The sequence below is a fragment of the Danio aesculapii genome, chromosome 1, assembly GCF_903798145.1.
Source record: "Danio aesculapii chromosome 1, fDanAes4.1, whole genome shotgun sequence".
Lineage (NCBI taxonomy): Eukaryota > Metazoa > Chordata > Actinopteri > Cypriniformes > Danionidae > Danio > Danio aesculapii.
In genome coordinates this window covers 20,173,100-20,245,188 of record NC_079435.1, presented here as the reverse complement: position 1 = coordinate 20,245,188, position 72,089 = coordinate 20,173,100, and the positions used below count along the sequence as shown (strand labels likewise).

Here is a 72,089-nt window from a genome sequence, read left to right as displayed (position 1 = left end):
ATGTTGGATAGCAAGGTGATGCAATGATGTTAATCAATCTATGTTGTTTAACATGTAAAACAGTATCATGAAAGGAACATTCAGAAAGCAACTCATGTGAACACCTTAATCATTTTATTGTAATTGTTTTATGTTCAATCCACTTAAATTTGTCAGAACTTCATTTATATTCAGTCTTAGAATGTAAATACAGAATAGTCTATCTTTAAATAGGAAACATTTTAAAATACATTTTTGGAGTGAGATGCTAATGGTCTAATCCGATTCAATGATTTATGCTAAGCTAAGCTAAATGCGCTTTTCGCAGACCATCGTCTGAATGAATTTAAAAATGGTAAAACGTCATTGCTACGTAAAACTCTAGCAATGAGGCTGTTTCCATAGAAGTCAAGTGTTTCTTTAAATAAATGTTGTATAAATGAGGGTTTCAATGAGGGTATACATTTAATGCAAACTCCTCACAATGAGAGATAGTTAAACAAATGTGTTTTTAAGAAATGTGCAGCTTTTTTTTCTGGGACATAATACTGAGGTGTCCAGGTGGTCCGTTTTAAAAACAAACTCATCTTGACTTCTAGACATTCTGTTATGTAATTTTTCTCTCATTGTATATGAAGAGAGAGAGAGAGAGGAATGAAAATACTGTACCTTGTATACCCTGTGTGCTGACATCTTAAGTGGGTTTGCCATCAGCACTTTCTTGCATAACATCCTCTCAGGGTCTGAACATGTGAACACAAAGAGGTTTCCTTCTTTACCACAGCACTTTAAAGAGGCTTTCCCTCATCTAAAATGACCATTATCAGAGCTAACAGCTAAACACATGTAGACATTATCATCGGGGTGTGGTGTTTAAGCAATGTTAGAGCCTCTAAACATGGGGTTTTAATGCGTTTTTGAAATGAATTACAAGAGTTGAATTGCAGCAGTGTTGGGTGTAATTAGTTACAAATTAAGCTGTTAGTGTAATTGACTTACTTAATCACCGAAAAAAGGAAAGTAATGGATTACTGTTCATTTTAGCTAGTTTAATTGCAGTTACATAAAATAAACTAACCTTAAAAACGGAAAATAAATTAAACAGTTCTGTATAAATAAGTAATTGTATTCCTTTTGTTATACAAATATATTTTGCAGAATAATTATGTTTTTCAAGGACGTCACAATTATCAAGATGAAGGATTAGGGCTGCACAATATTGGAAAAATTGGACCTATTTTGTTTTGCTGCGATACAATACGAATACAATTTTACCAGATAGCTTAAATAGCTCTTTTTAAAAATAATTATTTATTTTAGAAATAAAAATTGTAAAAATAATTATTTATTTGGGATTATTCTGGAAGATTATTGGGAAAATAGAAGTGAAATATTTTACATTACATTATTCAGGTACAAAATAATCAAATGTACAACCACTGTAACCACACTGACTCTATAACAAGATGTAGTTATTTATCCAATCAAACGCATATAGTGTGTTTAGTCTTCATTATATAAATAATTCAATAAATACATCTATATTAGTCACAAGCAGTACAATTTCTTGTGCCTGAATACTTTAAAGTTTCTGCTTACACAGTCACAAGCCTTAAAACATACAAATGATAAACTTTCACTCAAATATGGTCAAAGTCTTCAGTGACTCCACAAATCTTGTGTGTTTTGATCTGTGGCTCCTGCTCAACTGTAACCCCAACATATAAACTCAGCATTCCTGCGATGTGACTATTGGGGATGTCCACATTGCAATATCGATTTTGAAACGATATATCGAGCTGCCCACTTAATTAAAAAGTAGTTATTGACAATATATTATGGATGAAATTTAAAAGATTTAATGTTTTGATACTTTTTTGCAGAGTAATTATGTTTGTTAATGTAATGCTGTTTGTTAATAAAATGTGAGGTATTCAGTTTTTAAATAAAACTAGTACTGAGCAAAGACTAATCATGATTAATCGCATCCAAAAAAACATGTTGACAAAACATGTGTGTGTATATATTTATTATCTGTATGTGATACACATACATGCATAAAACTAAATATACAAATATATATTCTAAATATACAAAACTGTTTTGTTTTATAGATATTTAAATATATAGACAATGTGTGTCATATACTCATGTAGTTTATATCTAAATATAAATCAATATTTTCTCAGATATATGCATAGCTGTGTGATTTTTTTTTTTTTTATATATACATAATAAATATACACAGTACACACACTTATATTACATCAAAACAAACTTTTATTTTGGATGCAATTAATTTTTGCCCAGCACTAAAACTAAAAACTATAACTAAAGGCCATGTTTGACTCCGATTTAAAGAATTAAAAATGTTGTGTTGAAGAGATTTAAATAATATCGAGTCAGGTAATTAGAGTTATTGAAGTGTAGAGTCATTAGACTAATTGAATTACTTTTCAGACCTAGTAATTATAAATGTACTTTAGCTACATCTTTTATTATGTAATTACTAATTAATTATCTTTTTGAAGTAACTTAGCCAACACTAATTGCAACAGAGATATTTTCAGCTAATTTCCAGTATTACTACACAAAGTGATACAATATGATTATTCCATGTTATGGTAAAAAGCTAAGAGTTGATGAACACAGATTTTTTTGTAATGTTTTTTACGTTTACCGTTTTACACCTTTGCCTGCACTACATCATGATCATGATCATCAGAGTGTTCTGAGTACTGAGGACTCCCTGCTGAAAATCACCATAAATAAAACAAAACAGACAGAAGCTGGAAGTGTCTTATGTAATGCAGGTAGCTCAGACAAAGTCAAAGGAAAAATGAGGATACAGAGCATTCAATGCTTTTAGATAGAGACATCTAAAAATTTACAGCAACGGCAATGGTTTTGTTTGTGATTTGGAGTTATGTCAGACATTGGTTTTTGTCTTAGAATTCAGTACATTTATGGGTCATTTTAAAGCCAGAAAGAAATAGCTTAAGGCCACAGTAAACTTTATGCAAATATGATGAATGATGAATAAAACTGCTGTGATGTTGTCTCGAATAAAATCAAGCTAAAACAAAGTTTGTTTCAGGAGCTGGAAACATCATGCAATAAAGAGCTTTCCAGAAAGGTTTTGTTAGGCTAGTAGGGCCCTTCAGTTTACCATTCCTCTATATTGATGACACTTTGTGGGTGTGGTTCTGGAGCTTCACCTTCTATAACAAATAATAAATAGTCCAGGCTCCAAAACAATTAAACAATTATATTTGATTTCCCACACAAGTACCAATTTTGACACATCCATAACAGAGAGGTGTCACATCCATAACAAAGCGCTTTCCTCATAAATGCAACAATGTAAAATAAAATAAAATCAATCACTTTTGTTCTATATAGATAGCCAAATTCTATCTTTATTAGTATTATTCCTTTTGGTTGTGCAGTTTAATTCACAGAATTCCTACAAAGTATGTTGTATAGTATAATAGTATAATACTGTAAACTCGATAACTTTTTTTGGTGATTCCTGACGCATGTTTATTTTCCTTATTTAAAACATAAAATATGTTTAAGATTGATATTTTTAATATTTAATATTTTTTTGATATTTCACACTCTGTGGTTAGTTGTATTGAGAAATATGAGCAGATGTTTTTATACAATGTTAACATATACTTTCTATGTGAATTTCTGTTTTGAATTTTTACTACAAACGTCACATACATGACACTGGAACATAATAACTTCTAAACCTAAAGGCAGACCTGATATGACTTTGGAGGCTGATGATCAATTTTATTTATTCAAAAAACGTTTAATAGCACCATCCTGAAAACTATTATACCCACAATATTGTGCACATTTTTTAAAGAGTATAAAAAGAATTCAGCAATCAGAGAGTGCTATGAGGTAATGCATGTGTGGAAAAACCACAAATGACATAACGGAGTCATTTCCCACACTCCCGAAATATGTAAATACTTGTGTACTGTATATGAGTGATTTGCAGTAAACAGGAACGATATTGTTTCAGTACATGGACAAGTTTAAATGAATAGTTTTTAGATTTCCATCCATTTTATTCAGTGTCATATACAGAGCTTCAGCAATTTCTCTGAGGGAAGCTGTGAAGTACTTTTTGTCTGATTTACATATCTACTTAAGATTTTTATTCTCCTCACATTCATTATTCATGCTTGTTTAGCTTAAGAAAGACTTTTTGAGAATCCCTATATGAAAAAAGAGTGGAACCAGTTATTCTGAAATATTGGATAAACACTAATAGTAAAAACTGTTTGTTTAAATAGTTTAACAACGTAAGCTGCTTGCTTTTACTGTATAAATAGCCAGCCTGATCTCACAAGAAAACCTAAGTATTTTACGTTTTGACAGTTTAGTGGCTAATTCGTACGAATTCGTATGAGTTCAGTCGTTTGAAATTGCACGATTTTAAAAAGGAGGCGTGGCACCTAACCCCACCCCTAAACCCAACCGTCATTGGCGGATGAGCAAATCGTACTAAATTGTACGAATTAGATCGTACGAATTCGTACGAATTAGCCACTAAATCAAAAAGTTACGAATTGCCGTGAGATTGTGTTGAAATAGCTGATGACGGATGTGACAAATTGCAGAGCTGGTGCTAGCATCTCCATAATAATTGCATCGAGGTCGGGTACCTTTGGACTAGGCAGTTGGGGTGGTGGTTCCCATTTTTAAGAAGGGGGACTGGAGGGTGTGTTCTAACTATAGGGAGATCACACTCTTCAGCCTCCCTGGGAAAGTCTTTGCCAGGGTACTGGAGAGGAGGATTCGGCCGATGGTTGAACCTAGGATCTAAGAGGAACAATGCTGTTTTGTCTAGGCCATGGTACACTGGACCAACTCTATACCCTCACCAGGGTGCTCAAGGGTTCATTGCGACTTTGTTCCAATGAGTCTACATGTCTTTTGTGAACTTGGAGAAGGCATGGGGTGGTGTTCTGCCGATTGTGACATGGATGGGATGAGAATCAGCACCTCCAAGTCCGAGGCCATGGTGCTCCACCGGAAAAAGGTGGTTTGCCATCTCCAGATTGGAGGAAAGTCCTTACCTCAGATGGATGAGTTCAAATATCTTTTGGTTTTGTTCACGAGTGAGGGAAGGATGGAACCTATGGTTATGAGCTTTGGGTCATGACTGATAGGACAAGATCTTGGATACAAGCGAACGAAATGAGTTTCCGTCGCAGGGTGGCAGGGCGCATCCTTATAGAAAGGGTGAGGAGATGTGTAACCCAGGAGGAGCTCGGAGTAGAGCCGCTGCTCCTCCACATCGAGAGAAGTCAGCTGAGGTGGCTCGAGCGTTTGTTTCGGATGCCTCCTGGACGCCTACCTAGGGAGGTGTTTCAGGCATGTCCCACCGGGAGGAGGCCTCAGGGACATGCTGGAGAGACTAAGTCTTTTGGCTGGCCTGGGAAGGCCTCGGGATCCTCCCGGAGGAGCTGGAGCAAGTGTCTGGGGAGAGGGAAGTCTGGGGTTCTTTCCTGAGACTGCTGCCCTCGCGACCCGGCCCTGGAAAAGTGGATGAAAATGAATGAATTATTGAATGTTGCAAGCATATCAACATGATTCCACAGCAGTATTATTGAATGCTTTATTTACTGCTGTTTTCACAAGTTGTTTATTTTGTTATTGAGAGGAAAGTATGCTGCACATTTTACATATTACTCTAAACATCATGCATGGACAGCAACATTTGGATCTTTGTTAAAATGATACCACAGCTTAGGTACTTTGTGCATCTTTTTCCTGAAACTGAAGAATGTAAAAGAACATTGTTGCAAATATGTTTTTCTAGTCTAGTTGGAACGATCAGTGGCCTCGAAGTAACATCGTGACAGACAGGTTTCAGAAATCGTCCTCATTGTTCAAAGAAGAAAAAGAGTACTTGCTCAAGTTGCCATGGTGAAGCTGAAAAAACAGCCCCGCTGAGGACAGTTGTGTGTGTTTGCATGTATGTATGAAAGAAACACGTGTTTCTCGTTTGCTCTCCCACACTCTGCTACAAAATCTGTCACTGGGGTGGTGCACTTTTCTGCTTTTTATGAGCAAACATTTTATGTATTAATGGGTACTAATAAGGTACCAGTAAGTAAGCTGTAAATGTATATCTTATGAAAAAGGGACTTTGCCTTTAACTGGTGTTGTACTTTTATTTCTGAGAGGACAAGAAGGAAAGAAATCCTGGATGATTATTGTCTTGTCCATAATGTGTACTTGAATTAGACGAGTGCATATATGGTATATATAAATCTCCCAATCCTTAATCTAACATTTTCCCTACAGGCACAGGATGTCAACATGACGTCATATTGACGTTGTACCCCAACATCGTGGGGACGTTTGATTTTGTTTGGAACTGAAAATCAGGTTGACATCAGAACCCAATGTCAGGCTGATGTCAGTGTCCAACCTAAAATCAACCAAATATCAACGTCTAATCATGTTACACCTTGACATTGTGTGGACATTACCACTAGGACGTCTATCGGATGTTGGATTTTGGTCACTTTCCAACACAACCTAAAATCAACCAAATATCAACGTAATTTGTCATCGTTATTGGACGTCAAAATATCGTTCTCCTTAGATGCTGGCTAGACCTAAATCTAATGTAATATTAATGTTTTATGATGTTGTGTGCCTGCTGGGTTAATTCCCTTTCTCATTTGAACACACTAAAAATCCACACAATTTATTCATGTTGTCATAACACAAATAGATTAAGTTAACTTTGCAAATGTAACAAGTTTAAGGGGATTAAACCAACACAATCTCACGGCAATTCGTAACTTTTTGATTTAGTGGCTAATTTGTATGAATTCGTACGATCTAATTCGTACAATTTAGTACGATTTGTTCATCCCTCAATGACAGTTGGGTTTAGGGGTGGCGTTAGGTGCCACGCCTTCTTTTTAAAATCGTACGATTTCGTATGACTGAATTCGTACGAATTAGCCATTAAACTGACAAAACGTGATTGAACATAAAACTATTAAATTGTCCCAAAGAAATCTCAATAATTCTGTTGTTTCAGCTCGTTTTAAATAAGTAATTTGAATAAACAGTAAAAAATAATTATTTTAGTGTAAGTTACAGTCTGACAATTTATTTATGGAAAATAAGCTTCTGTGATTATTTATTTATTAATTAATTTAATTATTTATTGCACTCAAAAGACTGCGTCTTTGCGGGTTTTTTTTAGGTTTCAAATCTCCTCCATCGACTATTTCTTTAGCCGAACTGCATGCTTATCAAGGAAACGTCACATGTAATAAACTGGCTGCACGTGAGCCGGAGCGCTCAGACAAGAATAATTCCAGTGCGTACGAGCACGCGCTCCGAGCGCGCTCTCTCGATCCTTTCTGTAGAACGTGTTGTACTACAGTGGCTAATTTAAAATCATACAGGGAACAACATTTTAATTTTGGTTAGCGTAAACAACGAAACGATATGAGAGACCTCTTCAGTTAGAGATCTCTTCAGCACACTGGACAGCACTCATCGATAATGACGGACGGTTAACTCGTTTATTTCCTCCAAAGCAGAATGGAAAGCAGCAAAGATGAGCCAGCAAGGACCTCGGAACAAAACCCGCAGCAAATCAACCGTTATTGATTCTAGACCTAGACATGAACTTATTGGATATATTCCTGGAGTTGCTGATCGTTGTAATAGCAGCTGTGTCTCTCGTGGCAAACTCACTGGTGCTACTATGTTTCACCTGCAGCTCACGGGTTCGCGCGCAGGTGCCGGGGCTCTTCATCATCAACCTTTCCTTCTGCAACATCCTCATCACCGTCCTCAACATGCCATCTACTCTACTTGCCATCGTGAAATGCCAGAAGCCGTTTGGCGACCACTTTTGTTACACAGTGAGTTTTATGGATACTTTCTTGACTTCCAACACGATGCTGAGCATGGCGGCTCTCGGCATAGACCGCTGGATAGCCGTGGTGTTTCCTTTGACTTACTCCAGCAAGATGAGACTGAAGAATGCCGTGCTGATGGTCAGTTATGTGTGGCTTCACTCTCTCGCGTTCTCCCTCACAGCTCTTCTGCTGTCTTGGGTTGATTATAGCCCCGCGTACGCGTCGTGCACTTTGCACCTGCGAGAAGGTGATGATATGAGACGCGGACACTTCACGCTGTTCACCGCGCTGTTTCACGCCTGCACTTTCGCCCTCTCGCTTTTCATCATGTGCTTTGCCTACCTGAAAGTACTACAAGTGGCTCGCTTCCATTGTAAGAGGATAGACGTTATAACGGTGCAGACACTTTTGCTACTTGTCGACATTCATCCAAGGTACATCAAAACATTTTAGAGCAATAATTAGACAGTCAAAATGTAAATAATGTGTTTAAAACATACTGTTTTGAACTTTTTAGTGTGAAACAACGGTGCTTAGTCGAGCAGAAGAAAAGGAGACGGAGGGCCATCAAGAAAATCTGCATATTCATCGGGTCGTTCGTCCTGTGCTTCGCCCCCTATGTCATTACACGGTATTGCATTATTACAAAGCAAAACATAATATTAATTAATAAAAAAATTTATTTGGAACATGCTCTACTTCAAATGGTTCATAACAATGTAGGGGAGACGAGGCTTGCTATTTCTTAGAATATTTATTTACTAGGAATATGTACACAAATACAATATGATATCAATAATGCATGTTTATTGCCCTGTATAAAGGATATGGTTAGTTTCATATAGGCCATATGATGCAATATGATTTTCAAATATACCTGTTTAATTACAGTAACTGGGTTTTCAGAATGATAAAAGAAATTTTGGTTCCCAGTAGAACTAACCAGATACTGGTTCTTTAAAGAACCATTTTAAAAACATTTAATTATCCAAATCTCCTTGTGATGTTTCCATTGGTGTTATTAAAATGCACCTATTCTGTTTATCAAATTGTACATGTCACGCAGAGTAAAAAAGTAAGCTGTTTATTATTGTGGCATGTCTGCAAAAACTGAAATTGCTAAAAGAAACAACCAATTCAGAAATGTATTAAATATGAGTTGTCAGCAATCACATTTTTCTATTTGTAAGTAAGCTACATAGATCAATAACATAATGCATAATACCACCCAAAGATCTTTAATAGCTGCCTGTGAATATTATCTTTTTTGACCCACCCTCAAACACATTATTTGGCTTTTGTTGTCAATATTAAATTAAGAAGAACACTGAAAAAATGATTCAAAGAGTATTCCTTGGATTTACTTAAATCTTTAACGGTAAGTGGTTCTAAACAATTTATTTGGGCTGATTTTAAACAAATTAATTAAGCTGAACGTTACTAAATGTAATTTGTTTAAATTCAACACATTTAATAGTTTTGCAGAAATCTTTTTTCAGTGAACCATTTATTGATGAGAATGTTGTTTTAAATTATAATAGTGATATTGTTATTACTATCATACAGTTGTTTAATTGCAGAAGACTGAATGAGTCTTTAAACCTAAAACTCTTTGAAAGTGAGCTGAAGAGAAGGGTATAATATGAGAAAATTCATGTGTTTTTGCTGAATATAACAAAGCAGTGACACTAGATATCACCAATGCCAATTTTGGCTAGAAAACACTCCTTTTCTGTTTCAGAATTATAATATATTTAATTCTTTTCTCTTAGACTGACTGAACTGGCTCCTTCAGTGAAAATCGACTGTCATTGGGGGATCATGAGCAAGTGCTTGGTGTACACTAAAGCTGCCTCTGACCCTTTCGTCTACTCCCTCTTACGGCAACAGTACAAGAAGGCCCTTTTTGAAATGCGCAACAGGATTTTGGGACGGAACTCATACACACTGTCTGGTCACAGCAGCCCATCAGGCATGGAAAACGAATACTACACTCAAAGGGTTAACAAGCTGCTAAAAGATGACTGTCACTAGAGTAGGTGAAAAAAACTTGACAACTGATACCTTCAGAAATGTGTGCTCAGCAATGAGTGGTGGATAATTCATGGCTAAGTGCCAAACCAAACTGCCTATAGTTTCAAAATAATAGCTTAACACGGTATCATTTGTAAGTGTTAAAATCTTGTGAGGCCAAAACCTTTGCTGGTCACTGGATTTTCTTTTACTGAATTCAGACAAATTGCACACTTATGTTTTTAATGACTATTTATTCACAATACAATCCTATCACGTGTATTATGATGTACATTCTGAAATAAATGTTATTATTGTAGAAGAGCAAGAATTGTGTAGGAATTGTTACCTAGTTAGTAAAACATGATACTTCTGTATATTTATTTAACTTTTTTAGTATTTGACACGAGCATCCATCATCATGCACTGTACCTCCCAGTAATGTTAACCGATTTTTTTAACAAAGTTCATTGAAGGTGAGCATTTAAAACCAAGTGCAGGTTATTAAAGTGATCCTAAAACTAAATTACATGGCTAAACAAAAACAGACGTCACGCAAGACATGGCAAAACAAAATAAACTCATCAACAGCGGGTATGTGGGTAAATATAATAACACTAGGGATCACATGACATGATACAACCAATGAGAAACATGACATGACTAGGACAACCAATGAGAAACTTGACATGACTAGGACAACCAATGAGGAACAAGACATAACTAGGACAACCAATGAGGAACAAGGCATAACTAAATCAATAGAATTAAAATATGACACAAGAACAAAGTTGCACGTTGAAGGAAAAAACAAGACAACAGGACACAAAACACACCTTACATATCCCCCCACTAAAAAGTCCAAGTGGCATGGGGCAGCAGATAATTTAGGGGGTGGAATGGAAGGTCTGGGCCATGGAGCAAAGGCGAATACTGATATGCCATGCCGATTTAGGCGTGGGCAATGTGGGCGATTGCCCAGGGTGGCATCTTGCTAGGGGCGGAATGGAGACTTAACCCCCTAACCACCCCCCTCACTTTCGTCCATGAAAGGGCGGCATAAACACCGGTATCTTACAAGGAATGGCATGGACACTCAACCCCCATCCCCACCCCTCCCCTTTATTCACATTCGTCTGCAAAAGGGCGGCACGACTGTCGTTTGCCTAGAGCGCCAGTTAAGCCTGCGCGGCTACTGCAGACAAGGTATCATTTTCAAGAAATTGAACTTTTGAATTTGCATTTTGCTAGCTTTTTGAGGCAACCAAAACAGTTGTGAAAATAAACTGCCTAAATTCATAAGAATCTTTCGGATTTTATTTGAAAATGGTGTCTCATATATGCGCAAAATATAATCTTTTAAGACAACACTAGACTGTTGTCATGAAAATTGAGACATTGCCTTGAATTAAAAGTGAAGTTGGACCCAGTATTCTCTTAACTGACACAAATTCTGGATTCAACACTTCGACATATGACAGTACATCAGTAATTGAATATTATAAAAATCCACTTTCTTAAAGGGACAATATGTCATTTTTGCCACAAGAGGGTGCATATTCACAACAAACAAAGGCATGGTTTGATGATGCTGTGACTGAGTATGGAATGGGAGTTGTCATCTTCACTACATCCTACACTACAGGACTTAAGTTCATGGATGAGCTAAAGTATCAAAGTATCAAGTATCATCAAGTGACATAATATCACATCATGAAGCAGAGTAATGCACAAAGTGTTCAAATAGAAATATGAGTGCTAAAGAAATTAACCCAGGCTCATTCTGAAAACGTAGCTCTATATACATTTCTGGAGAACCCCAAATATGTCCCAGCAGGTACTGTTTTTTTTTTCTCGTATCCACCAGAGGCCCATGTGTACGCTTTTTGAGATCGCAAATTTCTATTGCAAGTGCCATTCACGCCTGCTGTTCTCGTGTAAATCCACCAGAGGCCACCATTGACTGACTGTTGACTGACTGACTGACAGACCAACCGATAACCCCACCTACCCACTTCCCTAAACCCAACCGATAGTGTTTTTAAAAGCACCAATTGACCCGATCACCCACTTCCCTAAATCCAACCGACAGTGTTTTCAAAAGCAATCCAGAAAAAGAAAAGCCCCCTGATTTTTACTACGTTTTCAGATTTTACCACATGCTCACCCTGTTATTTTCTTGTTTATTGAATTTTTTGGATTTTGTTTTCATCTTACCTGCTTTCTGGAACCTGCATTCTTTCAACTTCTCTCTTCGTCTCAAGTTCGGCGATGTACATGACGAGCCACTGGTAACAGTGGAAAAGCCGTCCATACGGAGGTAAGCAGTCAGCTGGTAAGTGCATACCACCCTATAGCATTCGTTTTAAAGATGAAATGCAGCCATACATACTTCTGGCTACATAATTCACAATCTTCAGAAATGTATACGTATATGTATAGGGCTACGTTTTCAGAATGAGCCTATGTTGAAAGAAATTGCTGATGAGGGAAAAGTGTGACGAAAAGCACAAAAGCAGCGGAGCTTTTATTATGCCACAGTCATGATTCCAGTCATGATTACATCCACTGTAAAAAAAAAAAAATTCTCCCTTAAATTTTTTTGTTGATCCAAATAAACTTTTCTAAACATCTCAACTTAAATCAGTCAAACTGACTAAAAATATTATGTTAAACTTTGTATAGCTACAAAACATTTAGTTGAAACCTGATTAACTTATTAAATTGTCATGACTGTCATAATTTTTTTACAGTGTAGAAATGTTTCATCATACACATTTTTAAGTTCTGTTTTGTAGCTGCTTTGTGCATGCTAATAAAAGCACAACATATTAAAGTGTTTCTGTGTTTTCTATACAAAATGAAATTTAAAGGTTTATTGCCATTATTAGCATGGCAATACAGGACGTGATCTGTGTTACTAACCTGCAGGCACAAGACATCAACATGACGTCATATTGACATTGTACCCCAACATCGTGGGGATGTTGGATTTTGTTTGGAAATGAAAATCGTTTTGACGTCAAGCCGACATCAATGTCCAACATTTAACCTAAAATCAACCAAATATCAACGTATAATCATCATATTACACCTTGACGTTGTGTGAATGTTATCACTATGACATCTATCAGACGTTGGATTTTGGTCACTTTCCAACACAACCTAAAATCAACCAAATATCAACGTAATTTGACGTCGTTATTGGACATCCTTAGACGCTGGCTAGACATTGAATTGTGGTGACCTGATGTCACGACCTAAATCTAACCTATAATATTAACATCTTATGATGAGTTGTGCCTGCTTTGTAGTTAAAATGGCTTATTCTCTGGATTTGAACATTCTTCAAACATTGGGGATAATGTAAGTACAGCAAATCAAGTCAGCAAAATAGCCTATGTAACACTAGTGGTTTTTGGATATTTTAGTCATTTTTAAATTCTTTAAATTACATATAAAAGTGTAATTTAAAAAAAAAATTGCTTTCCAACTGCCCAGAATTTATTTCTTTTATATTTGTTGAGTTATAGGCAGCCACTGTACTTTATTTTTTTCAGATTTTAGTCTAAAACATTGAAGAGTGTGACTTTATTTGGAAGAGGTGGACACGTGCCTTTCTGAATCTCTTCCAGGTAAGTGTTTTTATCGCACACAGAGTAGTTCTTCAAGAGAAAACAGCCTCACGTCCGAAGAAAGGAAAATACAGCCGTGATATTGAAATACGTCCACCGCAAAGGGGTAACTGTGAAGTCAGGCTTTCTGAAAGTACTGTAATTACAGTGGGTCCCAGACACAGCAGAGGAGCGGCCGCCTACCGCGGGACGGCAGAAACTTTTAGCTGTAATTTGATCATTTGGCAGAGGTGCTCGCGCAGGCTCTCCCTTAAGCGATGGGGGTAGCGGGACTTCACTGAAGATGATCAACTTTGCACGTCGTAGCGACTGCCACATCACTGGGTCTATGGACAACAAAATGCTGACTCTTTTAATACTTCTGAACGCACTGGCCACATGCCTGAGCTTCCCACAGCGATGTACACAGGAAGAAGCTGCAATAGGTAATGCTATACATTCATTCAGTGTTGCAGCAAGTTTAGCGTGGGCTACAGTTCACTCGTGCAGTTTTATAAGGTGGAACATTAGAGATAATTTGTTTCCAATTAGTTTTAAATTCTTGCTTAAATTTGCTATTTAAATCGTGATTTTAAAATGATTTTTTGTCACTTTTAATGATTATAATACTGTATTTGTATTACTGAATTTACGTTTATTGTAATTTTATTTTAGTATTTTAACATATTAATAATAAACCATTGCCTTTTCCTTGAATTTTAAAAGATTATTAAATTACCCAAAATATGTTTATAGCATAAAACACGTTTATTAATTACTTTTAGATACTGAAACGTCCCAAGATGCACGACTTAAAACTGTTTGGTTAATTGCACAGAACTGAAATCTATAGGCAACAGGTCGCTGCTTTAGTAGAATGAAAAAAAAAATCATTTAAAATTTCCATTCAAAATATTATAAAACATTTGTTTAAAAGCCATGAAAAATGTTTTGATTAGATAACAAATACCAATAATGAAAATATTAATAAAGGATCGGTTTGTGTGTACAAGCTTTTGATTAAATGCTATTTCTTGATTGTTTATGACCGCACATAATATTCGTCCAGATATATGGCTCTCTTTCTGTGTGCTCTACTGCCATCTAGCCTTCAAAGACCAGGCTTTTCAAGGATTTCATCTGTTGTAACATCTGTCAAAAATTGTTTTTTAGGAAGATGCAGAACACCTGCAGAAGAGGGTCGTAAGTATAAATTTTTTAAAATTGTGTTATGCAAAATGAATCTTAACTGCCTGTACCAATATGTAATACACAATTAATGGTAATACACAATTAATGTTGCTTAGTGTTTAATTTAAAGTGCAAAAACGTATTTCAAAGCTATATAATATATATACTATTTAATATAATATAATTATTTAACATAGTGAAAGTCATTGCAGCATATTATAATGCTAAAATATTCACATTTATGTAAATATGTTGTAATATTTGTGAGTGAAAAGTGTTTTAAAGAAAATCCTACAGCACATTTTAGCATACAAGTGAGAAAAGTCTGAATACCAAACTCCACTGCAAGATGGGACTCGTCTTCATCAGGAAAGACATGTTATATTCTTAAAAGCCTAAGGCTGATTTAAGCCTGTAGTGAAAGATTCGAGATTGCAAACACAAAGGTACACATTTGTTTAAATGTCGAAATATTGGACAACTATTTTGATGGTCCTCTTTAGATGTTCTGTTGTCTGAGTTTACACAGTATGACCTTGCAGCTACTTTGTACTATTGAAAAGCAGTACAGTTTGAGTGAGTGGGGCACAAACTAACACTAAATTAGTTGACACATAGTTCAAGCATTTCGACACATGCTAGAATCAGAAAACATACAATATTTAGGCTACTATTTGAAATATCAACACAATATACACACTGTAAAACCCAAAAAGTTAAGGTAACTCAAACCATTTGAGGTAACCGATTGCAACAAACCATTTAAGTTCAAAAACAAATCCTATTGAGTACTGTGAACTTATCCATTTAAGTAATTGAAGCAATTTGAGCACTGTAAAACCCAATAAGTTAAGGCAACTCAAACCGTTCAAGGAAACCGATTGCAACAAACCATTTGAGTTAAAAAACTAATCTATATGAGTATAGTGAACTTACTCTGTTTAAGTTGAAGTAATGAGGTATTTAATTAACTCATTACCTTCAAAGCAGAGTTCAAAACTCTTTTCAAATGAGTAGAATTAACTTTCAGTATATTTTGAGTTAACTGCACTCATTTCATTTGATAAAGTTGACTGTTGGGTTTTACAGTGTGCCGAAATTCAATTTAATTTGAAGGTATTGTTGAACTTTTACTTAAGGCTGAAGTAAAGTTTTCATGTCCATTTTTAATCTTTATTTAAACTGACACAAATGTGCTTTAATCGTAATATCCAGTCTGTTATTTAGCAGATTTGATAAATCTTTATTTATTCGCTAACTGGCTGAAAACACTAACAAGTTACTAGGAAAAACAATATTATCATTTGAACCCAATGTGGATTCATATAAACTGAAAAAGGCAAAAAAAAAAATGTCACTCCGCTATCCCCTGTTAGGACTTTATTTTGATGGTCCTCTGCACAGGTGTTCTATTCACTTTTCATAGAACATGGCAAATTACACTAACCTTAACCTTCCAACTTTCTAAAACATGTTTGACATTTTTGACAGAAGTACATTCTGAGCTTGTACCATGTTAATACTGTTCTGCTATATTTAGTCGTAAAGTGTTGCCACAGAACTGCATAATTTTGACTCCAACAGCTTTGAGTAGAACATCATGTGTTGTCATGTCTAAATTATGGTAATTTGGCCATGCCGTGAATGCAGCAAATCTCTAATAATTGCTCTAACGAAAGTTTGTTGACAAGTTTAAGGGATTAGTTACCCCAAAAAATGTAAATTCTGTCAACATTTGCTCACCCTTGACTTCCAAACCAGTTTGAACACAAAATATGTTATTTTGAAAAATGTTGAAATCTTGTAACCATTGACTTGCATATGGTTTGAACTGACTTTTAAATGCTCCTCTGTGTATTTGATTCATTAGCCCCTCTCTTCATTGCCTAACATTAAAAACATTCCACAGCAGATGACTTTCCACACGCTGTTCCGTTCCAAGAACTGGGAGCATAAACTCTGACTGCCGCAGTTTCCATATTAAAGGGACAGTTCATCCAAATATAACATTTCTGTCATCATTTACTCACCCTGCATTTGTTGAACACAAGAGAAGATATTTAAAAAAATGTTGGAAGCTGGTCATTATTGACTTCCACAGTATTTGTTTTTCCTACAGTAAATGGTTAAAGGTTTTTAAACATTCTTCAAACTATCATCTTTTTGTGTTCACCAGATTCTGAAAGTCATAAAAGTTTGCAACCACTTGACAGTGCGTAAATAGTGAGTCAGTTTTATGTTTGGGTTAAATATACTGTAAAAAAATCCTGGGTTCCACACAATTCCGCCATGTTGTCCCAACACAAATTTAAGTTAATGTAACCTTTTTTACTAATGTAAGTGGACTGAACATAAAACAATTAAGTTGTCCCAAAAAACGTAAGAATTGGGTTGTTTAAACTCATTTTAAATAAGTTGTTTGAACAAGCAAAGTAATATAATCTACACTTATTTTTTCAGTCATCACACCCTACCAGTCTCAAACAGATTCTAACTCTTTTCTCTCTCTCATCCCTAGCGCAGTGCATAGAGATGGTTCTTGGCTACTGTCAGGACGTCCCATACACCCACACCACATTCCCTAACATCGTGGGCCACCGCACGCGGCAGGATTTAGAGATGGGTGCAGAGTACCTACTCCTGAGCGTGATCAATGGCCTGCTAAAGGGAGAGTGTTCTCCAGACATCCGTATACTGGGATGCTCAGTTTTGGCTCCTCGCTGTGATAACGGGAGACTTATAAAGCCGTGCCGCAGCTCCTGTGAGATGCTGAAAAAGAGCTGCATTCATGCCTTCGAGGCCATTCAGATGGCGTGGCCTTACTTTCTGGACTGCGACCGCTTCTTTGTTGGCAGCGAGGAGGGTTGTTATGATCCGCTGTTGGAGCTGAGAGGTACGATCTGTGGAGGAAGTCATTTATTTAGTAGTTTAAAGGGATAGTTCACTTAAAAATGAAAATTTGTCACAGTTTGATTTTCTTTCTTCTGTTGAACACAAAGGAAGATATATTGAAGAATGTTGGGAATCGACTTCTGTAGTATTTTTGGTTCTTACTATGGATGTCAATGGCTGCTTTCTACAGAATATCTTGTTTTGTGTTCCACAACAGAAAAAAAATCATAAAAGTTTAGAACCAACTGAGTGTGAGTAAATATTTTTATTTTGGGGTAAAATATAACTTTCTAACTTTTTTTTTACATTTAAATTCTGTCATAATATACATATGTCATTTATTACAAAGTTGCATGACATTCTTTCTTTTGTCGAACTTTTGAGAAATGTTAGGCTAGTCACAGGGCAACGCGTTGGCGCAGTAGGTAGTGCTGTCACCTCAGAGCAAGAAGGTCGCTGGTTCGAGCCTCGGCTGGGTCAATTGGCGTTTCTGTGTGGAGTTTGCATGTTCTCCCCACGTTTGCGTGGGTTTCCTCCAGGTGCTCCGTTTTCCCCCACAAGTCCAAAGAGTGGTATAGGTGAATTGGGTCATTTAAATTGTCCATAGTGTATGTGTGAATGAGTGTGTATAGATGTTTCCCAGTGATGAGCTGCATCCGCTGCGTAAAACATAAGCAGGATAAGTTGGCGGTTCATTCCGCTGTGGCGAACCCAGATTAATAAAGGGACTAAGCCGAAAAGAAAATGAATGAATAAATAGGCTAGTAACCAAACAATTGTTGGTAGCCATTAAATAAATTCATACTATGAAAGATAAAGGCTACATCAATTGTATAATTACCAACACTCTTCAGAGTATCTTCATTTGTGTTTAACAGAAGAAAGAAACTCATGAGGTTCGGAACCTACAGTATGATGTAGTTGAGTAAATGGCCAGTATGTTTTCATTTTTGGCTTAACCCATTTAAGCCCACCGTCAACTATAGTTTCCGAAGTTCATAGTTGCCATTTTTCCTTAAATGAGTAATGTTGAATTTCTCAACGACATGCAAGCAAACAACCAAATAAAAGATTTCGAGAAAGAAATAAAGCAATTGATTTACTTGTCACACAAGACCTTCAACTTCCTACCCCTAATTCCAGGATGCAAACCCTCCCAAATAAAGGCAATTTTCAAATAAAGGCTAAAAATAATTTTTTGTTCACAAATGTATATCAATTTAATCATGAAGGTCTCTAGATTCACCCAAATAAAACAAATCTTTCAAGAGATCTTTAGTTTTTTGTATACTTTGTTAAAAGGTGGGCAAATACCTTGTAAGTACATAAATCATGGGGAATTAGGGAGTAATTTGTTAATAAGTTAATATATCAAGGTTATTGGTCATGTTTAATGATTTTTGCTTTCATAATACCCCATCTAAACATAACTTAACAATTTAACTGATGTCTTTGCTTTAAAGTAGCCTTTTTTGATACACAATTTGACACACAGCGAATCCTCAGAGTAAAATTAGCTTCTCCCACTGGTCCCACTACAACAACGAGTTAAAATAACTCAAGTTAAAGTGCTGAGTGAATAGAGAGTTTTGTCTAAGTTGTAGTTTTTTTTTCTACACAAAATGCAGCATCAGGTCACTAAAAACCAAATGTTTTAAAACTTGTCAGGATGAAGATTTTCATTTTTTTTTTTGGAAAATTAAGAAAAAACATTTTTGTTTACAAAAATACCTGTGTGCTTGTGGACATGACCTTAGGAACTCAACTGGAAACTCAATAAATCTCTCAAAATCTCAGCTCATGAGGATCATTAAACAACTCCACAAACAGAATCAGCACCTTTATTTATTACTAAGCTGTTTGACTATTTCTGTCAGATGTCTACAAAAGTCTGTAGTGAGATTTACTGAAAATACTTGTTTTGTTAGATGTCACCATTGTGGTATGTATTTATTTTCTGTGTATTTATACCAGTATTTGCTTAACTTTTTGACTTTTTCTTTTATCTTATTGACACACCGTAGTCTGTTGGGGAAACTAGCGAGTGCTTCATCACTTTAAGACAAATGGATTAGTTCTTTGTGTTTTCATATAAGGATGAAATTATATGAAAGATAATTTTCAGGGTGGGGGGGGGGTCATATCAAATGGTTTTCTAAATTTAAACATAATAAATGTGTTTATGAATATTAATTGGTATTTTGAAAGCAGTTGTTTTAAGTTAGAATGCTAAATGTTCTCCTGTTCAAATTTTACATTGAAGGGTTCTTACAATGTATTTGCTCAACTATAGTTGCCGCATATTCAAATATGAATTTCTTGAAAAAAAAAAAAATCTGGAGAAAATAAATGCAAAACATGTTCATATTAACAAGGCTACATGCATGAAATTATTTTTTGAAAATTGGACACAAATAGGTTAACCTGCTGAAAAGAACGAAATAATAGAAACTATTTCAGCATCACAAGTTTTGTTGGTTTCCAGTAAAAATACCAATTAAAAACATTACAAAATTAAAAGTTTACCCATTAAAAGCAGAAACTTTTGAGGTTTTTGGAAAATATTAGGATTTAGTGGTTTTTACATCACCAATAGAAGACTTAAATTACTGTTAGAGACCCACAGGATACATAATAGTTTTAGTTTAAACAATACAATTCCCATTATAACCAGTTAAATCATTACACAGTTTCTATTGCGTGGGTTTTTCAAAAACTTATAAATGGATGTTACCCTAACAGAGACCCTAACAGAAATTAAACATTAGCTTGTTTTGTTATTTTTTTAGAAACTGGGATGTACAACTGTCCTATTGCCACAGATGGGACTTATTTCAGGACATATTTATTTTAGACAAAGTCTAAAACTGAACGTCTATTGACAAACTGTTTATAATATGCATATATCATTCATAATTTCACGTGTAAATTCAAAAAGTGTGGTGACAGTTAAAGGGTTAAAGTCTAAAGCATTGTCCTGTAACTTTCTCCCCTCAGAAAAGCAGGAGGTGGCCTTGGCCAACATATCTGATGGTGGTCTTTCCACTGTCATTCAGTTTACGTACCACTCCAACTCTCAGATGTTCAGCGTCCTGAAGAAGACTGCATCCAAGTGCTCTCATATCTCACAAACATACAGCATTGGGCGCAGTGTGGAGGGAAAAGACTTGCTGGTTATTGAATTCTCCAACAACCCTGGACAACATGAGCTATGTGAGTATCAGGTCCACCAGTGTTTTTACTGTATATACATACAGTACTTTGCCAAGGTCTTAGGCGACCACCAGCTTTGAGCTTTGTGAGCCTAAGACATTTGCACAAATCTAAAAGGTATGGAGCAAGTGCAGGGTCATTACTTTTGGGTGAACTATACCTTTAATATAGAAACAGAAGATCAAAATACTAGCAAAATACTAAATCAAAATCAAATCAAAATAATAGCATCAAAAGTCTGTGTTTAACATGATCTCTTTAGCACCAAGCAACAACTTGATATTAGATTTAGATTTTAGACCTTAGAATTAGCATGTTCTATCTTTCTTTTTCTCTCCAGATGAATCTTATATATATACTCTATATAATATTCAGGTCTGGACTCCGTGGAGGCCATTTCATGACCGTCTTTGTTTCGTCAGCTGTTTTTCTCTCCCAACATGATTTCAGTACATTACATTGGCAGTGTGTTTGGGATCATTATCATGCTGGAAAAAAAAATATTACAGATTAGGGGCTTTTTGGTATAGGAATTACATGACAAATTAAAACCTGTCTGTACTTTTCAACATTCACAATCCCATCAATTCAGGTTATATTCCATCATTTTCTAACGCTTTCTTTCATATGTATTAAACAAGTAGACCCAAAAAAATCCAACTAGAACCTGTATTTTTCTGTCATACCCTCACTAAAACAACAAATGTAACTGGGGCCCTAAGACTTTTGCACAACATATGATGAGATAAATGTAGCCTTGGTGGACATAAAACACTTATTTTGAAGAAAATTTGAATGGTTTCTATTGATTTTTATAAATCAACTAAACCGCAACAAATGGAAAATACCTATTTATCATAGAAATTAGCTGAATTTGTTGTATTTGTAATATTATTATTTGTAATTATTTGAGATTCAAAGTGTAAAGTGTCTACAATAATGTTTCAAACAAGTTTTGTGAAAGAAAAATATGAGTAAAATAATGTTATGTCCTCATGCAGTGTAAAAAATATAATTATGTTTAAAGAAACTACTTGCCTTTAATTGTTAAAAAACAAAACAATAAATGATATTGCAAAATGTGTTATATTTTTTCAGCAATTTAAAACTTTTTGACAAATGGGTCAAAACTTTTAAAGTTATGATCCTTAAATTTCAATCAAATAATTCTTGTTCTGAAATGGCTGACAAGATTATATGTATATATATAGATATGTATAGTATGTATATAGATAGATAGATAGATAGATAGATAGATAGATAGATAGATAGATAGATAGATAGATAGATAGATAGATAGATAGATATAATAAACTTGTTACACTGAATTACATTTTAATTGTTATTTTCTGTAAATCATGGTACAAAAAATGTGTAATAATCATTATTTTGGTGGGGAAAAATAAACAGACCACACAATAAAAAAGTTATACTGCACTTTATTTATTTTTATTGATGCTCAAAACCCTGCTCTGTATGTACTATAGTAAAAGTACTATTCTAGTATACTCTTCCAAATTTGTGTTGATACAATCCTGTTCCTATTTGTTTCTTTCCTGCCCTCTAGTGGAGCCGGAGATCAAATTAATCGGAAACATGCATGGAAATGAGGTTCTGGGCCGACAGCTTCTGATATACCTTGCTCAGTATCTGTGCTCCGAGTATCTGCTGGGCAATGAGCGAATTCAGACCATCATCAACACCACGCGCATCCACATCCTGGCCTCCATGAATCCTGACGGCTATGAAATTGCCGCTTCTGAGGTAGCCGATAGGAACGACCCCGAAAACATCTACCAGGAAGTAAATATTTTGTTGTCTGAGTCTGTCTGCCTGTCTGTTTGTTGGCTGACTGACCGATCCAAGCTCCCTGCACCAGAGTGAGTCCTCCAGAACAGGTCAGACCTAGGAGGAAGTCCATATCAGGGAAAACACATGCTAATTTGAGGATTGGCATAGTTTTTCATTGCCTATGAAATCAAGGAAAATATAAATAAGGTATGAACTGAAAATATAAAAAAGCTATGAACTGAAAAAGGACAACTGGTAGAGGGAGACCTTGACTAACAACTATTAATAGACAAATGTCTGTCAAATAACATTGCAGTAATTGAACTAATAGTAATTAATCGAAATCCTCTTGAAATCTCCAGACCGATCACCACGGGTGATGTTTGATATTCAACTATCTTGTGTTGAAAACATTTGTGTGATTGAATTCAATTCTAATAATGCCGTAGAATCATTTTTATCGTAAGTAATATTAATGAATTATTCATTTAAATGTTAAATTCTGCAAACATATTTTAATTCAGTAACATAAAATGGAATGAAGCTAATAGGACAAAACCGTGTTGGTCAATTTGTTTAACACTAACTGACATACTGTATCTTTGCCTTGTTTATGTATTTTCATAGACTATCTTCAGTCTTTAACCCTCTTTTGACGTTCGTTCCTGATGTCTGTCTGTGCTTTATCACATGAAAATGTAGAAAACTTTAGTAGTCCGTTGAAAAATTATAATTCTGTGATTATTTGTACATCCTCATTTAGTTCCCAACCTGTATGCATTATTTTCTTCTGCGGAACACAAAAGAAGATATTTTGAAGCATGCTGATGATAGAAGCAGTTTCATTTTCATTGATTTCCATTGAAGTTTGTTTGTTTTGGCCAAGTCAGATGAAAGTAAAGCCATTTTCTACCAACATTCTTCAAAATATTGTATTTTTTGTTTTTAATTAGCCAGAAAAATACATTCAGGTTTGTAACAATTGAGGGTGTATGAATGGTGAAAGAGCTGTCATTTTATTTAGTGATTCCTTTGTTATTTACTGGTGGAATCTGTAACCTTTTTAGGGTCATGAGTACAATGGATGGACCAGTGGTCGGGCCAATGCGCAAAATCTCGATCTGAACCGTAACTTCCCTGACCTCACATCCATCTTCTACAATCGGCGGCGTTTTCGGCATTTCCGTAGTGACCACATCCCCATCCCTGACTCCTACTGGATGAATAAGGTAGAACGCAGATTCATTTCTATTAAACATACAGCTTTATCAGTGAATAACTTTATATATACACTCACTGGCCATTTTATTAGGTACACCTTACTAGTATCAGGTTTGGCCTGTTTTAGTCAATACTAATATGACATGATTTGGTGAGGTGACATGGTAGCTCAATGGTTAGCACTGTCGCCTCAAAGCTAGAAGATTCAGTTTCTGGCTGGGCCAGTTGGCAATTTTGTATGGAGTTTGCATGTTCTCCTCGTCTTCGAGTGGGTTTCCTTCAGGTGCTCCAGTTTCCCCATAGTCCAAACACATGCACTATAGGTGAATTGAATAAACTAAATTACCCGTAGTGTATGTGTGTGACTAAGTGTGTATGGATGTTTCCCAGTACTGGGTTGCAGCTGGAAGGGCATCCGCTGTGTAAAACATATGCTGGATAAGTTGGCAGTTCATTCTGCTGTGGCGACCCCTGATGAATAAAGGGACTAAGCTGAAAAAAATTAATAAATTCACGATTTGGTGATCTGGGCTCACAATTATAAAACTGCATAGAAACCTTCGTAAAAGTGACCTTATGGCAGAATACATTTTTATATATTTATTAATGATTATTTATTAATGATTATTATTTATTAATGATTATAATTATGGATCATATGATGATTTAAAATGGTTAAATTAAGTCAATATTTAGGTTAAATATGTTTACTTAGAGCTTACCTATATCTGTTTACATTCACCTATCAAGTTTGTTTTTATAGATCAAATCATGGGAAGTGGGGTATGCACAAAACGGGTGGAAACGAGTGTACACCACTTCCCATGATTTGAACTATAAAACAGTTATACATAAGACCCTTACTGGAAGTCATCATAGGATAGATACACTATGGTCACAAAGGGGTGAACATGGTGAACCGCAGTCTGATAAAACTGTGGTGTTTAAACAATCCTCAGTTGGTGCTAAGGAGCCCAAAGTGTCCCAAGAAAACCTATTCTTCTGCTGCTGTAGCTCATCTGCTTCAAGGTTTGATGTGTTCAGAAAAGCTATGCTGCAGATCTCCGCTATATTAAATGGCTGTTTAAACTGCATTTCTGTAAGCTCTAATCATGTCTGGCCCTTCTCCTTTGACCTTTGAGTTTCCTCAATGATCTGCCACTCACCGGGAATTACTCGTACACAGAAACTTTAAAAACCGAAGGCACTTTTGGATAACTTTGTTCTCTCTGAACACTTTCCAGGTAGTTGCACCTGAGACTTACGCTATAATGAAGTGGATAAGGACCTATCCTTTTGTTATATCTGCCAGTCTGCATGGAGGAGAGCTGGTCATCTCTTACCCTTTCGACTTCTCCAGACACCCCCAAGAAGAAAGAATGTACTCGCCCACACCAGATGAGCAGGTAAATCAACGCACATCCAAATTTACTTCGCACATCTACTGCATTTACATCTTTTGCATAACAAAGTCGTTTCCTGTGTGTAGATTTTCAGGCAGTTGGCTAGAACATATGCAGATGCTCATGCCACTATGTCCAACAATGACACAGAGAGATGTGGAGCCTCATTTGCCAATAAAGGAGGAATAACCAACGGCGCACTGTGGTATAGCTTTGCTGGAGGTAAACAATTTCATTAAATGTCCCGTGAAGTGCTTTGAAATGTACAATTTTAGTCAATGTTTTTACATAATCTCAACTGAAACATGAAGAGAATGTGGAACATAGTGTAGCTCCTCCTCTTTTAAAAAAACAGCCAATAGCGTTTTGTTTTTATCACAGCTCTGCCAGTGATAGTGGTTGAGCTCAAGCGCATCAACTGAAAAGCAAATAAGAAGCTTCTTGGAGGGGGCGGGGCATGTCACATACTAGAGAGTATTTGATGAGAAACAGAAGTATGGGGTGCATGAAAAGAAAAATAATTGACCTATTTAGGTGTAAGTGACAAACTTTGGATGTTTATATCAGCATTATATCTTTTAAACACCAATTTTGTCATTGTTTTGGAACACACTAGCTTATAGATATCCTTAAAACTAACAATACTCTTACTAACATCTAAAATACAAATATTTTAATTTTACTGGACCTAAAAATAATATTAAAAAAACATTCTTAGGTGATCATCTGATATTTTATGTCAGATACTGTCATTTAATTTAATGTAATACTGTAATTTAATTGAATATTTTAAACTACTGAGTTACTAAATGCTTGATTCTGATGGCGTACTGTGTATTGTGTATAAATGTCACTTTCTATGTCCTGTGTCTGCTTGTGTGTTACTGTATCAGGGATGTCAGACTTTAATTACCTGCACAGCAATTGTTATGAGATCACGGTGGAGCTGGGCTGTGATAAATTCCCCTCTGAGGAAGAGCTTTACCCTGAGTGGCGCAGGAATAAGGAAGCTCTGCTCAGCTTCATGGAATCTGTGAGTTCATCTTGTTGTTTCACCACTGAGCTATACATAGATTTCAAAACTGCTGTGTTCTTAAATGCTATCTTCGTATTTCAGTTCATCACATGCTGAATATGCCTTCATTTGAATATTTCATTGAACAATGGAGAATTAGTATGATTATAATCATACTGAAAGTTGCACTAATTATACTATGTAAAATCTTTATAGTCATTTACATTTTTTACAAATAGTCCAATAGACCTAATAGTCATTAAGCCAAAGCTCAAAGTCACAAACAAAGGTGCTCAACATGCAAACTGGAAACTTTCATCTGTTTACATCTCCACCTACCTCCATCTGTTTTCTCTCCAAATACTATGAACCATAATTATGAACCAAGTTTTGCTGTCTTCAGTAGTTTGTTGTCTTATTTTGTCTCCCCACTTTCTTGTCTAAAGCTGCATTCCACACCAATTTTATAAATGCACTCGCAAACTTCCCTTCCCTTGTTCCCTAAGGAAATCCACCATTTTAAGTACATTCCAATTCATCAAGTGAATAAGAGAAGTTTACATGTGCATACCCGTAATTCCTTGATTTAGAACAAGGGAGTGAGTTGGCTTCATATGTCCACTCCTGCACCTTTGTCCAAGAATGCATTTCGATTGAGATGCCACAACAGTGAAGTTCCTAAGTGCTCAAATGTATAAGGCATTCCATTTAAACCCATTCAGATGTTCTGCCAGTAGTGGATACTTGTGTAATGTAATCAATGACGTACACCCGATGGAACGAGACGGAAGGAAGTTAGTGTGTAAAAGGCACAAAATATTGGACTGGAATGCAACCTCATGGTAAAAATGCAGCGAAAACAAAACAAAAAACAGCCTGGTTTAGTGTTGACATCTTGTGGACAAACTAAATAGTGCAAAAACAATTCACAGTGCATATGTGAGCTAGGGCTGTGCAATATGATATATATTGTATGGATGAAATAAAAGGTCTATAGTTTCATATTATGCTTTAGAATTTTTGTGGTGTCAAAAATTACATTGTTTACTTTAATACATTTTCATCATTTGGATGACCAAAATGGCACCACATGGGTGTATTTTATTTAGTAATATTTTATATTAGGCCTATAATCATTTGTTTTTGAATTTTATATTTTGGTTTTATATTTTAATAATATATTTTAATCTATTTCTATTTCATATCCTAGACCTAGTGTGTGGAGGGTCATCAGGGAAAAAAGTCTTTAACACTAAAACCACTAGAGGTCACTGTATACCTAAAATTGCATAAAACTGCACTACTGTATTGATGAGACTAAAAATGTACTATGCCATTCTCTTCACAATTTACATCCAGGGTCATGAAATGATTAACTAAATAGGGATGTAAATGTACAAATGTTTCACATGTACAAAAAATTGTACATACATGTATGATAAACTTTTATGCGTAAATATTAAGTGTTAAACAGAACATGTTCAGATTTATTGCATCAACGAACACGGTTTGATCACAGTTTTGTAATTCATAGATATGAGTTATGGAAATCAACATAATGTCTAATGTTTGCAATATACAATTATGATATCCTTATTGAATAAACATGAGGACTGATATCTGTATACACACACTCTGCCAAAATATCTTGATTAGATATGCAAATAAGGTCTTAAAAACAGCAATTTCTTTGGTTGATGTGCTTACTGACATACTGACATGGTCAAACTGTGCATGTTGATGTTCAAATTTCAGTTGCGTACAAAGACTTTTGGTCTTCCTCCTTACTAGCAGATGCATAGAAACCAAAGTATACTTTGGGCTTAACACCTACTTTTGAATTACTGTAAATCATTATTATAAGTGAAAATTATGCCAACAGATGAGCTACTTAGCAACTTCATTGCTTTTACTTTCAGGTCCACAAAGGTATAAAAGGAATTGTAAAGGATGAACATGGAAATGGCATTAAAGGAGCCATTATATCAGTTAAGGGGTTACGACATGACATCACCACAGGTAACAATTTACACTAAACTCATAATGCAACTGTATAGGACTGCTTAACTTTTTACAAAATATGCTCATTTTATAAATCCCCTTTAGTTAAACAGTTGAGTTTTATATTTCTGAATCCATTCAGCCTAGGGCTGCACAATATATCGTTTCACTATCGATATCGTATCTGCTAGAGTCACATTGCAAAGATATGCAATGTCCAGTCTGAATTATAGTTGCAGAATTGTATTTAATCACTGTATTTATATGGACTTTACATGACTTATGCAAAAACATTTCTTTATATTTGTCTTGTTTCTATCAACATTTCAAAGTGAAAACAAGATTATTTCACTTATTCTGCTGGCAAAAAGTTTCCTTAAAACAAATAAAAGAAAAACAAAAAACTCAGATTTTATACTTAATTCTTCTGATGGTAAAAACTAAACAATATTGTTACTTGGTCTAAGAATTTTTTGATACTTGACAAAACAAAGTAAAAAAAGCTTTTTTTTTTTGCATTTTGATTACATTTTGTACCTGAATAGTGTTACTCCCCAGAAAACCACCATATAGAGTTATTTAAACCATCTTTTGAAATTGTATCACAATATTTATCGCAGAAAAATAAAATATCACAATATCAGATTTCTCCGGGTCTGGCATGAGCACTTTTAGCTTATCTTAGCACAGAACATTGAATCGGATTAAACCATTAGCATCTCCCTCAAAAGTTACCAAAAGAGTTTCCATTACTTTCCTACAGTATTTAAAACTTGATCGTTCTGTAGTTATGTTGTGTACTAAGACCGACAGATAATGAAAAGTTGCTATTTTCTAGATGATATGGGCTAGAAACTATACTCTCATAAATAATAATAATAATCAAGGAACTTTGCAGCTGTACATTGGCAGCAGGGGCAACAATATTACGCAGATTCTAACTTGTTATGCTAGCATAGGGCTTGTGCTGGGGACTATTTTCAGACACTACATAATTTCATTACACGTGCAAATGACTGAAACTCTGTTCAGTTTTGAGTGAGATGCTAATGGTCTAATCCGATTCAATGATTTATGCTAAGCTAAAAGTGCTCCCAGCAGACCCTGAAATCTCCTGAATGGATTCAAAATGGTATAAACTCAACTGTTTAACTCTAAGGGCACCTATACAATGATCATATAACCTGAAATGTACATTACAGATATTATAAAATGACAGTGCCACTGTTGCCTCTGCCTCTCTCTATAGCGGAGGATGGAGATTACTGGAGATTAATGAATCCAGGAGTCCACATTGTGACCGCATCAGCCTCTGGATATTCCAAACAATCTAAACGCATTAACTTGCCAAGAAACACACAGGTAGGCCGGGTGGACTTTGTGCTGAAAAAGGTCCCACGTGAGCCCTCGCTTGACTACTTTAACATCCCCGAACTGGACAGTTATGAGCGTTTTGACCCGTTTAATCAGTTCGAGCAGTACAGCCAAAGGGAGCTGGGAGAGGATGGAGAGGAGAGGACTGAGAAGCCCTGGTGGTGGACTTATTTCAGCCAGTTAGGCATGTCTGCTCCTACCTGGCTCCTGCGCAACTATTAGAGGCCATTGGAGAGCAGTCTGACTCTTAATGTTTTGCACCTAAGCCTTACTTGATGACTGTTTTCACGATAGCAACAATAGTTTTTTATAGCATGCAAGATGTGCAGCTAACCCCTGGGTGTTGAGAAGACTGCGTTAAAGTCTTATACATTACTGGTTGTAATATTTGGAATGATAAGCAGGTTTTTAGGAGTTGTGTTATGCTCAGCAAGGCTATATTTATTTGATTTGATTATTTAAAAATATTACACTGCAAAATAACTAGTTTCTTTTTGTGATATACAGTTGAAGTCAGAATTATTAGCCCACTATACTGTATATTTTTCCCAAAATTCCTGTTTAACGGAAAGAAGATTTTTATTTAGCACGTTTCTAAACATAATAGTTTTAATAACTCATTTCTAATAACTGATTTCTTTTATCTTTGCCATGATGGCAGTACTTAAAGAGCCCATATTATACATGAAATAGGGTCATATTTAGGTTGTAAGGGTCTCCAACAACAGTCTAATATGCATGCAAGGTCAAACAACACTTTGATGGTCTTATAATCTGCATTTATTTTTACCTAATTATCCCAGCGACTCCCATATGAATCGTTCAGCGATTCATTTGTTCCCAAACCCATCCTCAGCGCGAAGCTAATCTGCGCTGATTGGACCGATGACAGCCTGCTGCGATTGGTCAACACAGACAGGCTTCAGCGCGAGACAGAGTGAAATGCCCAGCTGCTAATCTACAATATAAAAGTAGTCACAGTGCATACACGCTTCATAGTGGATTTTGGCTGCCAGTGGGTGAATGTAAACACAGACGATGGACTAGAAAATACTGACGACTAACTATTTTATGGAGCAAAAAGTCCAAGAACTGGCGAGGAGATCTCCTAGCCTCCTAGTCACAGTCTTCTTGCTCTTTTCACACACACACACACCCACACACACGCACACGCACGCAGGGCCTGCGCGTCCATAGAGGTGCGGCTGAATAGAGAGGGCGCGGCGCTCAGTTATATCCGCGAATACCCGTGCGTTACACACCCACACAGGGCCGGCGCGTCCATAAGGAGCTGCTGAATTGAGGCGGCGCGGCGCTCAGTTATATCCGCGAATACCCGTGCGTTACACACACGAGGAGACACACACACACACACACACACCGGGCCGGCGCGTCCATAGAGGAGCGGCTGAATTGAGGCGGCGCTCGGTTATATCCGCGAAACCCGTGCGTTACACACACGAGGAGACACACACACACACACACACATTACTTGACCGTTGCATGTGTGTAAACAGCTGACGATCCGTAATCAAAGCGGCACGCATCGCGTTTTCAACGTGGCTTTACACGCGATATGAGAATATAAAGAGTTAACCTGATACAGCACACACGGTTACAAGTAACAAAACACAACTAAATACAGAATTTGCAAGATAGAGTAAACGAGGCAATAATTTTAATCGCACGTACTTACACTGGTGAAATGGGGGAAGAAACTGATCCATGATGCACTGATACATGTTCAGACAGTCTTCACTGATCCTTCCTTTAACAAACTGATGAAGTCTTCTTTGAAAGCATATAGTTTTCAGAAGCACTCAGAACTGCTCAAGGCTGGGCTATAATGCTGAGGTTTCCTCTTTAATTAGCCTCAATAATATCCATCTGCACAGCGTGACCTTATTCGACCGGTGTCTGTGTGTGTGTGTGTGAGACTTTTTTTTCTGTTAGTGGGCGGGGCCGCAGGTTTCAAATCTCCTGGGTTTGCGCGCCCAACTACTTGTGTTTCGTAGCTGCGTCATCGCGAAACACCTAATGACTCGTTATCAAGACGACTCGTTTGAAGCACTATGAGTCGACTCTTTTATAGATGAATCAATAGTTTTATACACTGTACACTTACAGATTTAAGCCTTAGCTGGATATTTCACTTCACTTAGAGCTGTGTTAAACACTACATGGAAGGGCATTTTCAAAAACCCATAATATGGGCTCTTTAATATTTTACTGGATATTTTTCAGTAAATGAGTATTCAGCTTAGTGACATTTAAAGGGTTAACTAGGTTAATTAGGTAATTTACGCAAGTTAGGGTTCTTAGGCAAATCATAGCTTAAGGGGGCTAATGAAATTGACCTTAAAATGGTTTTTAAAAAGAATGAAAACTGCTTTTATTCTAGCCGAAATAAAACAAAAAAGACTTGCTGCAGAAGAAAAAATATCATAGCAAATACTGTGAAAAGTTTTGTGCTCGGTTAAACATCATTTGGGAAAGATTTGAAAAAGAAAAAAATGCACATGAAGGGCTAATCAGTTTGACTTCAACTGTATTTAAAAGTTATATAATTTATAACTTTAACAGAAAAGCTGCATTTTGAGTGTCTTATGATCCTTCATAAAGCATTCTAATATGTGACCATGGACCACAAAACCATACGCTTTATCATCTAAAAGCTGAATAAATAAGATTGTTATTGATTTATCAATAGGACAGTATTGGCAGAGTTACAACTATTTGAAAGCCTGGAATCCTACTGTTCAAAATGCTGAGAAAATCACCTTTAATCACCTTTATCTAAATAAAGTGCTTAATAATGCATTTTGCTAATTAAAAATTGTGTTTTTGTATATTTACATAAGGAAATACCGGTCAAAAGTTTAGGGTCAGTTTTTTTTTTAGGTTTTTTTTTTTAAGAAAATGACTGTTCATCAAGGCGGCATTTATTAAATGTAAAAAAAAAAGTTAAATTGTTAAATGTTTATTAAAACTTTAAATAACTGCTTTCTTATTATATGTAGTTTCAAATAAAATAATTGCTCCAGTCATCATTTCTTTTATTACCATTACCACTAATAATAAATATAATAATAATCATCATCATTAATATTAGAGTGATTTCTGAAGGATTATGTGACTCTGAAGACTGGAATATGGAAGCTGAAAATTCATCTTTAAAATCACTGGAATAAATTATTCAATTAAATTATAAACTACTTTTAAACAGTTATTTTATAGTGCAATAACATTTCACAGTTTTTCAATTTGTTATGTATTTTTGATGAAATAAATGCAGCTTTGGTGAGCAGGAGAAGTTTCTTTTAAAACATTTTAAAATCCTACTGACCCCAAACTTTTGACCAGTAGTGTATAATTATTTGTTAAAAAGTAAAGAACAATACAGTTATGTTTATTCACTTTAGATTAGTGTAATACATTTAACTAATCTTTCTTTAAAATTAGTTTTATTTTTTGTTCTTGCCTAATACATTTGAATGGTAAGTTTATGGTTTTAACAAAAATATTAAGCAGCAAATACTATTTGTTTTAAGATTTAGAATAATAAGAAATGTTTTTTGAGCCAAATCTGAATGATTTGAAGACAGGATTTATGATGATTACATTTTAGGATATATCAAAACAGAAAGAGTTCTTTAGAGAAAAGTTTGTAAAAATGACATAAGTAAAAATAAATAAATAAATAAGCAAAAATAAATAAGCCTTGGTGAGCAAACATTCTTAAAAATAAAGGTTCTTCATTTGCATTGACGGCCCCAAGAAGAGCCTTTAATATTCATATAACTTTGTTGATTACACAGATTCTTTATAGTGGAAAAAAAAATTCTATAGATTGTTTTACTTAAAAGTTTCTTTGGTGAGGCAAAAATTTTGCTTCAATTGCATTCCAGCTAAAACTTATTTTACAAAGTGTAAGAAACTTAAAAATACGGTGTTGGATACCAGACTGGCATCGTACCAGAATTGACCTGTACACGTAAGAGGACCTTTTTGCTTTTGTTTTTCTTTGCAGCTAAAAAAGCTTATTCTGATAAAGTCTGGCAGCTGGACACAAGATGGATATCATTGCAGTTAAATAGTAAATGACTGCATTGCTGTGGCTTTTGCAGTGTGTTATCTGTTATCAGGGCACATTTGTATAATGATTTTTTCTATCACGTTAAGGATGTTCAGGGCATGAGTTTTGAAGATGTCTTTGAAGTGTTTTAAAAGTATTAAGAAATTGGTTATTAAAACATCAATAAGATTTTTCCCCATGAAGCATGAACTTTACATCTGGTGTGGTAAATAAAAGAACGAATTTATGTGCTATTTCTGTTAATGTGCGATTTACATTTGTCCTGTTGATAATAGTTTACTTAAAGAGATAGTTAAGATGGATACTAAAGAATGTTCAGAAAAAAAACATTGACTTCCTTAGTATTTTTCTGTTCCTATACTATAGATGTCGATGGCTGTTTTTCTCCCAACATTTTTCAGAATCTCTTTTGTGTGTGTGTGTGCATTTATCAGAAGAAATTGAGTATGAGTAAATGGTGAGCAAATGTGAATTTTTGTGTGAACTACATTACTACATTATGTTACATTTTATTTGAATGCATACAATATTACTATGCAATAATATACAGGGGTGTAGTGGACATTTTAAAAGTGGGGGGGGGGGGGGGGGGGCTGTTTGAGATCATATGTTTGTATAATTATTAATCACCTGTTTCTAAATGGTCTGTCTATAAAAGTGAGGGGGACGTATCCCCCCAGTCCCGCCCGGTTGCTACGCCCCTGATAATATATAATTATCTATCGCTATATTATTATTATAGGGTTTTTAAATTAAGCACTTCAGTAGCTTGATTATTACAAAATAGATTATAAAAATATTGAACTGATACGTTTTTGCTTATTTGTACAGACTTTTTAAATTACAAACGTATTTAGCATTATGTAAAAAGAAGAACGCTTTACCCAGTTAGCCTGCTTCTTTTTGAACCACTAGATGGCAACAAAGTATGTATAATTATTTACAGGCCACATGCGCTGTTCCACAAATAGGCTAATTAGTCTGATTCGTTTGTGTTTGATTCCTGTAATGTACGGTTTTTCTTTTAAGTTAAACACTGGAAATGTGCTGATATTAAGATTTTTCTAGTGGCTGATGCTATTAGAGATTGACAGTACAATGATCTAATGAGAAATACATAATATTGATTCAAGATGTTTACATGATATAGACAAGATATTACAAATCAGTACTGTCATAATAATAAGAAAGTAATTCTTAAATATCCACTAGGAGTTTGCCCTTAGACCTTACTGTAAAAATCAGTGAAGAAAAACCCCCCGAAAGATTGTCCATATAAATGGCTTGCAGTTGAACCCGTCTTAGCAATCATAGTGTTTTATCTCAGAGTTAGCATGACAACTCTCCATTTGCCTCCAAACCACTTTACGATTGACCCATAAATGAACTCAACTGGTGGCATGGGTTAATCCAGCACTGCATTCGGTTTAAAGAGCCAACAATGCCAAGTGTTAAGGCTCGTCCGCGAGAACCATGACTATTAAAGCTAAATAAAACGGTCAGTATACTGGCGTCCACACCAGTCAACGAGTTTAGGAAGCAGATTAGGAACATTTAATCTAAGAAGTATAATGAACACTTACTAGTAGCCTACTGGTACTTTTTTTAAGCTACTATACTCAATTAGTTTTAGCTACTTAAATGAAAATATTTCATTAGATAATATTAATTATTATTAGATATAGCCTAATTTTTCATTAGCTACTATCACATATTAAATAGATGTTAGTAATTACAGTATTCTTTAGATCTTTGTTAATTATACTAATTACTTGCTAGATATTGAATCTAATAGCCTATTAGTAAGGCGCTAGCACTTTTTCATTAGATTCAAATAACTTAGTACCTGCTATGCTGTTACTTATTCGGGTATTAGATTTTCTTTTTCCAATAGTGGCTTTTTCATTGTTGCTAATACATTTCAGATTTTTGCCTTTGACTTCTACGGGGATCAGTCACTGAAATGTAAACTATTCAGTTTTGACTACACTTTAAAACCCCCAAAAGTTAAGGTAATTCAAACCATTTGAGGAAACCGATCGCAATAAACCATTTAAATTCAAAAACTAGTCCTAATGAGTACTGTGAACTTATTCCATTTGACCAAATGAAGTTATTTGAGCACAGTAAAACCAACTCAAACCGTTTGAGGAAACCGATTGCAGCAAACCATTTGAGTTAAAATGCAAATCTATATGAGTACTGTGGACTTACTCTATTTAAGTTGATGTAATGATGTAATAAATTAACTCATTACTTTCAACACTGAGTTCAAAACTCTTTTTCAAATGAGTAGAATTAACTTTCAGTACATTTTAAGTTAACTACACTCATTTCATTTGATAAAGTTGACAGTGTAGGTAAAGGTTTTACAGTGTAGTATGTGATTTTGCCAAGTAAAATGAGATTCTGGATTAGCATCTATGTTGATCCTGGAACATCATTCCAAATGTAATCCATAATCCCTATAACCCTAAACCTACCCTATAACTATAAATTGTTCCCAAAATCAGAGGGAATTAATAGTTGGATAACAATAATCACTTAACCTGTAACTTAACTTAAACTGTAGCCTTAAAATGATCATAAACTGTAAATTAACCCTACATTTTTTTAAATGGCAGTACTAGTACTTATTCATTAGATACTAGTATTTATCATTAAATGAGCTTTAGATATTATACTTGTCGATTGGCTGTTCCAGATTTTTAGATACCTACCTAAAATGTTACACTGTAATAAAATCCCAGTTGCCTTAAATTTTTAAGCTGAATCAAAATAATCTTATGAGTCCATTGAACTTACATTATGTTAAACTGACTTAAAACAGTTTGCGTAACTTATAAAATTAAGTTAGAACATGATTAACTTAGTTTAATAAGTTACAATGAACTAAAAACATACGCTGTCATGACCAATTGATCATATAATTTTTACAGTGTAGCAGTAAGATGTTTAATAATGTACTTACTAATTATGAGTACTATAGCTTGAAAATGGATCGTAAAAAATATATTTTATTTAAATGTAAAATGGCCTGCCATAGACAATAATGTTATATTTATTTATTTTTTTATTTATTGTCATGTTATAGTTCACATAAGATCATACCTAAATGCAACAGTTTATTATCTTAATGTTTTGGCTTGGATCACCTAGAACTTTCTGAACACCATATGTGACTATATATAGAATAATGCAATTAGCAAGCCCATCATGAAGCTCAAACAATGTCATAACACTAAAGCTGCGTTAGTGTTTTTACAGTTGAGCAGGTGTCTGTCCCAGAAAGTCTCTGATGGTCTGTAATGCGACTGCATCACTTCACAAGCTCCAAACACAAGCGGATGGGATTTACATCCCCCTAAGTCGCATCCGTAAGTGCCCTGCATGCATATCATACTGACCATCTTTATTGCAGCAAACTATTCTGACACATCAGCCTGAAGAATAATCTGAGTGAGGTCAAAGTATCACAGCAAAGGCGCCTCTGTGAGTTTCTTTTCACACAATGCTTTGTCAAGTCTGCAAGCCTTTCCTGCAGCCTGTTCATCCTCAGTGGTTTTTAGTTACACTTAGTAGTCCGACAGCAGCACAGCGCAACCGCAGGACTAATTACACTGCCTGTGTTCTGCATCTCTGGATTAGGCTTTGTCATCAGAATAAAAGAATAAGATTTTTGAATGTGGCAGTGCAAACTTCCAAACATCCGGTGAGATTTTAATTGGTGTATTTTTTTAAACATTTTAACCTTACAAGATACTTAGAGCCATGTGTTGGTAAAACACTTGATTTTTCGTACTTTTTACTCATTATTAGGTATGGTCCGGTTTAAGTTTCTGACGGTATGATAACCAGTATCACGGTATTGTGATTGCTGCTCTAAAATAAGTTCTTTTTAAATGTCTGAGTAAAAAAACAACAACTTTTTTACCCCATTGAACACCATATATTTTATTTTAGGAACAGTAAACATGTCAGGCTAAATAATTCAAATAAATCATTGACTTCTGCTGTCTTCATTATTTTCAAAAACACACATTTATTTACAATGCATAAAAAACATTAAAAAAGAGATTACATATACCTTAGGAATGAGTTTAAAACCTTGACTTTTCCAAACTGCAGTAAACAAAGTAGTTATCGTCCCATGCCTACTCATTATTACAGCACACTTTTAACCCTCCTGTCAGGTTCACCTCCCACCCCTTATTTTAGTGTTCCTGGCCGGTCTGTTTTAACTGCTCTTAAATTAGCACAAAAAATATGTTTATTATTATCTTTAGCTGTGAACAATGTCTCAAAGTAGTGTTTAAAATGAATTTATAGAATTAGACATAAAATAACTGCAGTGAAAATACAAAGAGTGAGTGAGTGAGTGAGTGAGTGAGTGAGTGAGTGAGTGAGTGAGTGAGTGAGTGAGTGAGTGAGTGAGTTTGGGTGGTATACAGTATATGGGGATGTTTTCCGTCTGATGGATGAATATAGTCTGGATGCCCATTTATTTCCTATAAATATACACCACAGGTGTAACAAGGTTTACTAAAACACTCAAAATTCAATGAAAGAGGTGATCATCACTTTTAAATGTTCAAATGCATGGTGTGGAGGATATCATAAGACATTTAGGCAATCAGATGTAAAACTCAATATTTAGGAGTGTTTTAAGTTGTAAATTGTCAGATTAAGTTGTCAGATTTGACACAAACACGACAGGAAGGTTAAAATACTTAAATATAGTTAAATTTTGCTTTAAAACACATGACTTTTTCCCCTCACATAAACCCTAAAAACTCTTATTTAATAAAATGCATACAATATTGTCATTTAGCTTAATAAAAGTACAGCAAAAATACAGAAAGTAGCCAATTACTCAACAAAACAGCACAGTTGTGATTGTTAATTTACAGTTAGCTTGTAAATGTTTCCAGTAACACTGTAAAAAAGGCCAGTATTACTGTACAAATTACGAGCACACTTTAAATTAATAATTACAATTGTACTCTAAAACTACAACCAAAGTTGTCAGTTATAATGTAAATAGGGTATATGCACACTGACTTTTAATTTCAGTCGGGCAGCCCCAGGGTTTTGAGTTAAGTGTTATCCCATAGAAAATGGCAGCATTTAAGATCTGATTTCTTTTAAAAAACAGTGATCTTCACTGATATACGATATAAAGCTGGTATCAGACCAAACAAGAGGCACTGCATTAAATAATATTTTTCTGTGCCATGTCTTTAAAATAGGAAAATTTATTTTACTCTAATATATGGAGTTTCTGCGCTAGCCTGCTGCTAATGCTGGCACATGCATTTAAATGGTCTTTCGTCTCTTTTTACACTTTAACAACCAAATGGATGCTTACAATAAGTCTATTTAATTGAATGTATTTGAATTACATTACAACATCGATGCTGTAATAAGAACCGTATGAAATTGAAAATAGTCACATTAAGCTTTCACAGGAAGTTCATCACTGGCTGAAAAACACTAGCTGTGCATATAGCCCATTTTACAGCAACTTTTTAAAAACTTTTTTTTTTTTTACAGCAACAGTGTACCATGTTATATAATAATTTCTCATGTTACAAAATCAGAACATTTATTTTGTTTTCTATACAGCAACTTTTCTTTAAATTAATACCTTACAATGCTAATCGAAATTTTACAAATGATAGATGTATAGAAGTATTAGAAAAGTAGCAGGTATAAACAAATAGGAGTATTCACTAATCTTACTCATTGTGCTCAAATGATTGATTTCATTGTAACGCTGAAACATATCTCATTTTTAAGCTGTAACATACAGTACTGTATAATAATGACTTAGAGACACTATTTAATAATCAAATAGAATAATTACAATTCTACGAAATAGCCACTTTACAAGTCAACTTTAAAGTGGGCTCTATGATAATAACATTGAAATCGTTTGTTTATTTAGTTAGTTAGTTCGTTTAGTTATCTAACTAGTTAGATAGTCACTAATTTATTCAAAAACACAATGCTAATGAAACAAAATATTCCCTCAACCTTAAAGCTTAGGTTAGCACTGTCGCCTCACAGCAAGAAGGTTGCTGATTTGATTCCCAGCTGGACCAGTCGGCATTTCTGTGTGGAGTTTGCATGTTCTCCCAGTGTTGGCGTGGGTTTCCCCCACAGTTCAAAGACATGCGCTACAGGTGAATTGAATAAGTTAAATTGGCCTCTGAAATAATAAATAAGTAAATCGATCTCTGAAATAGACTCAATGAATGAATGAATGAATGAACTTAAAGCCAACATTCCAGTTTACTGACAGTTTGTCACATGCTTGTTCTAAAAAATATTTTAATCAAACAATTAACCTGCTGTTTTACTATTATGTTTTAGTAGCAGGGTCATATACATTATGGTGTATATATATATATATATATATATATATATATATATATATATATATATATATATATATATATATATATATATATATATATATATATATATATATATATACATTTACAGTGATCTGGACTCAGCTGAACTGTGAAAACAGAACTGTGAAGCAGTTTGAATTTACTAGAGCTTCATTTATATTAAGTGCTACAGAAATATAGATGAATTGAACTGAATTGAAGAACTGAATTGGAGACTAATAGCACTGTTTTCCTTCTCTGTGTTGTCTTATTTATCATTATCTCTTTATGATTGTTATCTTTACCGTTTTTTCTCTGCTATTTTTTTTCAGTGGTTTACATTCAACTTAAACTCCTTCAGATATTCTTTTGTTTTTCTTTCTCATGTGTAATTGTAGGCTCAGCACATCCACAGCAGAGCTTTTGGCTGGAACCCAGTTTAGGCCTCTGCATCCATGTAAAGAGCCCTGCTGCTTTCTTCTTTCTCTTCCTCTCTCTGCCTCTCTCTCTCCCGGCGGTGAGGTGTGCTCAATGTGGCAGAGATAATTTGTTTGCTTTGCAATTATTTTCCATCAGTGGAGACAAATTGATTTGTACAGCATAAAGCGACAGTGAGGGTGCAGTGCGCTATAAGCAGCTCAGACAGATCAGCGCTAACTTGCTTATGCTAAAGTCTGACAGACAATGGCACTGTTCCTGTCATTCACTCGCTGGTGAGCACAACCGTGCTGCTCTGAAGTCAGTCAGCTCTACAGTATGTGGTAGAACTTGTTGTTTGCTTTATGAAAGTTAGCGAACCCTGTGTGTGCAGTTGTGTTAATGCATGACAGAGTTGGGCAATTATCATACCATTGCTGATCTGAGTTAGCCTACACAGTTATCTGTAAATAACATACCATCTAAATTTTTTGGTTTTAGAATTTATTTATTTTTTCTAAACCACATGTACACTTGGTGGCTCAATGGTTAGCATTGTCGCCTCACAGCAAGAAGTTCGCTGGTTCAAGTCTCAGCTGGACCAGTTGCCATTTCTGTGTGAAGTTTGCATGTTCTCAGTCCAAAGACATATGCTATAGGTGAATTGTATGAACTAAATTGGCCTTAGTTTCCCAGTACTGGGTTGTGGCTGGAAGGGCATCCGCTGCGTAAAACATATGCCGGATAAGTTGGCAGTTCTTTCCACTGTGGCAACTCCTAATCCATAAAGAACTAAGCCGAAGAAAAAGGAATGAATGAAAACACGTTTTTGTGGATTGTAGGGACATTACATTACATTTTCGTTGTTTTTATACTGTACCCCAACCATATCCTTAAACCAAACCCTCACAGGAAACAGTGTACAGTTTTACTTTCTGAAAAAAAGTCTTATTCTGTGCGATCTATAAGCTTATTGAGAAATGAGGACATCAGTAATGTCCTCATAATTGATCACCTTCTTGTAATAACGTTGTCATACCTATGCTGTTATGCAGATTTGTGTTGTGATATGTCACAAAAACACACACAGACACATACACACACAAATATTATCCAAATATTACAAGCCACTACTATGAAATTTAAATTCTAAATTAATTATATATTGTATTTTAGACAACATAGGCTTACATGAAAACAACATAGGCTCTTTTTCCTGACAGTTTTTTCCACAAGAAGCTTAGGCACTAAGGCCCAATCCCAATTCTATTTTTGTACCCCTTCCCCATGGCCCTTAAAACCAAGTGTAAAGGGGAAGGGCTTCATTTTACCCCACTACAGCAGCTGCACACGTCATTATATGTCATGGCAATCTCATGCTTCATATGAGATCAGACGATCGTGACTGCTGTAGTTATTCCAGTTGCGTTATTCTTTGGTATTTATCTTCAGGAAATCACTGAAGGCATAGGCTATATCATGTTATCATAATGATCTAATGTGGCAATAAGAGCATAACTAGACTGCGCATTTACACAGTGGCCATATACATCTACAGTATGTAAACACAAGAAAACAACATTAACATTATAGCAGACACTGTAAAAAGGTAATTCTCAGCTACTAGACTTTTCTGACAGGGTATTCGAGTGTCATTGAGTGTCAGAATGTTGTGGGACTGCTGTTCAGGAGTTATTATTATGGATTATAGATAACGAAATTTAGCTGTTTTAATCTTAGCGGGTTTTTTAAAAGCATGACGGTAAAACACGAACGCAGTTATGAATATATTAAAACATGTGCTTGTTTGTTGTAAAAATTCGTAATAATGACAAAAAATACAAATTTGTGGATCTCCTTACTTCCGGGTGCAGCCATCCTGCCGTTGTAGCTGGTGTATTCTGGGAAATTTTCTTACCCCTTGGTTTCGAGTGTGGTCCTGAAAAATCTCGATTCGAAGGGCTATCTACCCCTTTCCCTTAGCCCTACGCCTTCAAGTTAAAGTGAATTGGGACACCCCTACCCCTTCATGTGAACGCGCAAAACGAGGGGTAGAGGTAAGGAGAAGGGTTAAGGGGGAGTATTGGGATTGGGCCTATATGATACATGAGACCAGCTTAGTGGAACCGTTCACTCAGCTGTCTATAAAATTTAGACCAATTTGTAAAACTACATGAAAATTCCATGCTTTAAACTCATTATGTTATTGTAAAACAAACGTTTTGCAAGACTCTAAACCCAATTCCCGACATTAGACACATTAATTGAAACAACACTTGTTTTTAAATAGGGAAAAACATACATTAAAAATGGATGGCTCATTTACTAATTACTGATGCAGACTTTTAACTGTTTTTGTTAGGCTCTAAGGAAAAAAACACACAAAAATACTGTGTTATGAGAATATAATATTAATTTGTTCATTTTTCTTTGGCTTAGTCCCTTTATTCATCAGGGTTCACCACAGTGGAATGAACCGCCAACTTATCCAGCATATGTTGCCCTTCCAGCTGCAACTCAATACTTGGAAACATCCACCCCAGTTTATGTGTGAATACACACATAAACTACAGGCAATTTAGTTTATTCAATTCACCTATAGCCAATGTCTTTGGACTGTGGGGGAAACGGGAGCACCCGGAGAAAATCCACACGAACACGGGGAGAACATGCAAACTCCACAGAGAAATGCCAACTGACCCAGCTGGGACTCGAACAAGGGAGCTTCTTGCTGTGAGGTGTCAGTGCTACCCACTGAGCCACCATTGTCATCCAGAATATAATATGGTAACACTTTATTTAATAGTGTCCTTGTAACCCCAACAAGTACATCATTAAATAATATTACTCAGTACTTAAATATGTAGTTCCAATGTAACAAGGACACCTAAAAATAGTGTAACATAAAATATTTATACCCCCCTGACACATTTGTATTTATAGTGCACATATATACTGAATACGCATTCATACTGTATATACAGTGTGCTTCTGTGCATAAGTCTGTGTGTGAGTGCTTTGACAAACTCCTGTGCTCCACTGAAAAAGACACACAAGAGTAGTGTTTTATATTTTTCCCATCTGTGTGTAGTTTGACGTTTATACAGCTAATAATTTTATGTTGGTGTGTTTAGCTATTCAGAAATACCCCTTTGAAAGAGTTTCAAACTAGGTTTAAAGAAGTATTTGCTTTAGTGAGATGTGTTTGACATTTTCCATATTGTGTGTTGTTTAGAGTCCTAAGAAATGCTTTCAAAAACAGTAAGTATTGTGGAAAAAAATGTAATATACTGTAAATTGAGAATATCATCTTTCACTTTACATTTCTTTTTTGCAATGAACTTTAAACCCCTACTTATTTCCTTTAAAGGGCACCTATGATGAAAATCATCTTTTGTAAGCTGTTCGGACAGGACTGTGTGAAGGTATAGTGTGTCCACAGTCATATTGGAGTGATATAAAGATAATAAATCTCTTTTTTTTAGATTCCTGACGTTAAAATAGGATCCAAATCCCTCCCATTTTGAAGTCCACCGCAACATGATGTAGGAGTGTGGTTTCCCTTCCCACCAAATTGATTGACATCCGCGTATTAACATGTCTTTGTAGTAACACGTATAATTATATCAACAAGACATGATGTGCGCAAAGCACATCATGAACAAAAGATCTGTTCAGCGATCTGTGATCATCAGTCGTCATCAAATGTGATCAAGAATGAGTTTTACAAGTTTAACGTGTTAAAAACAGTGCATGCTTGTAATGAATTACAGCGATTTTACTGTCCTTATCACCACAGCCGCGTGTCAGTATAATTATAAAAGAAGACTCTTCAATTCCAGTTTGTGGATGTTAAATCAGGTTTATTTTGTACATTAATATAACAGATATCCATACAGCAGTGGATATTAACAAGTATCTTGCCACAATTTCTGTGCAAAAACAGCACGCGCTGTGTATGTGTCTGCGTGTCTGCTGTGTGTGTGTCTGTGTATGTGTGCCTACGTGAACTTTGTAACAACGTTGTGTGTGACTCATTGTTGCAACTCCACAACAAATACATCAAATCAATGGGAAAGTTCTTACTGTAGTATTTCTCAAATGTTACCTGTCATCTGCTTGCATCATGTCTGTCACTGTGCTGTTTATCTGACACAGCCGAGGCGGAGATTGAGGCACACTCTGACAGGCACGTGGGAACGGTGGGCGAGGAGAACAAAAACAGCTGCATTGTGTTCACAGCAGAAAATCCCAATATCCTGAAAGGTATAATAAATAATCTGATGGGTGTTTTGAGATGAAACTTTATAGACACATTCTGGAGACACATAAGACTTATCTTAAATCTTGAAAAAGGGGTAAAATAGGTGCCCTTTAAACTTTAAACAAAGTAAATCTAGATTGCCTATGACTGCTATTGAAAAAGCTGTGAATGACGGTCATATGCTGAGCTCACACACTTGCCTTTCTTTCTCTCTCTCTCTCTCTTTCTCTCTCTCTCTCTCACATGTACACGCACACACACACTGCTCCCCCATGTGAGCCAGTGAGTTCAGGGGTCACCAATTACTTGGGGAGGCTGAGAAAGTTGCAGAGGCCAAACCCACGACTGCCATGTTGAATTAATGTCTGCTTGCTCACAGGTAGAAGTCAGACTCACTCCAGCTCAGTGGATCATTCAGTTACGGGCCAGTCATGCAGCATGCAAAGTGTATTTGAAACCACTTACATGTAAAAAAAATGTCATGTACTGTAAAATTGGAAAAGATATTTTGTCCATGTTAACAAGAAACAGATCATTTCAAGCATACATTGAAAACATTAACACAGAAATACAGTAAAAGCTTGGTTTATTATACTAACCTGCAAGATCTGCTCAAATACAAAACAATACCTTGCAAAAAAAAAAAAAATTAGTTTAATTCAACTTAGATATTAAGGCAAGACACTAAAGACAAATATATATGCAAATGATTGCATAATTAAAAAAATTATATCACACATTTGCACCTTTAAATCAAACTTTTCAGAAAAAAATGTTATACAAGAAAAGTCTGATGGGGGATATACACTAACGGTTAAAAGTTTGAGGTCAGTTTTTTTTTTCCAGAAAATTATTCTGTTCATCAAAGCGGCATTTATTAAATGTAAAATTATTGTTAAATATTTATGAAAAATTTTAAATAACTGCTTTCTTATTGTATGTAGTTTAAAATGAAATAATATCTCCAGTCCTTTACTACACTCATCTGCCACGTTATTATGTACACCTTACTAGTACCGGGTTGGACCCCCTTTTTGCCTTCAGAACTGCCTTAATCCTTCGTGACATAAATTCAACAAGGTACTGGAAATATTCCTCAGAGATTTTGGTCCATATTGACATGATAGCATCATGCAGTTGCCGCAGATTTGTTGGCTGCACATCCATGATGCGAATCTCCCGTTTCACCACATCCCAAAGGTGCTCTATTGGATTGAGTTCTGGTGACTGTGGAGGCCATTTGAGTACAGTGAACTCATTGTCATGTTTAAGAAACCAATCTGAGATGATTTGCGCTTTATGACATGGTGCGTTATCCTGCTGGAAGTAGCCATCAGAAGATGGGTACAGTGTGGTTATAAAGAGATAGACATGTTCAGCAACAATACTCAGGTAGGCTGTGGTGTTGACACGATGCTTAATTGGTACTAACGTGCCCAAAGTGTGCCAAGAAAATATCCCCCACACTATTACAACGCCACCACCAGCCTGAACTGTTGATACAAGCCAGGATAGATCCATGCTTTCATGTTGTTGACACCAAATTCTGACCCTACCATGAGAATGTCGCAGCAGAAATCGAGACTCATCAGACCAGGCAACGTTTTTCCAATCTTCTATTGTCCAATTTTGCTGAGACTGTGTGAATTGTAGCCTCAGTTTCCTGTTCTTAGCTGACAAGAGTGGCACCCGGTGTGGTCTTCTGCTACTTTAGCCCATCCTCCTCAAGGTTGGACATGTTGTGCTTTCAGAGATGCTCTTCTGCATACTTCGGTTGTAACGAGTGGTTATTTGAGTTAATGTTGCCTTTCTATCAGCTGGAACCAGTCTGGCTATTTTTCTCTGACCTCTGGCATCAACAAAGCATTTGCGCCCACATAACTGCCGCTTACTGGATATTTTCTCTTTTTAGGACCATTCTCTGCAAACCTCAGAGACAGTTGTGCGTGAAAATCCCAGTAGATGAGCAGTTTCTGAAATACTCAGACAAGCTCATTTGGCACCAATAACCATGTCACGTTCAAAGTCCCTTAAATCACCTTTCTTCCCCATTCTGATGCTTTTGAACTGCAGCAGATCATCTTGACCATGTTTACATGCCTTAATGCCTTGAGATGCTGCCATGTGATTGGCTGAATAGAAATTTGCATTAACTAGCAGTTGGCCGGTGAGTGGATTACTATTAACAATAATAATATTAATAACAATAATAACAAAAATAATAATATCAGAGTGATTTCTGAAGGATCACGTGACTCTGAAGATGGGAGTAATTAATTAATCGTTAAAATAAATGCAGTCTTGGTGAGCAGGAGAAGTTTCTTTTAAAACATTTAAAAACCCTACTGACCCCAAACTTTTGGTATAAATATACGGTGGTTTAAATATAAGGAATATAAACTACGTTTGGGACTGATTCACCTGCAGTGTCTTGCCTCAAAATCAAAACTACAAAATAATTCCTACATTTGTTCCATTAAATATATCCCAAGTGTTCAGATATTGCATAAATAAACAGTTTTGTGTGTCAGTTGTTTTCCTTTTCATGTTAATCTTCCTGAGCGAGGACAATATTCTTTAAACAAGAGTCTGGGTGCGAGCCCTGAATTCCTCCCATTGCTGCAGCTTTCCTCACTTCGGTCACTCAGACGGCGTTTGTTCAGCGTCCGAAAGCTCTCTCTATCCCGTGTAGAAAGAGAACAAGAAAAGTGGCCATTGTTCAGAGCAGAGTTTGCAGAAGGCAAGCCCTTTGCACTTTGTGAATGATTTAAATCTCAATGGGTCTGATTCATTATGTTCAGCCGGACCAGCATAATTCGCAAAAACAGCACTTGATTTTGTAATAAAGGTCCAGTGTCGTCTTCAATTGAGTCCTGCTGCTCAGTGGCAGTAATTACAGAGGCCTTCTCTCTCTCTCTCTCTCTCTCTCTCTCTCTCTCTCTCTCTCTCTCTCTCTCTCTCTCTCTCTCTCTCTCTCTCTCTCTCTCTCTCTCTCTCTCTCAGTGACAATGTGCTCTGATGCTGAGCTAATGCTAATGTACAACATAACAGACAATATTACACTGAGAGACAACTGTTTTAATTGTAGCTGATATTTTTTTAAGCAAATGATTTTCTGAGGCATGTGACCTTGGTCATATCAAATCTGTATTTGCTGATAAAATCCCTTTAATGAAGAGTACTGTGATACGTATTCTTGCGTTAAAGTTAGCATGAGCGCTATGCTGCACTTGCTGCATATCAATGCATACATGTTTGTGACATTAGATTTTGTTAAATAAGAATGTAAAATCAAATTTTATAGGGCGACATGGTGGCTCATTGTTTAGCACTGTCACCTCACCACAAGAAGGTTGCTGGTTCAAGTTCCAGCTGGGTCAGTTGGCATTTTTCTGTGGAGTTTGCATGTTCTAACCATGTTGGCGTGGGTTTCCTCTGGGTGCTCCGGTTTCTCTCATAGTCCAAAGACATCATAGTCCAAAGACATGCGGTATATGTGAATTGAATAAACTAAATTGCCTGTAGTGTATGGGTTTGTGTGTACATGTGAGAGTGTATGGGTGTTTCCCACTACTGGGTTGCGGCTGGAATTGCATCTGCTGTGTAAAACATATGCTGGTTAAGTTGGTGGTTAATTTCGCTATGGCAACTCCTGAAGAATAAAGGGACTAAGCCGAAGGAAAATGAATGAATGAATAAAGTTAGCATGAAGCGCTATGCTGTGCATTGTGTGATGCATATCTGAGTAAAACAAGATAACATGTTTGGTGACATTAGATTTTCTTAAGAAATAATAATGTAAAATTGAATTTTATTGGTATTTTAAAAATCAAGAGGCCTTTTTGTTATTTTTTCAACCACTAAACATGCATGTCTATGAATTAATGAAACGGACTGAAGTAGCTAGCAGGTTTATTTAAAAAAGAAAACACCAATATGTATTTACATGTGATTGTTTAGAGGAAATAAAACACTTTGATTTGATCAGTTTCTGTGAATACATTTAAGTAAAATTAGCTTGTATTTTGTGCTGGGATTTGACTGCGCTAATGTGTAGCTCCACTAGGTGGCAACACTCACAAATTGCCTGTTACTTTGTAGAAGACGACGATGGAATTTGACTGAGGAAATTGACGGTGGGCGATGAGATCAGCAGGTATTTTCTACACAAACCACATTATTAAAACAATGTAATATTTACAATGTTTACAGATGGGTAGATGCTTCATAAACGCTTGCGTGTTTTAAGTTTAAGATTTCGCGATACCTAATAATGGAGGACAAAATAAACCGAGCTTACAAGTTTGGAATTAATCAAACTTAAATGTGTATTCAAAACTAGCTGGTTTGTTATGGTTTCCGTTTACTGTTATTATTATTCATAAATATGTTGTTGTTTAACGGTCTATTTTAGTACTAATAAAGTTACACTAGCACCGAAATTACACGATGAAAAAGTCTAATGAAAAAGTAAACAACAACATTAGTAAAAAAGAGGTAAAGAGCAATATTATAACAAAATTATTACTTTACAAAAACACATTAATGAACAGCAGAATTAATAAATTAATTTTATGACTGAACATAAGATTTATAAGTGAGTATAATACTCTCCTCTGGTCCAGTTAAAGGGCTGGCCATGTCCCCACAGCCTTCGGTGTATAGGGCCCATTTAAATACCCACAATTGCGGTCTTTGCACTTCACAACTTGTCTACCTGGATGATGTATTTCTTAATTTTGGTCCAAGTTAGACTTGAAGTAAGAATCACATTTTCATTATCTGATGGGACATAGGCTTAATAATAATAATAATAATAAAAAATAGCAGTGTTTACAGAACTTTATTGAGATTTTCAGAAATCAAAAATTGGTTGTGACTATAAAAAAAAAAAAACAGGGTTTGTTATTGTGGTGCTTGAAATTACTTTTTGCACCTATACAGTTTACATCACTTTATGGTCTGCCTTCAAATTACAATATATAGCATTTAATCAATTGAATGTACACTGGAATGTTTTGATGTAGACACTATATTATTTTGGCACACAGTTCCTGAACTTGATGAATGTTGGGATATGCTTATGTTTAAAAAGTATATTTCGACCATTCCGTATTCCGCGATGGTTCGTGTTCGTGATCCATTGATATCCACTTAAGTTTTTTTTTTTTTTGCCAGACTCAACAGACTCTTTTACTGTGCATGTATTAAACTTGTCCATCCGTGCTCAGCAGTGGTTGAGTATGCTTTGATTATAACTATTATAAAAGTGTGCGTTTATTGTGAGTTAAAGGGATAGTTAACCAAATATTTGATTTTGTTTTCATTAATTGCTCACACTCATGTTGTTCAAAACCCAAAATTTGTTCAACTTTGGAACACAAGTTAAGAATTTTTTTAATGCAATCCAAGTGCTCTATATAGACAGCAAAAGTCCTGAAACATTCAACCCCCAGAAATTTGTCAAGAACATTGTCAAAACAGTCCATGCATGTGTCTTCAGTGGTTCAATTGTCAAACGTCGCACTGCTACGAGTGTGATAATGTGTTTATACAACAGTTCGACGGAAAAGAATAATTGTGTATATAAAAAAAAAATCACACGCGAAGAGTCTCAAAATCCTTTTGTAAAAGGAACTACTTACTTCCGCCTTTCATTCAGATCTGCAGCTGACGTCAAAACAGCAGAAACTGTTGCTACTTCACAAACGTGATTCTCTAGTGTAAAACAGGTGATTTTTGCTGACATTTTGAGATTATAAGACTGAACAGCACGAAAAGCCATCAGTCTACAGAGATATCTCCCAGTATTTCTCTGTTGCAATCGGGAGATCAAAATAACTAACAAAGGAGCGCACAAACTACCAGATTGTTGTTGTGTTTGCGATAAGGAAAATACACTAAATACATGTGGGCATTACTTCTTTCTTTCTTTTTACTAAACTAGTCTGCAGTAATGAAAACAGGAGACCCATTAGAAACAAACAGATGGCCAACCAAAAACTAACTCAATGTTATACAAAGAGTGGCCAACAGAAAATACATACATTCCTAATATGTGACTCCCATCTCGCACTCAATACACTACAATTGCTATGGTATAAAAGCAGCACTACAACATACAAAAGAGAGAGATCGACATAGAAAGTCATTTACCTGTTTAATAATGATTTGATCAGCTGTAGTTAGAAATGACGCTTTTTTTTAGCTTCTAAGGGCATATTATACGGTCTCTGTCGCCATCTTGTGGATGGACAACACCAACCGTTTGCTCTGCTCAAAGACAGGCTAATGGCTGTCTCCCAGAAATTATAAATATTTTAAAATGGCACTATCCTTATGAATAAACTGCATAGTTGCAATCTAAACAGCTACACTACGGCACTGTATGTGGGCGGAGTAATACACAAGGGTGAAGGGTTAGGCTGCAGGGGTGCTGTTATTTGCAGAATATCGCACAGCTATCAGCCAATCAGATTCAAGAACCAGACAGAACTGTTTTATATATTTATTTGTTTATTGGTGCAAAGAAGTATTCTTGTGGATTTATAAAATTACAGTTAAGACACTGAAGACACATTGACTTTTTTTTGCGATGTTCTTGTTTTCTTTCTGAGCTATAAACATTTCAGGACCTTTGTTGTCAGAGAGCTCTTGGATTTCATCCAAAATATCTTAATATGTGTTTCAAAGATGGACAAAGGGCTTACGGTTTTGGAATAGTATGGTGGTGAATAATTAATGACAGAATCTTCATTTTTGGCTGAACTGTGAAAAGCAGTTTGACTATGTGCAGTACCATCTAGTGGTCTTGTACAGTTCGCTCAGCTCAGATTTAAAAGATACACCATTAAAATGGTGTTGTCAAGCTTAAGCATGGAAACTGTATAATATGACTACAGTCAATTACACAGATGTCAATTCTGATACAAATAAGTACAGTAGATCAACTTGGTTCTGCCCACACGCGCTGTGATCTTGTAAGAGACTATTGCCCAAAACTATGGCTAAATTGGCTATGCCAAGGCTTTGTTATGTTACTGTCTCCAGCACAAAAGAGAAGCAGAGGTGCTTGTGGTGGTTTTGGGTGCTCTGTATGCATGTGTGTGTGAGTCAAAACCACACTGTCTGCTACACATTCTTACATTACAATGGCCATCAACAGTGCTTAGTGAAATTTCTGTGAAACGCTGCTATTGTTTTATTTGATTTTAGCTGCAGAGGCATGACATTCACAGGTCATCCAACACAAAGCGCGTGTAGTTAAAGCTCTGACCCCTGAAGTAATTGAACAGCTTAAGGCTTTTCACAGTCGTAGTTTCAACCAACAGTGTTTGTTTACATTTCCCCCGTCTTTTTCCCCCCGTATTTGTTATGATTTCTTTTTAACACTTCGTTGTCCTATAGATGTGGTTGGTTTAAGGACAAAAAAGAGAAGTTCCTGGAATTTCTCCCTTCCTTTTGTCATGGGATTATATAGCCAAGGCTCTGCTGATAGTTTCCCAAGTGAAGCTTTTCATGTTCAGTTCAACCAGATACTGAATTATTTTGTCGTAAGATTTATTGGCTGACTGATTGCAGTTGACATGTTTTTACCTCATATGTTCCCTCTCAGCAAGTTTACAACATGGAACTTTTCATATATAGAATGGTTCTCATAATACCATATGTCTGATTATTGGATGTCCTAAAATGGCACATTTAAAATGGCAAACCGGTTGTGTGGTCGCAGACTGTGAATTCTGCTGAATCTAATGTGTAGTGCTGGGTGATTTGACAAAAATGGACTGAATACGATGTATTTGACAAAAATCTGATAATGATATACATCACGTTATAGTAACATTTCTGTAAATTCAATCAATGAACGGTTGTTCTATATATTGATCATATGTAAACAATGCATCAATGTATAATAAATGATAGAGCATGATATGCGATTAAAGGATAGTCTTTTTATTCTTAGTAGTCTGGGTGTCATGTATATACTGTAAAAGGCTCAGCAGGTTTTGAATTCTGGTATTTAATAGTATTATTACAACCCCACATTGACCTTGTTTGTTGGCTACATTTGGGCTCTCTTATGAAATCCTTATGTAAAATCCACCTGCTTTACAGGATCTAAAAAAAGCAGTTTGTGGTTTATTTTTTCATTACCTTCAATTTGCCGTATTATTAAGGAAAATGAGTACTGTGTGTTCTCGTATCATCTTTTGTTCTCCACCACAAAGTGCATTTGTCAAGTTAACTCAGATGAACAGTTTGTAAGGAAATGCAGTGACTCATTCTAGGTGCATTAACTCCTCTGAATAGCTTAATGGTTTAGTTGCCCGAAGGCCACTGAAACCCAGTGAAACAAACACAAAACCTGACTCAAGCTGCTGAGACGACAACAAAATGGAAAAGCCGAGTTTAAGAGACTACTGAATGTTAGAAAGTAGGCATGAGAAAATGTCTTTTTTAGAGTTGCGAATTGTGCATGCGACACAAATTTAGTCATCAGCACAGAAAGAGCATTTTACGCATATAATGTGCAACTTGCAAATGTGCTTTACATTGTCTTGTGCATTTCTTAGTTTGTCCACAAGGTGTTGACACTGAGCCGAGCCATTAGCTGCTTCCGAAATTGCATACTTCCATACTATATAATAAGCTAAAACCAGTATACAATCCGAGTGGTATGTAGTATTATTGTAGTAGTATCAAGTATTGTTTCAAAGTCAAATGGAGACAAAATAAGAACAACAAACTACTGAAGATGCCAAAAACAATGGAGATATCTATACTGAAGAGTGGTTTAAATTGTTAACTTTATTACAAATTATTGTCAACTTTATTACAAATGCATACAACAGACCGTTTGAGAGAAAAGCTTAGCATCCACAAAGTGTCGACACTGAGCCAAGCCATTAGCTGCATTCGAAATCACATACTTCCATACTATATAGTATGCTAAAAACAGTATGCGAGCGGAGTAGGATGTCCGAATTCATTAAATTCAAAAAACATTATGTAAGAAGTACCCAGATGACCGACTACTTTCGACGAGATTCTGATTTGCGCATCGGATGGACACTACGCTATCCCATGATGCACCGCAAGAGAATTCATGAATGGCAGTAAAGCGACGCAACTGACATAGGTAGGTCATGTGATGATGACAAAATATTGGATGTAGTACAGCCCAGTTCCATTCATCCTACTTGCATTCATACAGTATAGAATGTACTTTTCTAACGACCGAGTAGTACGATTAAATTCAAATGCAGTATCTACTGAGTAGGCGATTTTGGATGCACCCATTGTTTCAGAGTCAGGTAAATCAACAGTGTAGACAAAATAAAAACAACAAACTATTGAAGATGCCAAAAACAATGGAGAAATCCATACTGACAAGTGGGTTAAATAGTAAAAATCAACTTTATTTTAAATGTGTACAACAGAACATTTGAGAGAAAAAGCTCATGTGATCAACACAATCATAGTTACTTTACATTTTAGCGAATTAGGAGCTATCTGAAATGTCGTTTATACATTTTTATATAATCTGCTTAAGCCTAAGTGATGGTTTAACGGAGGATGGTTATGTTGCATTTTTGCTTACGTTTTTCTAAAAATATATAATGTTCTTATATCTCTTCTATCTAGTGTATCGGATATATGGAAATCGGTTGTGATATCAGAATTAGCTAATAAATGATTATATTATTAAAATTTTTATTATTCATCTTACTATTATGGGCTCAGTATAGTTAGCCTCATATGTTAAAAATGATAAATGATGGATTATTTCTGCTGGTTGATCCACTTGACTGCGTGCTGCTGGCCATGATTTTCTAAATTGCTTCATCCCTAAAATACATACAGTACAAAATTGCCTCTAATTCCTCACAAATTTAGGATTTAAGTTTAATTTTAACAACTTTATTAATCCCACAAGGGCCATATAAGCAAGAGTCATATGATACACCAACACAATCTCACGACAATTCGTAACTTTTTGATTTAATGGCCAATTCGTATGAATTCGTACGATCTAATTCGTACAATTTAGTACGATTTGCTCATTCTCAATGACGGTTGGGTTTAGGGGTGGGGTTAGGTGCCACGCCTTCTTTTTTAAAATCGTACACATTCGTACGAATGAACTCATACGAATTTGTACGAATTAGCCACTAAACTGACAAAACGTAAAATACTTACGTTTTCTCGTGAGATCAGGCTGGATACACTTAATACAAACATATTAACACAAAGACAATACAATTAAACAATAATTAAAATACAGCCCAACATGCTTCATAATACATTTCAAACAAACAAACAAAAAATTGAAATATATTTATATTTATTATATACAATATTTTTTTTTCCCGTGAGATCTTATTGTTCGAACAACTGTGTTCACTTACAATATCAAATTTAGTTTACTACTGGTAAAAAAGCGTATATTTTCCACTTAAGATATACGCTTTCCTTTATACATTCATATTATTCCTTCCTAAAAATCTTGACGTTGATTAAAAATGTCCATTGGCATGTTATGCTTAAACTAGCGTGTAATATATGAAGCAATTCAGTGTTCTGCTTTACTCCAAACAGATGTAGGGATTCTTAAAGACGGCTTGATGGCAGCGAGGAGTGCAGTTTGAACGAATCCGAGTGTAAATGTCAAATGACCTCAGCTGAAGCAGGGCTATTTCCCAAAAGGCAAGTGCAGGAGCCGCACTCCACTCTCTGCGGCATTTCTCTGTCATTGGTCTCATAAAGCGGCAGCATTTGTGTGAAGCTTCTATTTATTTTTCTGTCTGTCGTTCTATCTCTCTTTCTCCATTGCATTTGTGTCATCCTCATATAACCACACCATTTGGTTAAAACAGTGCAGATTTTCCCTCAATGTGTGTGTGTTTATATGTATGTGTGTGTATTTGTGCATCTCAGGCATACGGCCTGGACAAGTGAAGTAAATGCAATTCAATTAGATACTGCCCTCAGGCTTGTAGTGTTCCTGCGACTCTCCATCGCACATATTTATCTTACATAACTCACAGGAACTAGTCCATCCATTACTGCACACTCACTTTTTAAGTGCTTCGGCCCAGAGAATAACAAATAAAGATGGTTGAAGGCGGTGTGTGTTTGTAAAATAGCTGCCTGAAAGTATTGTTACGTTAGGGGATTTATATTTTCCTGTCAACAAGGATTACGATTCTGGATTTAGTTGTCATCGCATGTCTAATGCTCAAAGCGGCCGGTCAAAAGAACTATTGATTGAGAGGCTTACCGGCTATTTAGTGATTAAATTGAATTATGATTTATTTTTCAACAAATAAGATGGTTTTTAGATATTAAAAGTGAAGCCACGGACTGCCGTTTCTTCACAAGGCCTTTGTCTATGCATCGAGCAAATCGGCTATCTGATTGTTTCTTTCAGGTGTCGCACAATGGGATCCATTCAGGTCAGACTGGAGAAGACTTTCAACTATGTCTTCGGCAGGATTCTGTTACTTTAAAATGTATATAATAGTTCATGTTAGTAACTGAGGGGGGATGAGCCTTTCGGGCAAGGAATGTGTTCACTTTAATTGAACCAACCCCTGATAGTCTTTCACTCTAAGATTCATATCCAGTATCCATTTCTCAGCTTTTTCCGGCCTGCTGGAATTACTCTAGGCTCAAAACATGACGTTAAATACTGTAGCTTTATAATAGAAAATGGAAAAGCACTTAACGGAAGAAACTAAGAGCGGGAGTGGAAGTTTCTGTAACTGTTCAGAAGATTTTATGCGCACTGCAGCATTTCAGGACTTGTTGTTGCTTCACGCTCTACGCTTTTGGCATTACGATTTGTTTTTTTATTCAGATGTACTCATTGAGCCATTGTTTAAACAAATCCTGGGTTCCACACAATTCATTCATGTAGTCCCAACACAAAAATCGAATAAGTTTGTTTTTACAAATTTAAGGGGATTGAAAAAATGTACAAATATTTAATTGATTATAGGTTCTGAGTGTTGATTTTGATTACTTTTTGATTAATTGCCCAGCCCTACTCGAAAAATCAGCAAAAGTCATTTTTATGAGCGTAGTGTAGTTTTCATTTTGAAGTGCATATAGGTTTTGTTATGGTTACCCCTGGTTTCCACACTACTCTGGCATCCTTGGCCCGCAACAATGGAGCATTTTGAAAATACTAAAGACACCATTTTAGTTTCAAAACACTGGTGTTCAGTTTTAGTATAAAGAGTCTGAAATGGAAGTTTTCGGAAATAAAGGCACATTCAGAAAATGACTTTTGCTGTTTGTTCAAACTACTTATTTATAATAAAATAAGCTAAAAGTTTTTATAAAGTAAGAGTTTTAATAGTTTTAAATAGTTGAGTTTTTTTGGACATTTTTTTTTATGTTCAATCCAATTAAATTTGTAAAAACTAATACGTTAACCTAATACCTTCATGTTGTCCCAACACAAATTGATTGTGTAGAATCCGTTATTTTTTACAGTGCAGTGTTGTTTCTGCGTATCGTTCTCTGATTCATTAAGACTTTCTTATATGACCAAAGATGGCAAGTACAAATGCCTGCAACATAGATAGTTAAAGATAGTTTTACTGAAACTCAGTGAATATGGCAATATGGACGTGCAGAATTTTCATTTGAAAACGCCAACTTAAAACAAAAAGGCACTAGTGTAAAACAAACTGTTTTGGTTAATAAGTTGCTCTGGTTTGCACCTAGAATTAACATGGTTTTTTAGTGATCTGATTACTGATCGCATTACTCTTTCCACTTGGTTTTAACAAGATATGCTTGTCTTGTGGCCACTTGTGATTTTGTCAAGAGACTTTGCGATACTATTTTATCATCCTCTACACTCCAAAAAATATTTTTGTGGCTTGTTCAAACTACTCATTTAAAATGAGTTGAATCAAAACAATTCTTGGGTGTTTGGGTGTACAACTTAATTGCTTTATGTTCTATTTAGGGCTGTGTGATTTGGGAAAAAATATGTAAATGCATTTGTTTTTTTGGACAGATATTGCGATTTCGATTTTATTTGTGATTTAATTTTGTAATCAACCTTCAGGTCAATAATCTGTACAATCTGTAGCTTCTTACTGCTAAAATGCAGTGAGTGTTAGTTAAAAAAGGAAACTGAAATGATACTAACTTAAACATTTATTCAAATTTGTTTTAAAATTTTTAGAAATTAAACACTCATTTTTCTCTAGAGCAAACAGTGAACACAAATAAAATGACCTTACCTTTCTGCAAACAAGTTGAGCTCAGATTAGGGAGATAGTGTAGCTTATTATAAAAACAAGAAAATAATAATATAATATAATAAAAATATAATATAAATATAATATAATAATAGTTATAAAAATACAGGACACTCTAACATAACTGAAACAACTCTGAAATTGTACTTTGCTCTTGCTTGCTACTAGATTGAGTGTCACTGGCAATACTTTTAGTTGACTTTTTAGCAAGACACTCCTCATATAGCCTGTGGTGCTTTTTTAGGTGTCGGTTGTTGTATTTGCTGTGACAACAATTCTTTCAAATGACCTGTTTTTGTTCAGTGTCTGTGACGTTGAAACCGAAATATTACCATATTACAGATGTCCTATTTTATTTAGATAATAATTCATCTATTAATGCTTCAGAAGCAGCAAACATCATCATCCCGCACGCGTCACTTGTCCGCACTTTCCTGTTTGTTTGTTTTTATTGTAGGCCTTCCGCATATTTCGTTTGCGCATTCCTGATTGGGTAGAGTGAAAGTGCGCTCACTCAATTGGCTAGTAAGACTATCACACACAGGTGGCAATTACGCATTTGCTCTGGGTGAGGGAATTTAAATAATCGCACATGCCTAATTCAATCCACTTGAATTTGTAAAACAATTAGGTAACTTAATTTATTTGCATTGAGAGAACATTAAGCAGTTGTGTGGAACCCAGAATTGTTTACAGTGTACATCACTTTTAAAGGAGTAGGATTAATTGATCAAGCCCATATTATATGATTTATAATTGAGCAAACAAAAAATATGTGGCTGGCAACATCGTTTTTAATGTAATATGTGTGTTGATACAACAAAGTAAAGTATAAATACTGTATTTCCATGTGATTCCTTCTCACTGCACATGCCATATTAATCACATACCACAGGTAGAGTAAATAGTGTATTATGTTGACAACATGAATTTTTACGTTGTGAAAGCAATCCCAACAAATTTGTTCTCAACTTCTTCATATAATATTTAGAATTGACAATCAAGGCATTTTTAACCTGTTTTCTCCTATTTTTCACTTGTGATTGGGTTGTTGAATCACATCTTGACACGCGGTGCAAAAATTGCCTCTGAGCGCATCTTTAAAAATTCACACTGATTGTCAGGCGGCATGGTGGCTCAGTGTTTAGCACTGTCGCCTCACAGCAAGGTCGCTGGTTCAAGTTCCCGCTGAACCAGTTGGCATTTCTGTGTGGAGTTTGCATGTTCTCCACGTGTTGGTTTCCTCCAGGTGCTCTGGTTTTCCCCTCAGTCCAAAGACATGCGCTATAGGTGAATTGAATTGACTACATTGGCTGTAGTGTATGAGTGTGTGTGTGTGAATGTGAGAGTGTATGGTTGTTTCCCAGTACTGTGTTGTGGCTGGAATGGCATCCGCTGTGTAAAACATCTGCTGGAATAGTTGGTGGTTCATTCTGCTGTGACGACCCCTGATAAATAAGGGACTAAGCTGAAGGAAAATGAATGAATGAATGTCAATCACATGAATGTACACTGATTTATCACATATTTTTGAATTAATATTAATATCTTCATTATCTTAAGAGTGAAAATTAGCCCTAAAATTGTTGAGATTAGTTCCAGAACAGTGTTTCATAGCCCTAAATGCAAAGCAGCATGATGGCGTTAAAAATCACATGACACCATATGACCATTCAACCATTTTCAGCTGTGTTGTATCTTTTTTTCTAACATCTCCAGTCTGCAATCTTCTCATTCTTCTCTCTCACTCGGTCTATTATATAGATGATTTAACTGATGAATCAAGCTGAGCAGTGCACAGGCAGCGGAGCTCTGTTTCCTCTGTTGCCGTTGTCTGTCTGTGTGCATCAGCCTGAGTTCCTGCCATGCATGTAGCAAGTGGCCCTCGGAGCTCCAAGACACTCAGCTGTCACACATCTGTCTGGATGATTGCTCTGCTCTCTAGTTGCAAAGTGTATTCTGGGTCAAAAGTGTTTTCACAAGCTGTTCTTTTGGGTGCTGAAGTTGGCAAAAAGTCTAATTTTATGAATTGGTGTTAGAGATCTTATTATAAACAGTTCATCCATGTTTCATTTAAAAAAAAAAACTCGGTCTTATGCAGTGAACATCTTATGTAGGACACTTCCATAATCGACTGCAAGCTTTTTAGCACAATGCCCACAATAAACGGATAGAATTTGGACTTTCTCTTTTCGTTAATCTCACACTGCAGTCACTCAAATTATATAGTTGCTTTGGGCCATTATGGTTGTTGTGTTAAAGGTTATAATAGCACAGTTTTTTTTTTTTTTTTTTGTTTGTTCGCTGAGGGTAGGGCTGCACGATTCTGGCCAAAATAAGAATCATGATTTTTTTTTGCTAAAATGAAGATCACGATTCTGTAGATGTAAAATAAAGGTTAATATTAGTAAGCTATTAGGCTATGAGTAGGTCTACTGTTGGTTAAAATGCAACATTTTGTGTAGACTTTGAACGGTGGACTCTAACAGACTTTAAAAATGTCCTGGTTTTTAATTCACAGCAAAGTGATGACATAAGAATATAATTATTCATAATTCTCAAGTTAAATTATTATATTTCAGACATATGCTTGTCATTTGTCACTGACAACATTATAAGGCCATTTTTTCACTGGTAAAATGAGACATTTGTCATTATCAGATTCCTTCTTGCATTATATTGAATGTTATTTAAGCTAGAGGATTTAAACTGACACAGTTAAACATTTATTTTCATGCCCAACACGTTGTGTTACCTATGAAAGAAAAAACATATCAAAAGCTTGTCGTAATCCTAACTAAAATGCGATATGATCATGTAAGTGACTTTCACTTTCGAGTGCAGTTCATGTCATGGCTGCCGTCACTCAGAGAAAAAAGATACACATGCAACTCATTCTTCCCATGCAGCTCCCAAGCTATTGCTCTGAAAAACCGAACGTTATTTACAACTTTATGACCTGTTATTCACAAGATATGCAGGTTTTGTTTACCAAAGTAGAGACAGTTGAAGTCAGAATTATTAGCCCCCCCTTTGAATTTCTTTTCTTTTTTAAATATTTCCCAAATGATGTTTAACAGAGCAAGGACATTTTTACAGTATTTGCAGCAGCTCTGTGGTGCTCGTCCACAACTTAATGCATTGGGTTAAATTAGGCTGTCCAGTCTCTGTGTTCAGTCCCTTACAATCATGGTGGAAACCCAGACCGGCTGTCAGGCAGCGTAATACAGAGAGTGAATCAAAGCGCATCAAATGATCGGTAATTAAAAGGGAAAAAAGAAAAATAGAATAAATATCTATACTTTTATATTAGACACACATCTGATGCTTGTATTTGCAGCAGCTCCACGTCCACAACTTCACGCATTGGGTTAAATTAGGCTTTACAGTCTCCTTTACTTCCATTGTTTCTGTTCAGCGGGAGAAACTTAACCAACCCCGTGTTGTCAGACACAGCGACATTCCAAGATGGCTGCGCCTTAGGTCTAAAATCTATACTAAAAGACGCTGTTTTCTGCTAAATGCTTACATTAATCGAGTTTGTTTAATGTATTTTCATTAAAGTGGAATCCAATGTACAAAATAAGGTAAACTTGACTGAGTGCTTCATTTCCCCTTTAAGCTATATTTTTTTTCGATAGTCTACAGAACAAGCCATCATTATACAATAACTTGCCTAATTACCTTAACCTGTCTAGTTAACCTAATTAATCTAGTTAAGCCTTCAAATGTCACTTTAAGCTGTATAGAAGTGTCTTGAAAAATATCTAGTCAAATATTATTTACTGTCATCATGGCAAAGATAAAAGAAATCCGTTATTAAAGAGGAGTTATTAAAATTTCTATGTTTAGAAATGAAAAAATCTTCACTCCGTTAAACAGAAATTGGGGGAAAAAATAAACAGCGGGAATAACATTATAAATTGGGGGGAATAAATTAGGGGACTAATAATTCTGACTTCAAGTGTATAATTGGTGTGCATGTGCGCGTCCTCTCAGTAAACAAACAGTGCGTCAGCTCACGGGTAAAATTATAGACAGAAAGAAATATTTTGGGTGAATTATACCTTATAAATACAGTATGTGACACTGTTAACGCGAAGGGGGTCAGTCTTTTTCTTGATGGTTTAGCTTTTATTTAAAACTTTAGCATTCATGCGCTGCTTTTATCCCAGAGATGGACCAAATAACTAGGAAAAAATCTGCTAACTTTACCATCCGAAGGCATGAAAACAGCTTTGTTTACACGTTTGACGATATAAAAATTCTGATGGACATTTCTAATTCAGTCAAAAAATACTGCTTGTTCAAACTACATATGTAAAATGAACTTAAACAACACAATTCTTGAGATTTTTTTTGGGAAAACCTTATTGTTTTATGTTCAATCAATTGAAATTGGTTAATGTTTAATTAATCGATTTGCGTTTAGACCACCTGAATGAATTGTGCTGAACCCTGCATTTTTTACAGTGTAGATTTGGATACATTAGGTTTGGTAAACGATGGTTAAAATGAAATGTTGGGGTCAACTTACCCTTTATTGACTGAGTTTTAGAATTAGAACTCACAGCTAATTTTTATTTGATTATTGGTATAGAGATTTGCAATATTTGCCTTTTAGTGTTCATGGTATCTAAAGCTTTTAAATGTGAAAACTAACTGACTGTAACTGCTGTGAAATGTGCATTGTCGTATTAATAATGTTTATGATAGCTCTGTAATATTGCTGCAGATACAATGCATTGCGTAACTCTAATACTTCTCCTCTCTCCCCATTACACAAACACCGACACAAGAAGCAAAATCACTGGCAGAACGTTACGGCATGTAAAGCATATCCCAGCGCCTTTCAGACTCTAACCCCTCCAATCCCCTGCATGTGACTCATAAGCTAGCAGAAAATCTCCAGATGATCTTCTGCTAGCACATAGTGAGCTAATTACACTGAAGTTGAAATTCATGTGGTGTAAAGTCACCATGCTCAGCTTTGAAATGGAGAAAAAGAGGGAGAGATTTAAACAAGTGCAAAGCTTTGCAGAGGTGAGGAGAGTGCAAGTGCGTTCCTATAGTGGAACATACACATTGAACCATTAAAACAAGGCTATTAAGGTGGGGTTTGATTGGGAAAGAGTGAAAATACAATGCTCTTTTGAGAGTTTATGTTTTGGGCATGCTTAACTCAGGATTGGTACTTAAAATGCCCTGTTACTGTTGTCACCATCAGCCTTGGCCTGTACTTTCAGGAAATAAATGGACCAATGCTCTGTCTGCATCCAGACCACAAATATCTATCAAAAGGTTAACGCCACCACTTAGAAGCCATGAGTAATGGGTCTCTTACTTTAGTGTAAACGTATGGCTCTAAGTTCCATTGTAAAAAAAAAGATCCATACATTTTAATTTTCCTTATTTATTTCTGCTTTTGAATTGGATTATGGGACCTTGCTCTTTCTTCGAACAACTTTTAACCTTGAAAAGCTGGAAAAATTGATTTTTATTAACATTTATAATAGTTTAAAGTGATATATTGTCCTAGTTGGTGTTGTATATTACACTACAAAACCTTGTAATAAACATAGCCAGTATATTTTTAGTTATTTTACAGAATTTTTTTTCCCTATAAATTATTTCTTATACATTAGAATATTTCAAATGACTTAAATGTCAATAAAGTCACTTTGCTGAACTGTTGAGTTGATTTTCAACATCAAAAGTCTACAGAGCAGTGATCAACATCCCATTATGCAATTTACAACTGTTAAATAAACGGCCAATCAATATACTGGGGCATTAGGACCCACATAAGACCGTATGTTGAGTGCCCTCTGCTGGTCTCACTGATACCACTTTTGGGAGCAACCTAGCTGTTCCCATGTGGTCACCTAATCAGGTACTGACCGGGCATAGCAGCCCTGCTTGGCTTCAGTGGGCGTGCAAGTGAGAGTTGCACAGAGCTACTGTATTGAAACCTGTATGATTACTGTGAAATCTTGGGAAATTCTGAAATTTCTGATATCATCGTCTGATAACATTTGCTGGACCATAATTCTAGTCAATCAATCAAGATTGCAAATGCTGTTAACAGATCTTTCATCATTTACTCACTCCCATTCAAGTCCAATGATTTTTAGCACCTAAAAGAAATGCTTTTATTTATTGCTTATTTTTTTATTTAAATTACTATTTTGAAATGATTATTTTTGGATTCGTTTATTTTTATTAGGCCCAGTTCCAGAATAAAACTAGCAATAATGCTTTTGGAATGTGCTTTCCTGCAGTGTTTTGTCCTGTCGACTGCCATGATTAACTCCAGAGTCTTGTTGATTCACATCCTCCAACTGAACTGTGAGTGAAACTGAAAGATGTATTCTGATGAATTTTAAAATCTCTGATTGGCATTTGTGTTTAAAAAGAAAATGACAACAAAAGATGCTCATTAAAACCAGTTAAGTGGGTGTTTCTCAATTATGAGATCTTGATTTCTGCTTAAATTTTTTTTATGTTAAAATGATTTTTGTATATTTGAGCCTTTTGAAACAATATATTGTCTGTTTGTCGTGTAAATTATTGTACATAAACCTGGTCATGCACTGTAACGAATATTCGCAAATTAGCAATTTTCCATATTTTGTGATTCATGTTTTAATTTTTTTTTCTCCCTGTTTATTTTTGCTTTTGAGTTGGATTATGGGACTTTGGTCTTTCTTCCAACAACGTTTTAACCTTAAAGAGTTTGAAAAAGTGTTTTTTTTTAAACATTTTTAATAGTTTAAAGTGATATATTGTCTGGGTTGGTGTTGTATATTAGGGTAGAAAAACCTTGTAATAAACTTCCAGAACATTTTCTGTTGTTTTACAGACTTTATTTCGCTCTATTTCTTTGAAACAAAAAAAACTGTAATTTTATAATAAAATTTGCTGTCTAATAAAAGCTGGGGTGCCAGAAAAAAACGCAAAATAACTGCCTTTAAATTACAGAAATTTACTGTAAAATAACAGAGATTGAATTTTGGAAATTTAAATTGAATTTAAATTTAAGGAAATTACTGTAACTTAATTTCCATTATTTTACGGTAAATTTCTGTAATTTAACAACCGTTATTTTATGTTTTTTTCCTGGCACCCCAGCTGCCGAAAATAAACCGTAAAATTACGAAAAAAAAATTTCAGTGTACATTATTTCAAACTACTAAAATGTCAATAAAAGTCTCTTTGATTGAAGTTGAATTGGCTGAGCTGAATTTTCAACATCAAAAGTCGACAGAGCAGAGATCAAGGTTCCGTAACCTTAAATAAATGGAAAAAACATAAATACAGAAACTGTGAATTAGCAGATATTTCATACAGTGTGGGCTGTCAATAGGGCTGCATGATGTAGGAAAAATCTGACATCGCAATATTTTATTTTTCTGCGATAAACGTTGCGATGTGAATATAAAAATACAGTTTCACTAGATAGTTGACTAACACTATTTGACCATTTTTTGGGATTTCTAACAGTATTCAGGTACAGAAATTGAATAATTATAAATGCAAAATATATATTCAAAAAGGCAGCATCACTAAAGCTCAAAAGATGCAAATTTATTAAATTAAAAAAGGCTGACTCAAAGCGTGTAACGTTTCGAGCACACGGCTCTTTATCAGACATTATTCATCACAGTAAGTTGCTCCTTTTTGGACACTTCCGGATCACATGATCTCCTATTATCTCACAACAAGAAAAAAAAAATGAAAAAACGCACATTTATAAATTATACAACTTAGATATTCAAAACGAAAAGACAGAAACCAACCATAATATTACATCACAAAATAAAGAAAACTGAATATAACAAAGAAATACAACAAAATATAGCCAAAAAACTTTTATCTTATAATCACAATGCAAAAAATGCTTTTCTTACTTTGTCTCATTTTTAGTCCAAATATCTAAAAATAGTCTTATATCAAGTAAAAATATTGTTTTGTTTTAAAATTCAGAGTTCAACAATGAGTTAAATAATCTTGTTTTCGCTTTAATATGTAGATATTTGGGCTAAAAACAAAGACAAAAATTCTAAGTAAGAAAACCTTTTTTTTGTATCAATCATATAAATACAGTGATTAAATACAATTATGCGCACATTGCGATATTGATGCTGAAACAATATATTGTGCAGCCTTAGCTGTCAGTACTCTTTGCTTTGATGTTATGGATTAATATCTTATTTTTTTATACAATATATTGCAGTGTTTCCTCTAGGATTTTTTCCAGCTGTGGCGGCAGGCCTTTTTTTTTACACAGATCTACCAACTACTTGTAGCGTTATTTCAATGACAAATGTCGTGAGCGTAGTATTAGAAGTCGAGATCGTATTTATGTAATAGCCCTACGAGCATGCGAATCTCTTTGCTTGCGCGCCGATTTCCTCTGCTCGTGCACAAAACTTCTTGCACGCCCCCTCAAATATACGCTGCTCAAGCGCTTAATCGCTGCTGAAGTGCGATTTAGTGCGTTTATGTAACGAGTATGTCTCCAACATTTAATAGATTTGCTAGGAATATATATGAATATCTCCAATAGACCTACAGAGCGGTAATAATGCGTTCTTTAGTAAAGTGAAATGGCTATAGGTTGTGTTTGCTGGCCTCACTCTTCACGCACCCGTCAGTCAGTCAGCACGTAACCTTAAAGGGTTAAACAAATGACGCACAGCACTACTATGGTTACAGAAATGTTTGCACTGTTATAATTCACTTAACCTTTATTACGTTTTGGTGCGATTATTACTCAAAATAAAATTAAAAAAAAAAAAAAAAATGTTTTGAATGAGAAGCTGTAATGTAGCCGTGGCGGGATGAATTTTGCCGTTGCGCCCCGCCATGGAAGAATGAATGTAGCGGAAACCATGTATTGTTTCAAACTACTAAAAATATCTATATAATTGTATTCGTTAAACTGCAGAATCAAATGTTCAAGATCGTAAGTAGTCGAAGCAGAGATCAGTGTACCGTAATGCAATTCGAAAGTGTAAACAAATGGAAAATGCCTGTGAATCACAACTATGGGCAACTGTTAATTAATGATTTTTTTAAAATAGTGGCTGAGTGTAATTGGCTGAATTGCTCAACGTTTCAAAAACTCATTATAAATAAAAACCTTTGCCCTCTAGATTGCGAACACAAATGTACACTGAAGCATTTGCCAAATCTGTTTAGCCAATATCTAATTATTATTACAGCTTCAACTTGGGGCATAGAACTGGGCCTGCCTTTCTGTGAGGATTAGAGTTAGATAATAGGAAATCTAAGTAGCTCAGTATAAAAACACAGTAGTAGAAATTCTCCACCATCATTGTAAAACAAATGTGTGTGCGTGTGTGTGTGTGTGTGTGTGTGTGTGTGAATATAGCACTGATGCAGAAATAGAGAGACAGGCCCCAGCTGGAATAGAGATAATAACACACATTAACTCACTCTGTACCACCCAAACTCCTAGCAGTGAGAACTGGGACCGGCCCCTCCATCTTCTACCTCACTACACTCATCCCATTTAGCCCTAATCTCACTTTACCTCCCCTAAAATAACATTGTTAAATCCACTAATCGCCCTAATCAACCATGAAAGCCGTAGCGGCAGGTATGGTTAACTGAAATATGTTGAAGTTCATTTCTTGTTTACCTCTTCAGAACGTCATTTGAGGTTTTATAGTGGATGTAATTGGCTCTATTTCAGCGAAATATTTTTTTTTAACCTACCTCCCTATGTCTCGGAGGTTATGCTTCTTAAATGACACACATAATATGGTGTGTCATTTTCTAGGAAGCGAACAGGCTAAAAATGGAGTGCCGTAAGTGGCTGGAAAAGACATAAAGTGCCACGATAGAATAAAGTAACAAGCCGCTCAAACACAATCGCTCTTTTATTCTACCTTTCTCTAGTTCCCCTTCTCGCTCTCATATGGAAATGGCTGTGTCTGGCATTAAATATGTAAAATTAGCACTTTAAGTAGAACACATTTCTGTGTAGCGCTCTGAGCTTGCCCAAGCTCAGGCATGCATACGATATGCAATTGGTCATCCCCATGGCAACCCAGATTGGATGAAAAGGTTTAGTGAGTGAAAGTGGATCAGATTGGGATGATTTTTTATTTAGTGAGTTTATTCATGGCGTAACTCACACCAAGTGTCTGCTAGAAATGCTGCATGTGTCTCTGCGGGGACCGAGCTGTAGACCAATATTGAGGTGGAGAAAGGAATCACTGCTGTTTAAAAAAAAATGGCTGTTTGGCTCTAAAAATATCTAGTTAAGTTTACAGTTTCAGAAAATGGCAGCTGTGGTTGCCAGAAATGTAAAGTAAAAAAGTGATGTGATGGTGTTTATAGGATATAGAAGTTGACATAAGTGCAGGTTGATCAAGGTGCAAAATTGAAAGGGTAAATCAGTTAAAAAACACACAAGTTTCATTGCTCTGGCAGATTCTTTTAAAACATACTATTTTATATATATATATATATATATATATATATATATATATATATATATATATATATATATATATATATATATATATATATATATATATATATATATATATATCATTGTTCATTAATTCAATTCAATTTGTTTATTCATATAGCACTTTTACAATGTAGATTGTGTCAAAGCAGCTTAACATAGAAGTTGTAGTAAATTGAAACTGTGTCACAGTTTAAGTATAGTTTTTAACATTAACAGGTTTGTTTAAAGGGATTTTAAAGGACTGCTCTAGATTTTACTCCTTTTACAAGATATCGTATAAGTCTTTGATGTCTCCAGAATGTATCAGATTTTTTTACCCTGCTTAATATGTGAATTCTGCAGTAAGAAGACATTGTAGCTGTGATTGTTGCCTGTGCCTTTAAATGCAAATGAGCAGTCAGTGACAGAGACAGACATGAAAGAAGCAGAGATTCAGGATTTGAGTCAAAATAACAAGTAAGGTTCTTGTATAAAAATCCAAAATCAAACAAAAGTGCTCAGGGGTAGCTTAAATAATGTGTCGGTGCTCTTTGGTTAGGGATTTATCAAAATAAACAGCAAAAATCAGTCCAAGGCACTCAAAAAATGTGGAAAAAATATTGAAAAGCCTTTTATGACATGGCTATTCCTTAAAACTGCACAAAGAAAACGCATCGTAATGTTCACAAAACTGTTTACAAGACTCAGCAATGATGCGTGTGTGTGTGCTGTTTAAATAGTCCCTGTAATCAGTTCACGAGCTACTCTCAGCCATAAATATGTGTAGTCAGCGGAATCTGGAACAGATGCGTGTGAGCGGTGCATGACTGGAACTTGTAGTCCATATAATTATGGATTTGTAGTCCGTTAGCGATCTGCACAGGCTGGATCGCTTGTGACCGTGACAATATCACTTCAGTATGACACACTATACCTATACACAGTTCTGTCCAAACAGCTTCCAAACGTTGACTTTGCATCACAGGTGCAATATATCTGTCTAATAGAATTTAGCATTTTACCTTTAAATGTACTGATTACCAGATATACCAGCTTAGCTTTAGCAGCTTTTCACTACTACTATATTACGCAACTATTTTTTCAAAACACAACTAGCAACAAATTTAGGTATTATAAAAAGGATAAAATAATACATATATTTCACAACTTTTTCAAATTTTGAATGCTTCAAAATGTCTTCTTTTGTCTTCAACAGAAGGAAGAACTTAAATCTGGTTTGGAACAAGAGCAGGGTGAGTAAATAATTGCAAAATGTATTGTTTTTGGTAGACTCTTTAAACCATTTACTGTTTTCCAAAGTATGGTAAGGTAGCCTAAAAAACCATTTCTTATTTACATAAGCAGTTTTACAGATTTGTTCTGTAGGATTTACAGTAGCATTTTTACAGTACTCTTCTGTAGAAATGACTTATTTTAAAATGTGGCATAAGTGGCAACAGTGTCTGGAACATGTTTTATTGACACATTCAAACAGTTAGGTTTTCAGTTTACCTTACTGTTCTCTTAACAGTACTCTCATTGTTTTTGTGTCATTGGTTTGATTTAGCTTTGACTGAATGAAAAATTTAAATAGAAAGTGGAGCATGAGTTAATGCAACTTATATCGCTTGTGCCAAAACACACAACAACAATAACAACAAAACTATGCATTCATTCATTTGTCTGTTTTAATATTTAATTTAATTCAAACTGTTCCAGAAAAGTCATATACGCAAAATGTATAACTGTTGGTAGGTCATAAGTAGTTTCAATATAGTTTTGTCCTTGCAAACTTAATTATGATAGAATCGTCTAGCTTTCTGGTATGCTTATTAAAAGGATTTTATACTAAAATTGGCCAGAAGCAAAACTTAAGAAGAACATCATCCTCTAAAATATGAAATTCAGTTTTAATAAGTAGTGGCACCATTGAAGTGGCTTATATAGTTCTTTTCCTTTCTGTCTGCCAGCAAAGCATTTCTGAAGCCCCAAGAACACTAACTAGATGTGCTGCTATAAATGTAATTATATATTCCAGGGTTGCATAAAGTAAAGTCACAACATTTTAGATTCACTCTTTCTGAAAGCACACAGAATATAACAAAAATGCTAGGGAGTATAGAATAATATTTACTTCACGGGCGCGGATACTGTATTTGTCCTTGTGTATTTACAAAAGAAATATCAAATGTACCACCATAGGCTTCAAACAGATTCCTCTGGAGTCAGATTCTGTCTAGTTGTTACGGCTTTAAACACAGTGATTTAAGACTATCCATAGTTTCCGCGATAACCCAAGGGAATCCCTGGCAACATGTTTATGATTTAGCGCCGGCCGTGTCTACCTCGAGCTCGGTGGTGTCAGCGATATGGCCAGAGGTTTGAAACTCTAACATTAGCCCACATGTTTCTGTTTTGACTGTGCAAGTGCTGGGAACCTCTCCGAGTTATTATGCTGCTTATTCAGTGCCGTAATCACCCCACACAGTACCTGCCCTCTGTCCTCGTCCCATAATGCACCGCCTCCAGCAACTAGTGGCCATTTTGGCTTTGAACCAAACCCTAATGAAGAGGCATCTGTTTCAATGGATGTTAAACACTGCTGTTAACTTTCATTTCTCTTCTTGTCCCTCCCTCCTTCCCTGGAGAATGGAGGGATGATAATGGATGGATGCAGGGTGCCTGTTTTTCTGCGAAATGTGAATTTGACGCCAGCCCTTTCTCTTCCTGGCTGCGGCCTAATCAATCATAACCGATCACAAATTCATCAGCTTGAATCAATTTCGGACCGCTAAGATTAAAAGCAGAAAGGTTTGCGGGAGGCTGTTTCTTCCTATGCCTAATTCGTTTCATTTAGGACAAATTAACCCAGTGCCTTTTAAGGGTAACCATAAGCCTATATTGGTCTTTTTCTGGAAATGGGAGGTTGTTGTAAATGATCAAAAATTAAATCGCTTACTTTCGATTGCATTCAGATTTTCATAAACTTCTCAAATGCCTTGAACACTATATATTAATATATTTAAGTTCGCTTCATTACATGAAAGCGCATTAGACAAAAAAGGGCTTTCATGGCAATTACTCAAAAGCTCTCACTCCACATATTTAAACACTTTAGCGTCCAGCTCTACGTCCGGAGAAGTGTATCTGTTTTGTAAATATTGATTCCAACTCAATTGCCAATGACAACTCAAAGAAACCTGTGCATTCATCAGCATTAAAGGCCCTGGGACAAATACTGTGCCTTCAAAGGCCTTCACCCATCTAGCAATTAGGGCTAATAGTTACTGCGGGCCAAAATCTTCCCCTTCCTCCACGGCTTCGCTCTTGAGCAATTCGCTGCCCCCCTTCCTTCACCTTGGGGTGGTCACAACCAGGGGGCCAAGCACAGGAAGTTTGCCCGCTTTGAAGATCGGAATTGTAGGTCCAAGGAGCACTTTCAGGGGTGAGCTATGGTCAATTTGGTGTTTCATATTCATTTAGGGGTGTGAAGGTGGAGATATCACTGCAGCAACCTCT

At 35.6% G+C, this 72,089-nt stretch overlaps 2 protein-coding genes across 3 annotated transcripts; both read left to right on the top strand.

Moving 5' to 3' along the window:
* The first annotated feature begins 7,267 nt into the window (after positions 1 to 7,267).
* On the top strand, positions 7,268 to 10,233 carry gpr78a (G protein-coupled receptor 78a). Its single transcript, XM_056471336.1, has 3 exons — positions 7,268 to 8,332; positions 8,416 to 8,529; positions 9,671 to 10,233. The coding sequence occupies exons 1-3, from the start codon at positions 7,659 to 7,661 to the stop codon at positions 9,930 to 9,932; spliced, it is 1,050 nt and encodes a 349-aa protein (XP_056327311.1). The 5' UTR covers positions 7,268 to 7,658; the 3' UTR covers positions 9,933 to 10,233.
* A 3,483-nt stretch (positions 10,234 to 13,716) lies between these two features.
* Positions 13,717 to 30,155, top strand: cpz (carboxypeptidase Z). Of its 2 annotated transcripts, none has more exons than XM_056456946.1 (11): positions 13,717 to 13,971; positions 14,699 to 14,728; positions 17,235 to 17,609; positions 20,606 to 20,821; positions 22,389 to 22,624; positions 23,680 to 23,841; positions 25,078 to 25,239; positions 25,323 to 25,458; positions 26,130 to 26,269; positions 28,171 to 28,270; positions 29,502 to 30,155. In XM_056456946.1, the coding sequence occupies exons 1-11, from the start codon at positions 13,830 to 13,832 to the stop codon at positions 29,846 to 29,848; spliced, it is 2,046 nt and encodes a 681-aa protein (XP_056312921.1). In that variant the 5' UTR covers positions 13,717 to 13,829; the 3' UTR covers positions 29,849 to 30,155. The 2 variants fall into 2 exon arrangements, with proteins under 2 accessions (XP_056312921.1, XP_056312930.1); XM_056456955.1 differs by having other exon boundaries at positions 13,721 to 13,971; positions 22,389 to 22,585.
* Positions 30,156 to 72,089: the final 41,934 nt, after the last annotated feature.

Coding starts and splice junctions, on each gene's coding strand:
- gpr78a (XM_056471336.1), top strand. CDS start 7,659: ATGAACTTATTGGATATATTCCTGGAGTTGCTGATCGTTGTAATAGCA. Junction 8,333..8,415: donor CTTGTCGACATTCATCCAAG/GTACATCAAAAC, acceptor TGAACTTTTTAG/TGTGAAACAACGGTGCTTAG. Junction 8,530..9,670: donor GCCCCCTATGTCATTACACG/GTATTGCATTAT, acceptor CTTTTCTCTTAG/ACTGACTGAACTGGCTCCTT.
- cpz (XM_056456946.1), top strand. CDS start 13,830: ATGATCAACTTTGCACGTCGTAGCGACTGCCACATCACTGGGTCTATG. Junction 17,610..20,605: donor TCCGCTGTTGGAGCTGAGAG/GTACGATCTGTG, acceptor TTCTCCCCTCAG/AAAAGCAGGAGGTGGCCTTG. Junction 25,459..26,129: donor GTGGTATAGCTTTGCTGGAG/GTAAACAATTTC, acceptor TTACTGTATCAG/GGATGTCAGACTTTAATTAC.